General features: G+C 37.0%; 1 protein-coding gene and 1 long non-coding RNA gene across 2 annotated transcripts; both read right to left on the reverse strand.

Moving 5' to 3' along the window:
• Window positions 1–881: 881 nt before the first annotated feature.
• ptgis (prostaglandin I2 (prostacyclin) synthase) lies at window positions 882–38215 on the reverse strand. The gene is made up of 10 exons (XM_066702683.1): window positions 38066–38215; window positions 23180–23303; window positions 22734–22909; window positions 18323–18466; window positions 17451–17584; window positions 16465–16646; window positions 10990–11143; window positions 8143–8324; window positions 6238–6389; window positions 882–2436 (listed from the first exon to the last, which is right to left on the reverse strand). The coding sequence occupies exons 1-10, from the start codon at window positions 38134–38136 to the stop codon at window positions 2286–2288; spliced, it is 1470 nt and encodes a 489-aa protein (XP_066558780.1). The 5' UTR covers window positions 38137–38215; the 3' UTR covers window positions 882–2285.
• Window positions 38216–53395: 15180 nt separating this feature from the next.
• LOC136748908 (uncharacterized) lies at window positions 53396–55328 on the reverse strand. The gene is made up of 3 exons (XR_010816658.1): window positions 55207–55328; window positions 54769–54837; window positions 53396–54126 (listed from the first exon to the last, which is right to left on the reverse strand). It is a non-coding gene; the product is annotated as an uncharacterized LOC136748908 (long non-coding RNA).
• Window positions 55329–72089: the final 16761 nt, after the last annotated feature.

The following is a 72089-nucleotide window of genomic DNA, read 5'->3' on the forward strand; positions in this document are numbered from 1 at the left end:
AAGAACTTTTATCTAATTGTCATTATTTTCCCATTACACTTATCTTGTGCTGTTACAAGGAAGAATAGAATTGTCCTGTAGTATGATGTCATGTTACCTATAAAATGCTGTGTAAACTGTAACACAGTGAGACTGCCTTCCCTGCATGCTTGAATATAGAAATCTCTTGAATCATTTTAAGAGACTCTTCAGTCATATCCATTTCACCATTAGTGCTTTTCCACCGACATGGTGCCTGTGGTGGTTCGGAGCTGGTTCCTAATCTGGAACCATATGTGCCATATCCATTTCAATATACTGGGTCATTGAAAAAGAACTCTGGGGTTTCCAACTTTAATAACTTTGAAATCCTGGAGTTATTTTTTGATGACCCTGTATATTATCCTTTTCAATATGTCGTACTGAAAAAGGTGTAATTCTAACAGCCTCTCATACACAACAAAATTAAAATAACTTTTAAAGATCTGTGTTTAGTGGGAGGCAAAAAGAGTCCATAATGTGACCAGAGACCGAGGCAGGGAGATCTGACCAAGAAGTTGAGAAGCAAGAACAATGGGTTTATTGCAAGAAACAATAAGCATACTAGCTGCAGATAAACCAGATTTTTTATATTTAATTGTATGCTAGTTGATTCCAGTTGCTGATTAATAATTCTACCAGTTGCAACTAATACTAGGTGCTGACTGCTAGCAAAGATGTTACTGAAGGACACTTACTGAATATGGAAACTGATGACATATTTGTAATTATATTTTTTATTAAAAAATAGAAAACAAAATAGTTTAATATATAAAACTTAACAACTTAAATAATTTCAACGATATCCATGAAATTGTATTATAGTTATGTTGAGAAAGGACAATGGCTGGAATTGAGGATAATTAAACTTAAATCAACCATTTAATGTTATATTGCAAAGCCAACGCTTGATTGCAGAGAAAACAAACACAGTCAACACTACTACATATGTAAGAGCTGTAAGAGATATCATGAAAACATCCAGGGGTCACTGATGCTTTATAATAGGTGTGATTGCCTTGTGCTCTGAAGTCTATGAGGCATCAACAGACATCACACAAGTGCATAGCATTATTTGTATTACTTTTTAGACTTAATACGTTTTCAACTGGGTATAAGTTGGTAGTTCAGATGTTTTGGGAAACTGTCTTGTGAGACTACTATACTATATGAACAGATTCAAATTAAATTATTGACAATTATTCAGTGATTATTGTAATATAATGTATGTTTCCAGCTCAACTTATTTCATAAAAAGATCTTCAAAACAGTGCAAAATCTGTACAATCTCTGTCACTTGTACTGTGAAAAGCCTCTTATCTCAGAGTCATGGTGAAGACCTGAAAAAAATAGTGGACATAAAAGAAAAGTATGGAGATTAAAGATTATAATTAACAAGTATACAATCATTATGTGTGTATATACTGTATGTATGTGTGTATATATATCTGAGGGCTGTCAGCGTTAACACATGCCATTCATTTACAACAACATGTTCATTTTTTTATGCAATTAGTCGCATTCATTGCATTTATCTATTTTGAGCATCCTGTGCACCCATAGTTGAACAACAGATGCAATCGTGATAGAGAAAACAGGTGGATTAATAAATGGCTGTTTCCATTTGAAAGCACTTTTGGTTCTACGGACAAAACCAAAGTAATATTAATCTCTGTGAAGGTGAATTTTGATATATCATACAAGCACATCAAGTTTGAGCTATCACCTAAAAAACAAGCATGCTAATGTTCAAAGTGCTAGTCAATGTGGTGTCCGGAGTCAGTTATAATAATATAGAAGAGAGTAGCTTTGTCTTCTGAAAATGTTAAGACTGACTCAGTGAGAAGAAATAGGTGACCTGCAGCACTATGGCTTTTAGTTCCTATATTGAGCCTGTGCCTTTAAAAGTCTAAATGATCCAGTGCATATTTTAAACTTTATTCACTTTTTCAGTGAAATTAATTAGTCAAATCAAATAAATCAATGATCTAACTGCATTTACAGGAAACCCTTTTCAGTACATTTATGATGAAAAAGCAGAAAACATTTCCTTGGGATTATTTTACACCAATTTTCCTAGAATTACACTCATATAAAATGTAAATGTACTGTCATTTTAAGATGCAATTAATCACAATTAATTCGTGGAAATGTGAGATTAATCGCAATTAAAATAATTAATCACTTGACAGCCCTTTGGCAATATGGATGTCAGTATGTTTTGAATAAATATTAAGCGCAGTATTTCAATCCTTTGCTGTTAAATATCAGATCTGGTTCTTCAGTCTGTATTGAATCTCAAGGTCTCCATCAGGCTGTAGCATTCCAAACCCATAGCGGCTCACATCCATGCCTGGTATCACAGCTTCTGGGTCACAGAGCTCAATATCCAAACAGGTCAGCACCATGAAGAGGAACCTGAGGATTGGATAAGGGTTTTAGTGTTTCAGTAAACCTCGAACAGAACATGTTTCTCTTTGCTTGAATGTTTAATAATTTTCTAACTAATTCAGAATTGTAAAGAACATTGTTTTTAGGGTGATTACCTCCCTAAATTAGCATTACATCTGCAAGCACTTTTGTGATCTAATTATTGTACACCATGGACAGTGTCTGTCACTGCACAGCTGCCAGCAATGAATTCACTGGCGATTTTCATGTTTTAGCTATCTAACTGCTATTTAACACCCATTCCACTTAAGAATGGGTGACAACCCAACAGCCGAAGGACCTGGAAGCTGCCATTGGTTTGGCCAAACTTGCCACCCAAGATGACTTCACAATCCATCAACCTGGCAGAGATAGCTCCCAGTCAATCTCCAAAACCACCCCTGGCTCGGCTCGGCCAACTATGGACCCCCAGCTCCCTATGCCTAACCTATATTGCTCCAACTCGCTTTCCCTGCCCCATCCGCCAGCCCTAAATATAAGCCTGTTTCCTTAGCACCCTCTATCTCTTTCCCCCCAGAAGTGGGTGGTCCCCTGGACACCTGGGGACAGCCTGGACATTGCCAGGCCAAATGTCCACAGATAGCAGTGGATCAGTGGATTCTGTATTGCCCAGCCTCCTAGTTCCCCTTGTTCATAGTACGGGTAAGTTGGGGCACTAAAGTCACTATTAGGTGTATTCACAGTGGTATCCCACAGCCCAGGTCCCCATGACAATTGGTGGAGCAACCTATACAATTAATGTAGGGTTCGTCCCTCGTTTGCCATTCCAGGTAGTCCTAGGGTGGGATTGGTCAGTGTTTCTAATATTCAGGATAAATCACCCAAAAACTCAAAAAAGTCCAACGTTGTTTACACATAAACATAACAATGCATTGTGTGACTGAAACAACCGAACAATAATAATAATGCTAATACTACTTAAACATAATAAATATATATATATATATATATATATATATATATATATATATATATCATGAAACCATTTGGAAATACATATTATCCAGTAAAGTTTTGTTACTGAACTTGATGTGTTGAAATTCTTTCTCAAGCTGGACCTCTTGATACTTCCGTGGAACATGCTTTACAAATGGCCATTCTGCTGTCCTAATCAACACAGCCAGTATTTGCACATAACAGAATATTTCCTCTTGAAATGTATTAAAAAGCAAAACTCTTAATTGATATATTGTCAATAATTCTAGTACGGAAAACACATTTTCTGATCAGGGTAGAGGAGAAACAATCACAAAAACACATCTCTGTTTTTGTGCGCACAAGATGTCAGGGCACATGCAGTATAAGTAAAACATGCTTCACATCACAGTCACTCACTCGTCAAGCTGAGGGAAGCAGGACTTTTTTCTGTTTTGGCATCACACCCCACCACTGCCTTCTTGTCAGGGGCTAAACCACACTATATCTAGAATCCTAGCAACACCCCTGGATCCTAGTCTTGAGCTGAGTGTACTTAAATCTTAAATTATAAAGACACAGAATTAAGAATCGATTATTTTGGGATTGACACTTCACCCTCCTTTGTTTAACTTTCTTACTTGATAATTTCCTGTCTTTTATGGCTTTGTCAGCACTTACATTCACTTAAAACATTTTTTTAAATGTAATCTATATTGTAAGTCTGTGAGAGGCTGTAGGAAGGATTCCAGGGAAATGGCTCCATCTGGTGTAACGTGGGAGAATGCAGGTGTCTCAATACAGGAGAACCAGGCCTCCTCCCACTGGAAACAAGCACACCTGTAGGCCATCTTTGGGCCTCTAAAAGGGGAACTGTCTTTGTTATTTTCTGTGGACCTTGCTACAAGGTCTGTATTTATTTATTAATTTATATATATCTTGAGTATAGAGGCTGATGAGCCACCTACCCCCAGAGGGACAAACGCAGACAGTACCACTGTATAAGAACTTTCTTATTCTGCCTGTTTGTGTTACATTGTCTGGAGGGGTGTATTGTTCTTTTAATCTGAGCAGTGCTTTGTGTCAAGCTAGTGAAGGGCGCTATAGCAAAAAGTCCTTTTGTGTTGGGTAATTGGCACGATGCTACCAATTAAAAGTGCCTGTGACACATCCTGCATCTCACTGTGTTACTCTCTCTATATATTTGTATTTATGGTTCTCTTTTTATTGATGTTTTGCACATTTTTAAATTAATATTAAGTCATTATCATTGTAACTTCCATGGGATGTCTTTTTCTTAAAACTATGGCAATGGTGTCAATTTCAGTAAATGACTGTTGCCACTATTGATTATCCATAGGCTAATACTTAGGCTAGTACTCTGTATCAACCTAGTGGAATTTGCCTTGACCTTCACGAAGCATCAATTGTATGTATATTTTCTTTAAACACTAATAACTGTTTAATTCAAATAATATAGCAAACTGTCACAAGTGACACTTAGGTGCTTTAAGCTAGTATCAATTGTTTCTTTTTAAAATATATTGTCATTACTTTATATTAGTCTCCTCAGACTAGCTGTTTGGGAGATAATATAGGTCCCTCACCTTAATTGAGGGTAGTGCAGTCATAACCTACAAGTCCTATTTAACCCTTTTACTTTGTTTATTAGATACAATTCAGAAAGGAGAAGAATAGGTGATTTGCTACAGCAGATCCAAGCACAAAAAATTGTAACCAGCTGTGTTTCAATCATATCTCAGAGTGCTTGGAAAGCTTCTTTTATAGTTTCACAGCATAAAGTTCAATGTAAGAAACACATGCTGCTGTGGATATGTGTGCCAAAATCCTGGGGTAATCTGCTGTCAGGGCACTTAAATGTATCCCATTCTTGAATGACAGAAGGATATCAGACATTTCAAGTGACATTAAAGAGTAATTTATAGATTTTTTAAAAGCAAGTTTTTAAAAGAGTTTTTTTCTATAAATGAGCATACAGATATAGCTGTACGCATAACAATAAAATAACATCAATTAAAACATAAAAGCATGATCCCTATAACCTTATTATTTCAAAGTGCTGTGCAGAGAAATGGAAAGCGCACATGTTCACCTTTCATGGCACACCAAAATGTGTCCACTGTCAAGGGGTAAAGTGCTGCATCACCTTTATAAACTCCATTCTGATGGATCGACAGATTGAAGGTCTTATTTAGCCAAATTCTAATGTATCGAAGAAAGAGTCACAAATCCTACATGAGCCACAGGATGGCAGTAGACAGTTTGGAGTCCCAGCATGGTGGTCACATCAAAACATTGTACCAGCATGAGGGTAAGAAATAGAAGAGGAAGAGGAAACATACAATGCCATGATACATTAATTTGAAGCACACAGCACACAGCAGAAAATGTGGAAGCGATAACCATTTCATTAAGTATTGTTTTTCCACACAGACTCATATACATGCAGACATAAATAAAAAAGACTCAAGCAAAGAGCATGATACGTTCTTCATAGAGGCAGTAAGGGGTAAATGAAACACATTATTCCAATCAAAATAGACACAGGGCATTTTTGAACATTTGGCCAATTAAATATGTCTTAGTTAAACCATTTAATATCCTGAAGAATCAAGTAAATTTGCATACATACAAGGAGGAGCCTACTCCTACAAAAGGTATACGCAGGGTAAGATAATTGAAAGAGACAGTCTACTGATGCAGTTTTTTTTTTACAAGAAAAGCAGCAAGAAAAGTACCCATAGTTATGAAAGAAAAGCTGTGGATTGAATTTAACAAATTTATAGAAAAGAAAGTATTTAGGTAAATAGATGAGGCAACTGAACTACTTACTGTTTGATACCACTGATTGCAAAGAATCTTCCCACACATATGTTGTTTCCAGCTCCCCATGGCATGGTATAATATTTGAGCTTCTTCCCAGCCTTAAAAAAATCCTTCTTTTCAGTTCCATCCGAGTTAAGGAATCTGTCATATTTGAATTTCTAAAAATAAAAATAAATCCTTTACTTACTGATGTTTATTCTAACTACCATGCAATATATATATATATATATATATACACTCACCTAAAGGATTATTAGGAACACCATACTAATACTGTGTTTGACCCCCTTTTGCCTTCAGAACTGCCTTAATTCTACATGGCATTGATTCAACAAGGTGCTGAAAGCATTCTTTAGAAATGTTGGCCCATATTGATAGGATAGCATCTTGCAGTTGATGGAGATTTGTGGGATGCACATCCAGGGCGCGAAGCTCCCGTTCCACCACATCCCAAAGATGCCAGTTTAGTACAGTGAACTCATTGTCATGTTCAAGAAACCAATTTGAAATGATTCGACCTTTGTGACATGGTGCATTATCCTGCTGGAAGTAGCCATCAGAGGATGGGTACATGGTGGTCATAAAGGGATGGACATGGTCAGAAACAATGCTCAGGTAGGCCGTGGCATTTAAACGATGCCCAATTGGCACTAAGGGGCCTAAAGTGTGCCAAGAAAACATCCCCCACACCATTACACCACCACCACCAGCCTGCACAGTGGTAACAAGGCATGATGGATCCATGTTCTCATTCTGTTTACGCCAAATTCTGACTCTACCATCTGAATGTCTCAACAGAAATCGAGACTCATCAGACCAGGCAACATTTTTCCAGTCTTCAACTGTCCAAGTTTGGTGAGCTTGTGCAAATTGTAGCCTCTTTTTCCTATTTGTAGTGGAGATGAGTGGTACCCGGTGGGGTCTTCTGCTGTTGTAGCCCATCCGCCTCAAGGTTGTACGTGTTGTGGCTTCACAAATGCTTTGCTGCATACCTCGGTTGTAACGAGTGGTTATTTCAGTCAAAGTTGCTCTTCTATCAGCTTGAATCAGTTGGCCCATTCTCCTCTGACCTCTAGCATCAACAAGGCATTTTCGCCCACAGGACTGCCGCATACTGGATGTTTTTCCCTTTTCACACCATTCTTTGTAAACCCTAGGAATGGTTGAAAATCCCAGTAACTGAGCAGATTGTGAAATACTCAGGCCAGCCCATCTGGCACCAACAACCATGCCACGCTCAAAATTGCTTAAATCACCTTTCTTTCCCATTCAGACATTCAGTTTGGAGTTCAGGAGATTGTCTTGACCAGGACCACACCCCTAAATGCATTGAAGCAACTGCCATGTGATTGGTTGGTTAGATAATTGCATTAATGAGAAATTGAACAGGTGTTCCTAATAATCCTTTAGGTGAGTGTATATATATATATATATCAGATACAAAAATAACATCAGATCAAAAATAATTTCTGCACATTCAAGTTCAATTATCACAGTTTGTATTCATATGAAATAAGGGCCATATAATCAAAGTAGCTATGATTTTCTTATTATTATCAATTTAAAAAACCTTCACCACAAACAAGGCTTTTGTTTATACCCCATAGGAGAACTGTCACCACTAATTTGACCACTAAATGTTTTACATTTGTCATTCAGAGATGTATGTTATGCTCCTTCAGTAACACAGAATACTTTATGTCATGAACACGTCATGTAAAAAAAGTTGTGCAACAAATGGACCTAACATTTAGGCCATAATCTGAGGCCAATAAAGATAAAAAAAGTATAACTTTTTTAATGGAATTCAGCAAATATGTCTATCAATACATTACAGAGATTGAAAGATAAATGGCTTCAGATCAAGGCTTATTTTGCAAGTGTTGTGGTACTCAAACTTTATATTTGTACCTCAGGCTCCTCGTGAACCTCTGGGTCCATCTGGGGACTAAGATATGGGAAAAGGCAAACCCTGTCCCCTCTTCTGAGTCTGTACTGTGTACCATCTGCCAATTTGAGGCTCATAGTCTGAAGCACCTCTCTGGTTATGAAAGGTGCTGCTGTCAGCCGGAGGGTCTCATTGAAAACACTGTCTTGAAAAAGAGAAAAATTGCAACAGGAACAATTTTATGTTAATTCTGCAAGAAGTGATAGACATTTGAATCAATGTGACATAGTATGGAGTCTGAAATGCTGTTTTTAATTACCAGTATAAAACCACATGGGTAAGAATAGTGTGCTTGTTTGGCGTGGCTTTTTTAGTTTTTAACAACTTTAATTTACTATTCTATGGAAACGCTGAACTGCAAGTAAAAACATTATCTCGTATGAGATATAATCAATTGTATAATAAAATAATATTGTACTGTATGAATGAGATAATTACATATTATAACACATTTTCAAGAAAATATGAATAACAATAATCAAAAATAATTTGTGCTCCTCACATTTTGAAGAGAAGCAACAGTGAAATGTTTGTAAACAATGGAAGTCACAATTACATTAGGCATTATGGTGCCAATATATTTTAATTGGCAGCAGGGTACTCTTTAAAAGATGCTATTAATCTTAAATAAATTAACATGTATATTGGACATTATGCCTTTGCCGACATGAATAACCATGAGCAGCAAACCAGCTGTTCACTATTCTTGCCAAGGAGTAAACAACTGATCTACTTTGATCAGCAGAGGACTTGCACATTAGCATATGGCATTTGTTACTATGAAAACATAGCTATCCAAATATGTTATCATTCTTTATGTGCCTTTATCTTTATTGCAGTACAAAGGTGCTCAATGTATCAATAGTGTTATACTTAATTTAAACATGGATGTCTTATCATTTAAAGGAGACTTTAAAATCCCATCCCAAAGTGTCCAGATGCCATGGAGCTGTATGGTGAATGCAACTGAATTACATTAGGATCCTGAGCCTGCCATTTTAATATTAGTGGTGGTGGAATGTTCCTTGAATATTTGTAATGTGCTTGTATAACCTGACCACCCTTTGCCTTCAAAACAGCATCAATTCTTCTAGGTACACTTGCACAAAGTCAGGGATTTTGTAGGCATATAGTCAGGTATATGATTAAACAATTATACAAACAGGTGCTAATGATCATCAATTCAATATGTAGGCTGAAACACAATCATTAACTGAAACAGAAACAGCTGTGTAGGAGGAATAAAACTGGGTGAGGAACAGCCAAACTCAGCTAACAAGGTGAGGTTGCTGAAGACAGTTTACTGTCAAAAGTCATACACCATGGCAAGACTGAGCACAGCAACAAGACACAAGGTAGTTATACTGCATCAGCAGGCAGAAATTTCAAGGCAGACGAGTTTCCAGATGTGGTTTCCAGATGCAGTGGTCTGCCAAGGAAACTTACTGCAGCAGATGAAGGAAACATCATGCTTACTTCCCTTCACAATCGGAAGATGTCCAGCAATGCCATCAGCTCAGAATTGGCAGAAAACAGTGGGACACTTGTACACCCATCTACTGTCCGGAGAAGTCTGGTCAGAAGTGGCCTTCATTGAATACTTGCGGCCAAAAAGCCATACCTCCGACGTGGCAACAAGGCCAAGCGACTCAACTATGCACAAAAACACGGGAACTGGGGTGCAGAAAAATGGCAGCAGGTGCTCTGGACTGATGAGTCAAAATTTAAAATATTTGTCTGTAGCAGAAGGCAGTTTGTTCGCCAAAGGGCTGTAGAGCAGAACATGAATGAGTGTCTGCAGGCAACAGTGAAGCATGGTGGAGGTTCCTTGCAAGTTTGGGGCTGCATTTCTGCAAATGGAGTTGGGGACTTGGTCAGAATTAATGATCTTCTCAATGCTGAGAAGTACAGGCAGATACTTATCCATCGTGCAATACCATCAGGGAGGCATCTGATTGGCCCCAAATGTATTCTGCAGCATGACAATGACCGCAAACATACAGCGAACATCCTTAAGAATTATCTTCAGCATAAAGAAGAACAAGGAGTCCTGGAAGTGATGGTATGGCCCCCACAGAGCCCTGATATCAACATCATCGAGTCTGTCTGGGATTACATGAAGAGAGAGAGCAACTGAGGCTGCCTAAATCCACAGAAGAACTGTGTGTGGTTAGTTCTCCAAGCTCTTTGGGCCAACCTACCTGCCGAGTTCCTTCAAAAACTGTGCAAGTGTACCTAGAAGAATTGATGCTGTTTTGAAGGCAAAGGGTAGTCACACCAAATACTGATTTGATGTAGATTTGTCTTCTGTTCACTCACTTTGCATTTAGTTAATTGATAAATATAATCTATTAATCTATGTTTGAAAGCATTCTTACTTTACAGCATTTTTTCACACTTGCCTAAAGCTTTTGCACAGTACTGTATGTGTAATATATTACAAGTATTCTTTTTTTTACAGTAGCCAATTTGAAGATAATAGCATGAGACTATAGGGAACTTGATATGTTATATTGATGCATACATTTTAGACAAGATACCTAAAGAACATAAAAAAACCTTAAAGAATGATTTATTTAATTTAAAGAAATAGCTATTGCAGATTGAAATTAAATTATATATATATATATATATATATATATATATATATATATATATATATAATTTAATTTCAATCTGTAATAAAATAAACATGTTTTCTCCTCTCCTATGTCATACCTTTAAGATCATCAAGATAAGTTGCTTTATTAATTCCAATGATTACTATATTGGATCTTCACTAATTCTGAAAGCTTTATAATTCAGTTTACCGAACACTGGTGTGTTGTTGAGCATTTCCTGGTTGATGCCCATTGTGTTGCCTTCAACCGTTAGCCTTCGAAATTCATTCTTCACAGCCATCATGGCATCGTGGTTTGTCAACAGGAATCCCAGCATCCAAAAGGCAGCAGGACCTATATTTCCCTGAAAAACAACAGTATAGTATCAGACAAAGATGAAAAAAAACATGCATCAGCATGTATTCTGTTCCAGCTAATATTGTAACACCAATCAAATTCACAACAAATAATGTTATTGAAGTCTCTTAGAGAGACTTAAAGTATAATTTACGACAGTATCTGGTTATTTTCATTCACAGGTTCAAATTGCTGAAGTTGAGTGACAAGAGATACAGAAACACTTTATAGACAATCATCTTTGATATTTTGTAATCACAAAACTTAGTAATGTATTTTAAGCAAATATGAGTTTTACTTAAAGGACTTATTGCTTTTCTGTTTCTCTAAAATAAGTATTTTTCATTAGCTTTATATTTGTCCATTTCATAATTTGAGTTTATCTCAAATCCTTGACAAAACAGAAATATGAATATTACAAATTACAGTGAAACACTGATATCTATGGCATCATTTACCGTTTATTTTTAAACATGTGTACCACAATATAAAATCAGTGCAGAAACAAATAATCGGTGGCATTAGTCTGGATGCAACGTTTCACCAGATGAACAAAACTGATTTGTTTATTTTTGTTGACTGTTAATCAATCTGTAACAGCAAGAAAAGTCTGTGACAGCAATCTGTCAATCTGTGGCTACCTTGTGAAGGGCTCTATACAAAAAATAATATTATTGAATTGTATTAGAAGAAAATGTGTGAATGACAGATTCACATTTTGAGATAAAATCAAGTTCTGTACTGACCACTTTGAATGTAGCATATATTACTATATCAATGCAATCAGGCAAAACCACATCTACATAAGTTATCATTGTGTCCCAGGGACATTAGTCTGAACTCCAACAAAACATAGATTTGGGGCCAAAAATATAATTGTCCATTGTCAATTTAGCTATACCATCAACACCAAAGCAGCAAGTCGTATTTAGGTATGCTTTTTTAGTCTGATCTTTCCTTCTTCTTGCTTGCCCTGGGTAAACCACACATTTGTACATCATGGGTGTATGGGTGCCTGTTACTGATTTTTAATGGTTTAAAATCACATATTTTATCTGTGGCTATCACACTCCTTGTGGAATACTCATTAATGACAATAAAGCCAAAACAAACATATATATGATCCAGAAAAGTATATTTCCTGAAATAATAATGGTCCACAGAAACAAAGTGTAACATATCAGAAATCAAATGTGCAAGAAACAGCAAATACTACAGTTACTAGTTTACAAGCAGATATGTTTTATACATATTGGATAACATAAATGTACTATCATCCCTGCTGCTTTGATGATGGTGTTAAACACAACATGATGACACAGAGTCTGACTCTGATTCTAATAACTGAAAACAAAACACAATTGTGACAGAAATGGGACAATGATGTTTGTATAATGGAAAGTAAACCATAAACAGAAGCAAACCCTTAAGCTATACCATCAAGTCTGATCATGCACAAATGCCACATACTGTATGGATGGGAAGTATATAGTTTCCAAATATTACTGGGTGTTTTCTCAACATGTCCACAATGTAAACTATCAAAGTAGAAATATTATTATTATTATTATTATTATTATTATTATTATTATTATTATTATTGTTGTTGTTGTTGTTGTTGTTGTTGTTGTTGTTTAATGAATTAATTAACCATGACAATTGCTCAGAGTGGGTACAGTTCTATAAACACTAAACAATGGAAAATACATATTTTGAAATATTTGAGATTTCCACAGCTGTGCATGGACAGAAGACATAGTAAAATTCAGTGGCATGCAGAAGAAGGCAGGCATTCAGGGCATTGTTACCTGTCATTTGTTTAAATTGTTTTAACCCTACAGATATGAAAGAAATTCTATTTGTAATGAATTCACAGAACCTCAGTGAATCAATAAGATGTTTATTAGATAATGGTAATAAAATAATGTAATAATCAATATATGCTAATTAATATGCGAATATGAGTCTCAGTCTGCTACAGACTTCTCAAGACACAGAAAGAAAGGCAGTTACACACAGGCTCTTTATAAGACAAAGTAAATTCATTTGGATATGTTTAATATAGTTTGTATTGCACTTATATTTTGTAAGTCGCCCTAGATAAGGGCGTCTGCCAAGATATACATAATAATAATTATAATAATATAGTTGCTTATCAATAGTAGAAATTCTCACAGATAAGACAATAATGTGTTCATTCATAAACAAGATGCATCAACAATACTTTTACTTTAATTCAGGGATTGATTTCCGTAATAGACTAATTATTGATATTGGAAAGGACTGTAAATTCCTCCTAACTTGTTCATCCTGTATAACTTGCATGATATGATCTCTAGAGAAAGAAATGTGAGGCTCAATGGGCAGGAATAGTGAGAGTAATACAAACAAAATTAACACAATTTTCCCTGTGTTGCATTCCTTCATATGAATACATTTTAAAATAAATAAATTGTAAAATCTCAGATTTCCACTGAAGATATAAATTAAATTATAAATTAAGAAGTTCAAAAATGGAAATGGAATATTGTTTTCCAAGAGACTGTTAAGTCTTCAAAGCATTAATCCAGGTTTAGATGGTGCCACTGATGGTTAAGTGCATGTTTTGCCTAGTTTTCCTCATCGGGAAACTGAAACTGCAATGTATGCTTGAGTTACAGACAGTGTTATGTCTTAATACTACTAATATTGCATTTCAACTTGGTACCTGTGTTCAGTCTGTATAGTAAAGGCAAGGGTCAACAAAGATCTATGTTTCTTTGTGAACCCATACACAGTCAATTGTGGTTAAATTGTAGGAGACAGGTTGTCATTTCTAATTCAAACCAGCTGGCATAGCCATGCTCCCCTGAGAGAAGTAGCACCTTGGTCAAGGACAAAGCATTCTTAGTAGACATGTTGGGGCTCCCTCCAGAGGTAAAGCTGTAATATTTCCCTGAAATGAATCCTAGACAATGAAACTGTGTCTCTGTGAACTTCATAGATACAGAATAAGATTATACAAACATGTTTGAGTGGTTGATTGATATAATGAATAAATGTATAACTGTATGATGTACACTACACATATACATATATGCAGTCACCTCTACATTTCTTCATTAGTTATGAAGCATATCTAAATCTTGATGTAGAAAAATATATGTGTACCCTCAGTAATTTTAGATACAAACACATTTAGTAAAGAGTTCATCCTCTTAGCCTTTTTAATTGCTTGCTCCCCTTTATTGGCTAACCTGCTTGTTGTCTTGCTCACTTTCTTTGTTTTGTCTGTATGTTTAAATTGCTGCTATTGTGCTGCTTGTGTATTTCTCCTTGTGGTCTGCATGTTTGAGTTGCTACTGTTGTATTGACAGTTGTATCTTTTTACTGTGTCTGTTTTGACTCTTGCTTGACTTGTAGCGCTCTGGGTATGAGAAGATCACGTTATAAATAAAATTCATTATTACTATTATTATTATTATTAAGATTATTATTATTGTTGCAGTTGAGGAGGTAAAGAAACAGTGTCGTAGCTTGCGAGACGCACACCAGTGCAAGAAACGGGAAAGGCTGTGTACTTATCACTCGGTAATGCAATGTCCTTGACGGTCAACTTTTCGGATGATGGACTACAAATGACATGTTGAATCCAGTGTGCAACGGCCTTAAGTTACAGGAGTATACACAATCACCTTATCTAAATTAACACAAAATGTGGGGAAAGCACTACTTCGATATATATCATATGGTGATAAACAAGGCAAATCATAATCAAACAATCATGAACCTGTGTGAATTAATTCAAGTCACATTTAATTTAAACTGATCTAGATATGTCTTATATGTTGAGGGACAGGAGGTTGTGCATCAGAGCTCCCGGAAGCAACCTGCTTTTTATTCTTCGAGAACTTAACCGTAATTTTGACTTGAAAGCAAACCTGTGATGCTAATGTCAACATTCATTGCGGGAAGGAGCAACAGTACTATCGTTTTCATGCATCTTTTTGTTATTAACTGAAATGTTATTCAGACTAGAATTTTGTTATTATTTTTAGAATATCATTACGGTTAATAAATTGGCAAAGCAATCTCATTTGGCACATTTGAAATATGTTTGTGATATCGTGCTAAGAGCATCTTATTTGGAAAACAAACCCTTCTTGGCACACATTCATGAGGTTGCATTGTGTCAAAGCAATATAGTGAACAGTATAGTACTGTGTAGTATAGTTCAAAATATGCTTAATTTCAAAATATACATTCAGAGTGCAAGGAAAATTATATAAATTCTAATTAAAGAAACCAACACAATATGTTACACCGACACCCATCACCGAAGTTTAAATGTCCCATATCTCACAAAGCGAGTGTTATCAAACCTGGTCAAATAAGAAATAAGAGCCAGCATTTATTTCAAAGTTTCTTGTGAGGAATTTAACAACTTTAAAAACAAACAACTCCTGAACTCCTGCAAAATCAAATATCAAGGACAACTGGAAGTAGTTGGTAGGTTAACTTCAGACTTAATAATTTTAGTAAATAACATGATGCCTAATATGTGTGTTTTTTGTCAGTGACGTGTAGAGGACATCACGAGCACAGGGGCTCAACTGCATTGGGCTATGCGGACAAGGGGAAGTGGCTAGCGCTTCCCCCTCAAGTGCAAACCATGCTCCAAGGGAGGAGGCCTTGCAGAAGGTCCGGCATGATTAGAGCCCAGGCTCGCTACACATCCAGAGTATGAATAAATGTGGGGGCCACTGCATTGTAGTGACCCAGCAAATATGCTGTGTTGAGAGAAGAGTTTTTATACATAGTCATGTGTAATGTGTTTTGTAATGCTTTGTGCATGTGCAAGGAAGGAGGGGTTTGAAACCCTTAATTCCTGTCTGTCCTCTTGGGGGCTGCTAGATGTGGGTGTGAATGCAGTGTTGTATTACAGTAGCACTAGGCAGGTTTAAAGGAGTGAGAATAAATACTGCAGGGTTGGCAAGAAGGACAGTTAAGTCTTGGGGACTGTGTACTGAAGTGCTGCCACAGAGAAAGATACAATAATTGAATAAAATGGGTTGTTATTCTTACCTTTGGCACACCGTAGACTGCATAAACTGTACAACAGTAAACCGTGAATTACAGAGTTGTCAAGTCTCTGCAAATCTGCCTCCTGTAGATTGCTACATTTAGTGGTCAAAAGTGAAATATGGAATCCGTACAGTGCCATGGGAAGGAAGTGAAGGAATGGAGCAGAGATGAAGATTCTGTGTTGGCTGGGTAATGTGCAGAGATGGAGATCTAGGCAGCATTGTAAGTTCATATTCATTGGTATGAAGAATTAAAAAAAGCTACCTGTGTTGCCCAAAGTTGCAGCAACATTGCTCTTCTCTGCATTTCCTCATCTGTGCCCTGATCCTGTAGGTGATGTCTGTAGCTCTCCAGCCAGGAGCTGGGGTTGGCTTTGGAGTTCAGTTTAGCTGGAGTCAAAAGATCCCATAGGCGCTCCTTCACAGTAGTAGCTGTTTTCTTTTCCTCTGTCATGGAAAGACATATAATGGTAAGAACAGTATTACTTTCTTCTATATATCTTCTTGCACAATATTTTTTTGGTTTTCTCTTCCTGTTATATTTCCTTAAACAAAGTCTCATTGTTGCTTTGGTTTGCATTGTTTTGTTCTGAAAATCCTTTATTTTCCATAGTTTGTAACTTGTGACTTCATGGGAGTGACAAAGGTCATGATTTGATCCAGCCCTATGTGAGGATAAAATAAACAACCATGGTATTATTTTGTTTATTGTAATATTTAAAGAGATATTTTATTCCAGGTTGTAACTCAATAGATGATTTTACTCTTCTTAATCAGGTAATGTTTTATTGTATTAAGACATATTATGCAATGTAATGTCTAAAATATCAATATATTGATATACCAGATCAGAAGGAGAAATAAGTATTGTTAGCATATCACTTTATTTTTTATTTACATTTCTAAAAGCCTAGAAAATGTTGCTTATCAAGTGAATTAGTTATGTTTACCTTCTTTCACTGTTAAAAATAAGAAAAAAGTAGACTGTTTGACCTAGATAAGGGTCTGCATTAAATCAAAACTTTGACCCACCTGCTAATAGCAAACTACAAACCTGTACATCATAGCGGTTACATTTCTGATTAGAAGAAAGTGGCATCTTACCAAAATTGAAGCCGCAACTGAGTACAGTTCTGTAGTTTTCTATTAGCGGGTGGGTCAAAGTTTTGATTTAATCCGGCCCATGGTATACTTGTGCTGTTGAGTAAGAGTAATATTATTTTAGTTTTTAATGCATGCATATCGAATTACTTGGTTTCAGTGTAGTCCGAGCCATTTTTGTCAGAAGGGAATCAAATTTCCTGAATTCCTTATAAATTACATTTAATTCATTGTTGTTTTCATGTTCTTCTGGCCTGTTGCCAAATAGGGTGAGATAGCCAGCTCTGTTGAAAGAAAAAAGAAAGAAAAACAGGACTTCAAACTTGACTTAAAAACAATACATATCTCTGTTAAGATTTACCTCCTTGTAAATTATTAACACCATCCGGTTAATTACTTTTGTTGTTCATCATATTTATGCTGTACGTATAAACAAATAATATCAATGGAAAATAAACTAATTTTCATGCTAGGATTTCACATTTAATGTCATTTAATGAAAACACAAATGCGTACATTTTTGTTAGATATATAATTGGTTCAAATATGATGATGTTATGCTTATCTTAACACTGCTTTTCAATTCCAAGTACTTTAGCAATAAATGGAGACTCACGTCATTACAAAATGAATCACCAGCAAAGTTTTAATGCATTCACGCACATTCAGAACTTCCACTAGAAGTCTTGTCAGTATTTATCATATTAAATTAGTATCTAAGGATGAATAACCAAAGCTGTTCACATAAAAAATATATGTAATGACAAAAGACCCTTGAAAACTCTAGCAATCTATTTTTAAATTACTGTCTATAACCCAGTCTGTTAATGCTGATCACAAGCTTACCAAAATAAATTATGTATTTTCCATCTTTAATAGTTTTACCCACTAACTTTTTATATCTCTTTTCTTAATTTATTTACAAACTAACGCCTTCTGAAAAATGCATCTCTAAACTGTTTATTAACGGATGTTTAGATTGAAGCCCATCTCCCCCTGCTTACACACGTATGACTCCTTACTTAAACAGCAAGCTGTAGCAGAAACTAAAGAGACCGTCTTTTTTCCAGTTTCTCCTGTTTTCGTGTGTGTCTGACATCATCAGAGCCTGAAGGTTTTTCTGCATTACCCTGTTTAGACAAGCAAGGCTTTTATCCTGCAAATGCCTGTTGGGAAAAATACAAAACAAAGGAATTCTTTATTTCCATCACACTATGATTCATTTAATAGAACTACAGACTACAACAGATTTTGATCTAAAACAGATTTAGGGCCGGATTAAATCAAAACTTTGACCCACCCACTAATAGCAAACTACAAACCTGTACATCATAGTGGTTACATTTCTAATTAAAGAAAGTGGCATCTAACTAAAAATAAAGCCACAACTGAGTACAGTTCTGTAGTTTTCTATAAGCAGGTGGGTCAAAGTTTTGATTTAATCTGGCCCTTAGTCACATAATGTACGTATTAATGTTGCTGTAATATCATGACTTTTGTTTGGTAAACATGTTTAACAAAATCCAGTTCTGCAAGACAGTGCAGCTATTCCGGGTCAGTGCCAATGAATACTTAAGCATTTGGCATTTTTTTCCCACATTGTACAATCGTCTGCTACAATTTCACAAAAATGCAGGTTAAGAACTGTTGTTCATTTTCTAAAGAAGAGACCATGTAAATGAATGAATTAATGATTAAATAAAAGCACTTAACCATGTAACCTGAGTGTACATCTCTAAAATAAGGGATGACTAAAATTACCCCTCAGAGTATTGCACACAATTAGCTTCTTGAAGCAATTTATATAAATAAACTGTGTTACTGTATTCCTTTTAAGGTATGTTTCTGTAAATTCTAGGAAGCCCATTGTCTGGTAAGGAAGCAAGCATTTAGCAGCAATATTTTATTATTATTATTATTATTATTATTATTATTATTATTAATAATATTATTATTATCGGAAAGGCATTTGTTTTCAATGTATATAAGGGGAGTAAGTAGTGCCAAAATATAGTACTGACTAAATTACTGGGTTTGCAAAGTAATTTGAGTAATGTTATCATGATTAGAGTATGTTTGTATAAATCAAGTATAAAAACTTTGGAGACAGCGCTATCAAGAAAGATTGGTGGATAGAATTGTTCAGATTTGTGTGCTGGTTTAAGTATTTCAATTTTGTTTTGCAATGAAACTTTCAAGAGAGGTTTAAATATACATGACATCACTGATGGTGTATTTGTTTTAATAACTAGGCATGTACCATCCAGAAAAATGATGGAATAATGCATGCAAGCAACTTTTTCCAAATCTATACTGTCAATTAACTATTGTAAAACAGCAATTGAATTAAAATACCACCCTTGTATTTAATTCCTATTAGAAATATACTTGAACTATATGCTTCTACATTTTTTAACAAAAGGTACAGATTGAAAGATTTATTCACATTGAATCTACAGGATGTTATGTTAATTTATTTGTATCCAATTCAAATTTACAATGTACAGCTTGATGAGATGTCATTAGGCTGACCAGTGATTAAATGTCAATCTGACAACAGCAAATCTTGGTATTTCGACACAAAGTCTGATATGTAGTATAGCTGGTTTATTCAAGAGAAAAAAGTCAAACAGAGCCAGTGATGAAGTATTTGCCCTTTCCTTCCCTTAGTTTAATTAGTTTGCTTACCTTAAATGTCAACTGAACAGTATTTCTTCAAAATAATTATAAACAAAATACTCTGTTTCCTTTATTTGTATTATGACTATAGGGTTTGTTTGTTGTGTTGCAGTCTGGAGCTCTACGTTAACTGATTAACAAATAGGAAGTTTCAATGTGTCATTGAAGAAATTCCATTCTTGCTGCTTGAACTCTGCTTATATTACATGATAAGCAGATAGCATTTCATCACATTTTAATCTGTCTCCTGAAACAACTCAATCATTCTCTCTTACAGAACACAGTATAGGTGCATTTAACGGTTTGATTTACTTCAAAATAAAATAATTTTAAAATAAAATAGAAGACAGTGGAATCTTACTAAAAATGAAGCCGCAACTGAGTACAGTTCTGTAGTTTTCTATTAATGCCAGCCCTTGTTGTTTTGAAGAATCATTTGTCTGCCTATATTTTTATTTTATACATTTTATTTTTAGTAATCTTTTATACATTTTATTTTTAGTAATCTTTTATACATTTTATTTTTAGTAATCATCCCCACTCCCGGGGGTCTTTACAAGATATACACTCACCTAAAGGATTATTAGGAACACCATACTAATACTGTGTTTGACCCCCTTTCGCCTTCAGAACTGCCTTAATTCTACGTGGCATTGATTCAACAAGGTGCTGAAAGCATTCTTTAGAAATGTTGGCCCATATTGATAGGATAGCATCTTGCAGTTGATGGAGATTTGTGGGATGCACATCCAGGGCACGAAGCTCCCATTCCACCACATCCCAAAGATGCTCTGTTGGGTTGAGATCTGGTGACTGTGGGGGCCAGTATAGTACAGTGAACTCATTGTCATGTTCAAGAAACCAATTTGAAATCATTCGACCTTTGTGACATGGTGCATTATCCTGCTGGAAGTAGCCATCAGAGGATGGGTACATGGTGGTCATAAAGGGATGGACATGGTCAGAAACAATGCTCAGGTAGGCCGTGGCATTTAAACGATGCCCAATTGGCACTAAGGGGCCTAAAGTGTGCCAAGAAAACATCCCCCACACCATTACACCACCACCACCAGCCTGCACAGTGGTAACAAGGCATGATGGATCCATGTTCTCATTCTGTTTACACCAAATTCTGACTCTACCACCTGAATGTCTCAACAGAAATCGAGACTCATCAGACCAGGCAACATTTTTCCAGTCTTCAACTGTCCAATTTTGGTGAGCTTGTGCAAATTGTAGCCTCTTTTTCCTATTTGTAGTGGAGATGAGTGGTACCCGGTGGGGTCTTCTGCTGTTGTAGCCCATCCGCCTCAAGGTTGTACGTGTTGTGGCTTCACAAATGCTTTGCTGCATACCTCGGTTGTAACGAGTGGTTATTTCAGTCAAAGTTGCTCTTCTATCAGCTTGAATCAGTCGGCCCATTCTCCTCTGACCTCTAGCATCAGCAAGGCATTTTCGCCCACAGGACTGCCGCATACTGGATGTTTTTCCCTTTTCACACCATTCTTTGTAAACCCTAGAAATGGTTGTGCGTGAAAATCCCAGTAACTGAGCAGATTGTGAAATACTCAGACCGGCCCGTCTGGCACCAACAACCATGCCACGCTCAAAATTGCTTAAATCACCTTTCTTTCCCATTCAGACATTCAGTTTGGAGTTCAGGAGATTGTCTTGACCAGGACCACACCCCTAAATGCATTGAAGCAACTGCCATGTGATTGGTTGATTAGATAATTGCATTAATGAGAAATTGAACAGGTGTTCCTAATAATCCTTTAGGTGAGTGTATTTGCATTACATTTATATGCACCCAAATGTTAAATGTAATGTTATATGTCATCCAAAATTTACGAATTGACTTGTCTCCGCCTTTAACACAAAGAGTTCTGGGAAAAGCACAAAAGCTTGATTAGGCTCCCTTCACTTGTTCCGAAGGTATTGGGATATCCATTAAGATGGCGATCACAGTACATCTGCCCCGCAAGGGAAGGTAATGCGAAAAAAGTGCGAAGACCATGAAACAGAAGTACAAAATAAAATCTTAATTTAAATAAGAAATGATAATTTGACAAGAGCGGCAAGTGTTGAGAATGGCTTGTTTTTTAACAATAAAGATCAACTTGCTCCCAACTTGCATGTTTCCTTGCTCAGTTCTGAATGCCATTTGTATGCTCCTGAAAATCTAAAATTGGAAGCTGTCAAAGATAGGAAGAGTGGTTCGTAATTTCATCAGCAAAATGTTTTGGATAAATACACATGGATAAATGAAAAAAAAGTTTTATTATATATAGGTTGATACATCCAATAGTTTGTAAAAACCTTCTATCAACTGGATTTATTTATAAAAAGGCTATTTTGGAGTAGTTAATGTTCTAGATCCTGTTAACAGATTAAATCATATGGATGTGAAATTTGCAGTTAGTTTTTACTCTACTGTTTACTTGAGCCTGTTGGTTCTTCATAAGTAACCATTCTATCTGCTGCCATTACCAGAATTTAAAAGCTTTCAAATAACATTTACTTCACTAAAATCTCTTTGTAATGTTCTCCAGTATTAACTTTGTGAAATATATATAAACATTTGAACTATGTTCTTTGCAAATGAAATAAACAATATAACTATATTTGTCACAGGACTGAATAGGAGTGATTTAATATTTTTTAAAGAATTCTTTCTATCTGCTTAACCCATGGTGCTAAAGACATGCATACTCTGTGCTTTTATCAAACATTTATATAGAAGTTATTACTTACTTCTTCATCATTTCCCTTTCTGTTTTGGGATTATGCTGGGGAAGTTGAAGGTTGAATATTCTCTGCATTAATAATTGTGCATAGAGAGTGAAGTCAAGTGATGTTGAATCCATAATGACAGCATCATATGAATTTGGATCCAACAGGACAGTCACATATTGTCCAGCCACACGCACCTATAGATTAGAACAACATTTCATGTTACATAAAAATTAATTTACCCATTTATGCTCCAGAATGTTCATGAGAAACTGTATCTACAAGCATTTATTGATACATATATCTAATGTGAAGGTGTTTGGAAGAATCATTGTATACAAATAGGAAACTTTTCATAATCAAATAAGTTAGCTGTACAGCCCCACACATTTAGAATTTACGTGAGATGTTTTTTTTGTGTTTTATTTTATTGCATTTGAAAAAACAAAAAAAAACATAGGTCTTACAGTGAATATGTTTCCATGTTTGTTCTTCATTCGTGTTAAAAATCTTGCAGCATCTTTTCCAAAGTCAATGGCATGGCCCAGCCATGGAATGAAGCCTTTATCCAGAGGCGGTTCGTCTTTTGATCTGGATTGTAAAAAGATATGTACTTCTGACAATGCCTCATATTACATTTTCAGGTTCAATTACAATCAAAGGTGACCTGGTCAGATCTGGACCTTGATATAGAAAAAAATTATATTCAATGTAATTGTATGCCACACAGTTAATGCAAGCTTAGGCAGATCAAATGTTATTAAATCATATTAAAAGCATTTTCAGTCTTACGTCTTACAGTCATTCTACTCAATAAACTGGGAATAACATCTAATGAATATGAAATTATATACTTGGTGCTGTAAGTGATATGGAGTTAAAAGTTCTGTGAAAAACTGTCATGACTGTCAAAGACGGATTTGCAGAATTTCGCAGAATAAGTAGCAGTAATAGATTATTAGTAATTGTGCACAGTTACGATTTCTTGGTATTAAACCAAAAATAATTTGCTGTGCAAAACAATATTTTCATGTGTTATGTTTCACAGTGCTGTGGGAGTGTCTCTCTGTTCTTAAAATAAAAAGCATCTGCGAAAACAACCTGCTAATGCTTTACACAAATTTGAATGCACCTAAAAACTTCTTGCATCTTTGGTGGTTTCATCAAAGGATAAACAAGGAGTATAGAAACAAAATAAATTATGAAAATAAAATTATACATAATTGCTTTTTGTATACTTACACACATATTTGTGTGGAAGTAGTGTGTACCATGTAAAGATAGATTTTGTTTTATAGTAAATTAAAATAAAGTGTACAATATACAAAAGAACACCTGCAGTTTTGTGATTCCCTGTAATCATAGAAAATAAAACCTATACATTGACCATGAGCCAGGGAGAATATTTAAATGACTGTTTACTCTTGCTATTAATTTTGATATTAAAAGCATACAAAGAAATACATTCAGACAATATTCAGGATAATTGTATGGAGTTCTTTGTTTGAATTTATAAAAATAAATATGAGGAATTTATTTCTTTGCTATGCTTTGAGTGTCAAATCTTAGTTTCAGTTTCACCTGGATAAAACAACTGAATCATAAACATACTACATACAAAAATTTGAAAAACAAATGTAGTCTCATGTACTCTTTTTGTTGATCATTGTGAAGGAGCCCTCCCAGATGCTCGATGAGGGAGAAACAAAGTTGTGGGAACACAAAGGAGTAGTGCAAAAAAAAAAAAAAAAGTTTATTCCAAAATAGGGTGGTGTTCAAGCAGGAAACCAAAAATCACAGTCAGCAAAAATAAGTCGAAACAAACTATACAAAACTAAAATAATAAAATAAACTCAGGACTCTTTGTCACTAAAAGCTAAATGTAACTGAAAATAGCATCAACTAAACAAATACATACTTCAGTCTTAACAGAAACCAAGGCCTGGATTAAATAAAAACTTTGACCCATCCGCTAATAGAAAACTACAGTTGCGGCTTCATTTTTAGTAAGATGCCACTTTCTTCTAATCAGAAATGTAACCGCTATGATGTACAGGTTTGTAGTTTGCTATTAGTGGGTGGGTCAAAGTTTTGATTTAATCTGGCCTAATGGCAGTATGTGTACGGGGCGAAGTCTCTCTACTGAAGCATCCAGCACCCTTATATTGGTGCTGGCAGGCTGACTCCTCCCACAGTTTAAACCAACAAAGAAAACTTTTATGTAAAATTAACAATAAAATAAAGTAAACTTAAACCCACAACTTAACTTTGTGTTTTCCATAAAATTCCCCCCAAAATAAAAAGTATTTCAATAATCTCATTAACCCAGATTCCACTGTTCAATCTACTCCCCCCATAGATAAACTTGCCCTTGCCCGCCCCTTTAAATACCATGCCATTTTATGACCCACACCCCTTTAATTCAACCAAAATGGCGGTGCACAGACATGTATATCACTCCCACAATCCAAACAAATCAAGGTTTTTACAGGATTTAATAAAGATCTTAACACAACTAAACTTAATAAAATTACCGATTGCCCTTATCAAAAGGAGACATCTAAGCTGGCTCTGTGAGGAGCAAGTTTGCCTCCTCACAATCATGAAGTAATATCTAAAGTGATTCTGCAGTTTGTACTCCACTTGAACTGTTTGAAGTGTGCAAAGCAGTAAGGCAAATTTAATATAATTCCATTCATCATTGAAAATAATAGGAAGTTCACCCCCCTCCTGGAAAATAGAAGATATTTGCATAAGTGTATAAATAGGCAACTGTCATCGTCCTTCACAGGTATAAGCATGCACGGTAAACAGAAAATAAAATCTTACAGCTAAAAAGGTATCATATGTCTACTTCTTCAAAGTAGTCTAATTTGACAGGAAAACCATTCACATGGCCAAAATGGATTTCCACTTCAAATATAACTGCTGTGATTGATTTAAATTTGCTTTCTTCCTGCCAATTTTATAAAGCAGATACATTCAAAGCTGTAATTTTCATAGACTGACTTGTAAATATTCAAGTTTATTCGATTTTCATTTTCACTTTTGTTACTTATATCTTTTAGTTTTTTCTGTTAGGAATTTTTATATTGCAATTAAGGTGAATTATGCAAAGGATACAAACATCTGCCCAAACGTCTTTAATCTACTTCAAAATTAACTGTTATCATGCAAAGAACAGCATTTTTGTGCAACATTCAATACCAGCAGCAACAACTATCTCTGTCTTTAAAAGACACATTATGACATTTCTGCAGTGGGAGAGTACACTTGCTGCCTCCCACATACACCACATTTACAAACAAGCCAAAACATAACTCAACACAGTTCTACTTCATAACAATACAGATCTAATCACAAATGTGCATGAAGAAATCCTCTACAACAATGTCTGTAAAGTTTTGGGGACAAAGTGCCAAAAAAACCTGCATCCTCCACTTTTTAAGATGCTGGTGGTCCAGGTATACGATTTAAATTAAATGACAAATATAAGCATAACCAATACTAACTGTAAGGTCTCAGGTGTTGCATAGACTTCAAATGAAAAATAATAGACCAGCTACACATAAAACGGGAAACTGACCTGACTACATATTCACCAATGAGGATTATAAGTACTCACAGCATTGGTGTTAATCAATTGTAATAATAAACATTACAATACCTATTTAAACTGATACAGAACATTAAGGGCAATTTCTTTAAAACACCAAATGAAAATAAGAACATTTCATATCACTTTAATTATCTGGTAAATATAATAGAAACAACAACAATAATAATAATAATAAAGGTACCATACATTTAAAATATATAACATTACTTGTCTCATCTTCGTGACATCCCTGGCCCTGCTTCTGATTGCTGTCATCGGGTGCAAACAGGCATATGAATAGTGGATGGTAAGACGGATTCTTACTGGATTTAGAATGGTTTTCTTTGTGAAAACAATTGTTCACAACACTAAATAGAACCAAATGCTGAAAGAATAGCAAAAGCTACTTTTTGCATGCAGGTATACTCTGATGGAATGGAAGACCAACAACGCGTGAACAATCTTGAATTGTCACAGTCTTTCATTTTCAAGCTCACTGTGCAATTATTTGAACTGTGACACCCAGATGTTTGAGCTCTGGAAGTCAATCAGTTCCATTTCAAATCCGTTGATGTTCATCCACTGAAAATACAGTTGTGTCATGTTGGTTGTGAAATTGCGCTGAGTGACCTCACACACTCAAACACAACACACAAATACAAGGTTGACAATCGTATCTGAAAACTGCTGATGTGCCAAGAAATATCTTGATGTGTGCTACTTCCCTGCTCTACAATATATCTACGGCCGAACAGAAGGTATCGGACACAATGGAGATACAGCCAGTGTATTGCATGTCTGTACAATTCAATCTAATAAGAAATCACCTATTTAGAACTAGCTATGAGTCAAAAGTATAAATGCAATTCCTCAGAACCCTATTTCTGGAGGATTGCAGTGCCTTCTGGATTTTGTTCCACCATAATACTATATGCATTTGCTAAACCAAAGCAATTAAATATTGTTTCTAAGTTGTGAGAAGATGGGGATGTAAATAGACTTATAAAACCTGCAGCCCTCCAGGACCCACTGCTGCTACAGTGGATTTACAATTCTGTAATTTTCATAAAAGACATTAATGCTGGGAAAATGCAGAAATGTAACCCCCAGAAAGCTTCCCAAACAGTTTGCCACACAAACATTTACACTGGTTCTCCCAGATAATTTTATTTACGAACAGAAAAAATAAATAAATATATATATATATATATATAGTGGGGGAAAAAAGTATTTGATCCCTTAATGATTTTGTACGTTTGCCCACTGACAAAGAAATGATCAGTCTATAATTTTAATGGTAGGTGTATTTTAACAGTGAAAGACAGAATAACAACAAAAAAATCCAGAAAAACACATTTCAAAAAAGTTATAAATTGATTTGCAAGTTAATGAGGGAAATAAGTATTTGATCCCCTATCAATCAGCAAGATGTCTGGCTCCCAGGTGTCTTTTATACAGGTAACGAGCTGAGATTAGGAGCACTCTCTTAAAGGGAGTGCTCCTGATCTCAGCTCGCTACCTGTATAAAAGACAACTGTCCACAGAAGCAATCAATCAATCAGATTCCAAACTCTCCACCATGGCCAAGACCAAAGAGCTGTCCAAGGATGTCAGGGACAAGATTGTAGACCTACACAAGGCTGGAATGGGCTACAAGACCATCGCCAAGCAGCTTGGTGAAAAGGTGACAACAGTTGGTGCGATTATTCGCAAATGGAAGAAACACAAAATAACTGTCAGTCTCCCTCGGTCCATGCAAGATCTCACCTCGTGGAGTTTCAATGATCATGAGAACGGTGAGGAATCAGCCCAGAACTACACGGGAGGATCTTGTTTATGATCTCAAGGCAGCTGGGACCATAGTCACCAAGAAAACTATTGGTAACACACTACGCCGTGAAGGACTGAAATCCTGCAGCGCCCGCAAGGCCCCCTGCTCAAGAAAGCACATGTACAGGCCCGTCTGAAGTTTGCCAATGAACATCTGAATGATTCAGAGGAGAACTGGGTGAAAGTGTTGTGGTCAGATGAGATCAAATTCAAGCTCTTTGGCATCAACTCAACTCGCCGTGCTTGGAGGAGGAGGAATGACCCCAAGAACACCATCCCCACCGTCAAACATGGAGGTGGAAACATTATGCTTTGGGGGTGTTTTTCTGCTAAGGGGACAGGACAACTGCACCGCATCAAAGGGACGATGGACGGGGCAATGTAGCGTCAAATCTTGGGTGAGAACCTCCTTCCCTCAGCCAGGGCATTGAAAATGGGTCGTGGATGGGTATTCCAGCATGACAATGACCCAAAACCCACAGCCAAGGCAACAAAGGAGAGGCTCAAGAAGAAGCACATTAAGGTCATGGAGTGGCCTAGCCAGTCTCCAGACCTTAATCCCATAGTAAATCTGTGGAGGGAGCTGAAGGTATGAGTTGCCAAACGTCAGCCTCGAAACCTTAATGACTTGGAGAGGATCTGCAAAGAGGAGTGGGACAAAATCCCTCCTGAGATGTGTGCAAATCTGATGGCAAACTACAAGAAACGTCTGACCTCTGTGATTGCCAACAAGGGTTTTGCCACCAAGTACTAAGTCAAAGGGGTCAAATACTTATTTCCCTCATTAACATGCAAATCAATTTATAACTTTTTTGAAATGCGTTTTTGTGGATTTTTTTGTTGTTATTCTGTCTCTCACTGTTAAAATACACCTACAACAAAAATTATAGACTGATCATTTCTTTGTCAGTGGGCAAACATACAAAATCAGCAGGGGATCAAATACCTTTTTCCCCCACTGTATATATATATATTTACACATTGACATTGCAGAGTATCAATAATATCACACCTTCATTATCATTGTGGTGAAAATATAAACACAGAAACAATGAAGAAAAGCGTGGAGGCAAGAATTAATTATAACAAAAGGTTTCACAAAATTAACTTTAAACTATATATTTATCTATAATCAATCTCACATGTGCTGTTTGCCAAGGAATGGAAAAATGGCACACCCTGAGGTGTAATATGTTTACAAAAGGAATAGTAAAAAGCCTTTTGTGTAGTCACCTTAAAAAAAATGGGTGGGTAAAGGTCATGTTGAGGCAGAATGATTTGAATGTTGAAAGCACCAAAAAATGCTGGTTAATAATTTTCTGTATAATAATCTGTTCTTTTAAGAAAATGGTCTGGCTCATTGACATTTGTACATTAAGTTGATTATGTTATAAACAATGCTCAATCATCCCTGGTAAATTAAGACATCAGATTTACCATTTTAAAAAGTTTTCATAAATTATATTTTTTTGTTATAATTTTTGTGCAATGGTAGAATGGCAATACTGCATTACAACCGTGGGCTGTCCAATTTATAATCCATCTGAAGACTTCAGACAATTTATATGATAATCTTTTCAAAGTGAGGCCAATACTAAAAGCTCAGGAGAGCTTCAACACAATACCATTGGATGAGCACCTGTGTGTGGATGAGAAAATCCCATGAAAGCAAGGCGGTGGTGGGTCAAAATATTTGTACTGTGCGACAAGAATGGAATTGCTTACAACTTCTATACAGGTTCGATTGCTCGACTGGTTGGTTCTACAGACCTATGTGCTAGCGGAAACATCGTTCTGCAGCTGGCCTCCCCATGTCCCACAAGCTTTACTATGACAAGTGGTTCTTAAGCACCTAATGTCATACCAACCTCAACAGTGGAGAGGTGGGATAAAAAGGAGGTCGTTTATAGTAACACATACCAACATTGTGTCTGTCTACAACCAAACAATGGGGGGAGTGGATCTAATGGATTCTCTCATTTACCTCTACCACACCAAGGAAATGGTACCACTGCATCGTCTTCCATGTGTGGTGTAGGAAGGGTGGCTCCCCTTTGCAGAGTCTACAGAGAACTAGGGGTCCCTGGAGAGGCTCATCTCACTATAGAGAATGCATACTGTCTGTGCCAAGAAAACAAAGGAGTGCTCAAGCACAAGGGCAAGCCCTCATAGAGTGTAAAGTGTGGTCTGGCAGAGAAGAGTATCTGTCTACCCACTGCTAGCACGGCCAGACCAGACAAACCATTGGCCTGCTATGCACAGAAGAGGAGGTGTAAATAGGCTGGCTGTGAGGGTATTGTGAGAGTAAAGGGCATCAAGTCTGAAGTCTACTTGTGCTTCAGCTGTGAAAGGAACTGCTTCATGGACCTCCACAAACAATATGTTTTTTTTTTTTTTTTTGTAGACTTCCAAAACTAGAAGTGTGATTTCATGGACATCAACAAGGTTATTTTTTAAGTGTTTGATTAATTTAATTAAAATTAGATAAAATATTGCATAGTTTAGAAGAATAAAGCACAAATTCTGATTCATAATTTGTTGTTTGTCTTTCATTCTTAGTTCACAAAGTGTATAAAGTAGTTTGTATGGCAAATGTTACAGTGTAAATGAGCAAAATCCATATAGATGGGTGACAAATTAAAGGAAAAACCAACATATTTGTGTCTCAGTAAGGTGCTGGGCACCACAAACTGCCAGAACAGCTTCAATGCGCCTTGGCACAGATTCTACAAGTCTCTGAAACTCTGCTGGAGGGATGGAACACCATTTTCTAAAATATATTCCCTCATTTAGTGTTTTGATGATGATATAGTGATTGTGATCCCAGTGATCTGGGTTGAGATCTAGTGACTGTGAAGGCCATAGCATATGATTCACATTATTTTCATACTCACCAAACCATTCAGTGAGCCCTCATGCCCTGTGGATGGGGGCATTGTCATCCTGGAAGAGACTACTCCCATCGGGATAGAAATGTTTCACCATAGGATAAAGGTGATCACTCAGAATAACGTTGTAATGATTTGCTGGGGACAAGTGGACCCAAACCATTCCAGGAAAATGCTCCCCACAGCAGAAACTCCAGACCCCCCTCACTGTAGGGGTCAAGCAGTCAGGCCTGTACCGTTCTCTTGGTGTCTCCACACATGCACTCACCCACTTGTTGAGAACACTATCCAGCTGAGCAGTTTGTGTCACTGAAGCTCCTGCCAGTCATGCCCTAATAATTACCCCTCTTTCAAAGTCACTTAGATCCTTTCCTTGATCTTGATCCAAAATCGAGGTTCAACTGGGCCTGCTCAGCATTTTTATACTTTTTATTTTACTCAACATTACTTCTAATTTAGATAATAAGTATATATCTGTTTCCATAATTCTATCATAATGTGTGCAGTAGAGGATTAGTGACATATTAATTCTTAAAACTTGCATATCACTTGAAACTCTTCATTGAGACAAACAAAAACAACATTACATCAGCTGATTTATGAAAAAAGTAATTAGTTGCCTCATTAAGGAGTGATTAGCCACGATATATGCTGATATTACAAACTCAAGATGAAGATCTGATGACCATGATGAACCTTTTCACCCTGGAACAGAAAAGACTTTGGGTGGGATTTGATTCAAGGTTTCAAAATCATGAAGTATACCAACCACATCAAACTGAAGGAGCTTTTCCAGATCTGCAGGGACACATGGACCCGGGGACAAAAATCGAAATTGGGCTTCAACACATTCAAGACAGAAAACATGAGACACTTCTTCAAACAGAGAGTTTCAATCTGGAACAAACTCCCTAGTGATGTGGTTGAAGCTGAAAACTTGGGAACATTCAAAAATAGACTGGATAGGATCCTTGGATCACTTAGTTATTAATGGACACTAAACGAGCATGATAGGGTGAATGGCCTTTTGTAAACTTTCTTATGTTCTTATGATGACGTAACATACCAATATGTTCACAAATGTTTTGTGATTGTGCAATACATATCATGCTTACTGCCAAAATATTTCAGCCATTGCCAGTGGGTGGAGCACAAAGTTTACATTAATTGAGGCTGAACTCAGGGTAAGGCTACAGGTCTGGTTTACCTGTTCAAAGTTACCTAATTAGCTAAAACAAGCACAACATCTCCGTGGAGAAGGCAATAAGAAGCCATTGGGAAAACAGAGGAAGTGGAAGATTTTAATATTAAGTCCAAGGAACTACTCAATTTTAAATGTCAGATTGTTCTTGCTAACTTTTAACACTAGCTAATTAGTTGAGGGTGATCTCTCAAGCTAAATTCTTAACTCTCATACAAGATCTGAGACAGTGAGACGTCCAGGGACAAACTGCTAGTCTTAATTATTACAGCCATGCTCAGGCCTTGCTAGTCTTTTAAAAACCTCATGAACAGTACTTAAAATAATACATTTTATCAAAGACTACTTAAGGTTCTTATTAGTTAAAAAAGTATATGCAAATTGTTTCCAAAATGATACACAGGATATGAATCATAGTTTTATTCATTTGCTTTTAGCAGTCTAATAGAGGAGTCCTTGTTATCTCATATTTAGCAGGTGTTTGACAACTAAAATTAAAAGTTTTAGAACACTTAATTTTTCCAGTTTTTATTGAAATTTAAGCAGTTCAAGTCCAGTGAATAACCTGAAATTGTACAAAGATAAGCGGCAAACTGCCAGAGGTTAAACAAAATGTTTAGGTTACCACAAACTGAAAAATAACGTACATTTCAGAGTTATAAAAAAGGCCTTTTCAAAGAACAAGTAATGGGTTAACAACATACAGCTGTTCTGCAGCATTGGAAGCAATTGTAAAGCCTTGAAAGTTGATGCTAACAATTCCTACAGGTGTCTCAACTTTTGTTGATTACTTATAAACCCTCTGTCTGTATAAAATCAGTGTTATAAAACAGACTGTGTTACTACACCCTCTTAAGCATTACTTAGACAGTATTGTACTGCAGGAAGTAGTATATTGCTCAAATAATGGTGAGAAAAAGGCAATTACCAAAGGAAAACACACAGACTAACCCTTAAACCCTTAACAGTATAAGTCTTTCCTTTAGAGAAATTGCAAAGAAAGCCAAGGTTTCAGTGAGTAGTTTCCTACACCATCAAAAGGCACTTGGAAACTGGAGGAAACTCTGAAAGGAAAAGGTCCGGCAGACCAAAAGCCACAACACAATGACTGTCTGAAGTCTGGAACTTTAGAGAGAGAAATTGAGTGTGGCACCTGTATTTGGAATCTGTTGCTGTTAACCTTCAATATGAAGTCCAAAGAGCTGCCACTGCGAGTGAAGCAAGCCATCATTAGGCTGACAAACAAACCAACCAATCAGAGAGATAGCAAAAACATTAGGTGTGCCCAAATCAACTATTTGGTACATTCGTAAAAAGAATGAATGCACTGGTAAGCTCAGGAAGACCACAGAAAACAACTGTGGTAGATATGTGGTAGTATAATTCTTTTCCTGGTGAAGAAAAACCCCTTCACAACAGTTGGCCAGATCAAGAACATCGTCCAGGAGGTAGGCGTATCTGTGTCAAAGTCAACAATCAAGAGAAGACTTCACCAGAGTAAATACAGAGGGTTTACCACAAGATGTAAACAGGAAACAGGAAAACCAGATTCGAGTTTGCCAAAAAAACATCTAAAGAACCCTGTACAGTTCTGGAACAACATCCTATGGACAGATGAGACAAAGATCAACTTGTACCAAAATGATGGGAAGAGAAGAGTATGGAGAAGGGAAGGAACTGCTCATGATCTGAAGCATACCACCTAATCTGTGAAGCATGTTATGGCATGGGCGTGTATGGCTGCCAAGGGAACTGGTTCCCTTGTATTTATTGATGACAAAAGCAGCAGGATGAATTCTGAAGTGTTTAGGGCAATATTATCTGCTCAGATTCAGCCAAATGCCTCAAAACTCATTGGACACTGAATCCAATTGAGCATGCATTTCACTTGCTGAAGGCAAAACTGAATGCAAAACGCCCCAAGAACAAGCAGGAACTAAAGACAGCTGCAGTGCAGGCCTGGCAGAGCATCACCAGGGAAGAACCCCACCATCCGGTGATGTCTATGGGTTCCAGACTTCAGGCAGTCATTGACTGCAAAGGATTTGCAACCAACTACTGAAACTCACAATTTAATTCATGATTATGTTCCTACACCATTCACCCAATTTGGATGTAGCTACCCAGAATGATGACAATCGTATCACTGTCCAAATATTTATGGACCTAAATGTATGCATTTGTACTTATAAGTCGTAGAGGCCAGTCAATAAGAATTACAAGATCTTGTAATTTTAATGTGACTTGTGGAATTAGTTTGACTGTAACATAATTTCCTTGAATGACTTGATTCAATAATGTCGCTATTCTTGTATTTTGGGATATTTCCATTGTGTGTTGAACTGACACTGATGGGACAAATTGCATTTTGTATGTAGCCTATTAATTAACTTTACATGAAATTTGGATTTGTATAGGCATGTTCATTTTAACATTTTAAACATCAATGGCGCATTTTAAATATATGGAAAGTAAACTATAGTGTAGTCATACTATAAAATGTATTGTAAGTTGTACTGTTGATTTTGATCAATATGTAGACTGGTGTCCCCTCAGCTTCACCCTGTTATACATGGGATTTACATCGGAACTCTGAGACGCATGGCATATTCATGTGTTAATCATATATTCATATATTATTTCATGGGGAATCACACCACCGTTTTATAAAGTGTGACCAATATTTATCTTTGAAATTGGGCTTGCATTGCGAGTAACAATAATTTGCTTTAATGCTTTGATAATGTTTCTTGTGAAAACTGTAATTCTCCCTGGGTAAGAGCATCTGCTAAGAAATAAATATGATTATTATTTTTAATAAGTCTTTGTGAGAATTTAAGAATGTTATAATGTTCTTTCAATCCTCCCCTGTCCTATTCAAAATGTAATAAGATAAAATCAGCATTACAAGCCACAATTTGTTAGAGGGTATCAACACAAAAGCAATTTCTACATTGTTGCTGTGATTGTATTTAATTATTATGTAATAGTATACTAAAAAACATCTTCATAATGCCAATGTGCCAAGTTAGTTTTGCCAGTGCAGTTTTCTAAGAGTAATCAAACTTGTAGAGGATAAACTTACATCAGGTGCTGATATTTACGGACTCAAAGCAGTGTTGTGTGGAGAAAGAAAGAAACAAAAACAAAAGGATTTAATTATTTTAATTTTTATAAAAGATGACATCAGGCTCAAATTAATTTAAGTAATATTATATAATGATTAAATGCAGTCTGATCCACAAAGTAGCACACATTTTATTTACTTTTCTATGTAGTCATCTTGTAGCTGCAGATCAATCAGTAATACAGACAATATTAGTGGGAGTGTGTCAGCACCAGTCCATACTGTACGTCAGTACTTTATACATAGGGAGTTTATTTTTCCCACAGAAATTCTGACATTTTTCTCAGAATATAACCCCCCTGTGTGCCCTCTCTCTGAGAGAAAAAAATACAAAAAACACTGCTTACGTGGCCCTAATATGCTTCTGCACTAAAGAGATACATACTAAAAACATAAGTGATGTAAAGTGATGTAAAATATAAAAACATAATATGTATACATTAAGCATTATTATTATTATTATTATTATTATTATTATTATTATTATTATTATTATTATTATTCAGAGAGATATTTTGCTATTCAGATATTCAGAATATGGACACATCCTCAATGAATCATTACAATACATAAAGAAGCAAGCAAACCAAACAATCCTAACAACATTAAGCATCAGTGAGCAGTCAGAAATAGTGGTTAGTAGTCCTTTAAGTGTCAGTTTATTCTGAGTTTAGTTTAGAGCATTAGAGTTTTTAGAGCAGGGTTTTTGTTTTGTTTTATTTTTAGTTTGTTTGTTTTTATTCATTTTTTACAATTGTGCCTCTTTGTTTGTATTATTAACAACTTTGCTCTTTAAAGGACTGGCCCTTAACTTGGAAATCAACCTAGACCATTTGGAACCCTCAAAAGGTACGTCTATTTACACATCCTTCAAATATTAGTGTATTTAAGTAACAGTCAAATACTATAACTAGACATTTTGTAAAATTACTAAAATCATTAACAAAATATGAAAAATTTCTAATCGTTTCATGTAATTACTGAATGTTTTGCTTTCCTGTAATATTATTTGGCTGAATGTCTCCCTGTAAGTGTATATAACATAAATAATCCTTATTTATTTAAACATAGAAAGTGCCTGTTGATGGAAAATGAAGGTGGCTGTTTATGTAATTAATATAATGAAATTAACAATAATTTAATACAAACTGTTTTAATGTACAAAATGTATATATTAAACTTGACTGAAGTTTCATTCCTGCTGTCTACATTCACATCAAAAGGGAGGTCATAAAAATGCAGACAAAATGCTGATTACCTAAAGAGAAATAATTTTGTTAAGGCAATTTTTCAATTAAATTAAAATAAATATCTATAACATCATATTCCTATGAGCCATAATGCCAGCTACAGGGCCCTAAGAAACTCACATGGAAAATCAGATAGTCAAAAACACCTTGGAGTGTCAACTGTCAACTATTGGCCTGTTATAATATTTCCTAATAAAGTGTTGCAGTTATAGGTATTCCACATTATGCAATATGAACACAATCCTTTCATTACCTTTAAAATAAATAAATAATAAACAAACTGAGGTTGAAATCATACTACATAGACAGTAAATACATGCAAACTAAAGCACATTGCTTTTTAGTGGATTAATTAATTTAAATGTATATAAATTGAAAGATATAATTCAGTTGGAGGATTATTACATTTGTGTGCATAAGAGTTGCATAGCAATGATGCTGAAATATTGTATTTATTAGGATGTTATTTATTTATTTCCAGGGACATATTACCAAATTATTTTTTCTTTCAGTTTAAAACATTTCCAAGTATTTTATTTTCTTGACCCTTAATTTATGTATGAATGTATGTATGTATATATATATATATATAAAACAACCCAATTGCTACTGTGTAATATGTACTATTTTAGTCTAGGAGCATGAGGTAAATAATGATTATGGGTATTTAATATTAGGCAATGGTTGAAGTATTGCGGATTGCTTATTACATATACATTATTTATTTATACTATGGTGTAGCTTGGTTGATATCTTCAGTTTATCAAATAAAAAAATAAATGCAGTTCATAAATCAGATTTCCTTGTAGTTTTCACAGGACCCAATTTATTGTACACAATATGCAACTGTTTGATAATCAATTTGATTTTCTCTCAAAGTTAAAAGTTGAGAGAGTTGAGTTTTCAGACTTTCTATAGTTTTAATTTCCATTCTTGCTATAACTAATCATTTTGGTTTTGTGGAATTTTCAAGCTGTAAATCTTCTGTTAATACTGTCTCATGAGATTTGATGTTGAATTGGAATAGGTAGTTGGGGCAAAGAAACAATTACTTTGGATGGAGAAACATAATTCACATTTTTTCAGTTTTTGTTGATTGTCTCTAAATAATTGAATTTCACACATCTTACAATTCCTTGTACAAAACTATTTCTGTCACTCCTCCTAAGAGTGATCATAACAATATTGTCCTGTCTCCCTTACTGGCCAGCAGTTTACGCACAGATATTTTCACACACATACATTCTAACAAACCCATTTTTTTTTACTGAGCCAGTGTAATTGGATAGAAATAAAAACCTTACATATAAAAAACTATCAAATATTTAACTTCTACATTCATTCATTTACAGACTGAATGTTTCACAAAGCACTGTGTGCCATAGCTTAGAAAATAAATACAACAGCCAGCCTAATACAAATATATAAAAAAAATTAAATAAAAGCATTTGTTACTCACCTAGAACGGTTTGTAAATATCAAAAACAGAATCAAGAGAACTTGTATTACAATAAATGCTGTCCAAATCATAATTGTTTCTCTGATGTGGATCTGCTGAATGTTTCTCCTGGATTTGTGTTCAGTTGTTAACGTGTTCAGCCAGTGACTAGTGAACCTGTCTTCCTGCTACAGGGCTGTATAAACACTAAGGTATGTGTCATAGCTGATTGCACAATAGCAATGACATTTAAAAGGGTGTTGGTGTTTTCATTGGTTGTACAATAGTAATTTTCTTTCACATTATAAAGGCTTGGCGATTGTGTGCTGCCTGCACACTGAAGTGGACATTTTATTGTATTTTATCCTTGCTGCAAATGTGAGCAGATATCTCTTGTTCCTGTTTCAGATTGGATTCTACTTTCATCTCATGTTCATGTTGTTGGGGTTACGCTATCAGTCATCTTGTATTATTTTATTTGGCATAGTTTTATCACAAAAGCCTTTCATTACATAATGCAAGTGTCCCTTCACCAGTCATATGTCAATATATGTGTGGATAGGGCTGCCTACTTTCAATGTTTATGTTACAGAGTTCATAAAGTATGCTGACTGTTCACTAGAGTTTTTATTATCTATTGTTCTTTTAAGTAATATTTGAGCATGTTCAACTGTTTAACACTTAACACCTGTAAAGCTAATGAGAACACTTTACAAAGAGAGAAAGATCTCCCAGTTAATATCATGTGTGGTTTAGTTCACAGCACAGTGTGAAATATGTTAGTAGTAATATAGGGCACTCTATAAGGGGGGTTCCCGGGATTTGACCTTTGACCTTGAACTTGAATGAATAATTAGCATATGTGTGGGTGGGGTTGGCTGGACAGTGGAATTAACATATTTATGGGTGGAGTTGGTATGGCACTGAAATTAGAATATTAGAGGGTGGAGTTGACAGGGCACCAAAGGAATGTACAGGGTGGTGGGGGTCTTCAACTGTTTTTCAAACCCTCCAAAAGAGTTCTATTTAAGCCCTCCTGATTCTTTAGTAAAATAGCTCTTTTTCTCTATACGAGTGAAGACCCAAAATAAATCTATGCATGCCCTCCCGTTTATTTAGGAAAATAGATATTTTTCCCTATGCGAGTGAAGCTCCAAAAGAGTTCTATTGAAACATAGATGAAATTAAAAGAAATGAAAAGAGAAATAAACAATATAATCAATATAATCTACTACTACACAATACAAGTTACAGACAATATCAAAAGCCTTATTTAAAGAAAAAGTTAATGTAAAGCTTGAATAAATACAATGATCAAGTATATGTGTGTGTATATGTGTGTGTGTGTGAGTGGTTTTTTCTGCTTGCAGGCTGGAGATCACGGCCCTCTGAACACTGAGTTTCAGCCCTTCCTACACTTTGCTCGATGCGACGGGGTGTGTGTGCATGTGTGTATATATACTGAGTGCAGGCTGGAGATCACTGCCCCAGGTTTCTTTGTATCTTTTCCAGATCCTACTAAGTTTCAGCCCTTCCTCCACCTTGCCCACATTTGTACTAGTTTGCAACTTTTACTTACAGAACTAAAGAATGATACGTCAGTCTAAATGGTCTTAACTTTAGAAAATCCTGAATACGCACAAAATTTAAAGAAATGTAATACAGAGAATGTAATTGAAACTTTCAGTAATCAACATATTATCATTAAATACTACTTCTACCCAAGACCAATATTTTCCTGCATTGCAGAATACATCAAACGTATTATTTATAGAAAAGGTAATTGTAAAAATTGAATAAATTCAATTAAGTTTTAAATGTGTGTGTGTGTGTGTGTGTGTGTGTGTGTTCACACCACCATGTTATGTAAATGAAATGTAGCACACAAACAGAGTTCAGACAGAGGCAAGAAGGAGCAGCAACGATTGAGAAAACAGACAAAAATAAGCGCACAGGGAGACACAGTCACACCAGAGTTACACCGGACCATGTGTAAATCAAGCAGGTCTTTAGTTAGATAGGGTTAACCCAAAACAATCGGGCACAGAAAAAGAGAGATGGGCTAGAAATAGAGAAAACCAATACATAAATAAACAAACAAACAAACAAACAAACAAATAAATAAATAACCATCATAACAGGGTGAGTTATAAAGACCAAACCGACACAGTTCAATATTTGAACGTTTTATTAAGAATTTACGTCACCAAAACAGTTTACACAGTCATTCCAAAAGACCAGAGTCATGAGGCCTTGACACGATCACACTGCAGTGGAAGGCCTTTAGAAGCAGCACGTCCTGCTCTCAGCACCGCGGTGGGGGTTTGCAGGGAGCTGTACAGTTCTATCAAGCAACACAAAACTAGACCCCCTAATGACTGAAATTTTATCATCAGAAATCCTGTACAAATCCAGTGGTCAGGCACTTCTACTCTGTCTGAGTAACATAATTCAGTAACATCTCTAAATGATATTCTGTATACATTCTATGAAGTTCTTATCTGGGTGTCTGACTTTAAGTCTTCCTTTTTATGGTTTTACACCATTTTTGCAGATAAGTGTGAGAATCACTTCTGATTTTCCAATTCTTCAAAATACCCTTTTCGAACCTTCAAATAAAGAGTTAAACATATCTTTGTTAATCATGCACAGTAAACAGAAACAGGGGTGATATTGTACAGATGTGCGAGACACCAGCTGTATTTCACTTCAAATGTTTAGTTTTGCAATCTGCTTTATAAGACGCATTGTCTATATCTAAGTAATGTACAATTGTGTTGAAACATACACAGTGCACTGAAATACATGTTATTATTTTGATGTGATAGATTTGACTATTTCATTACAAGTGTTGAAATTTGGGAAATGCTTTATTATTATTATTTTTATTTTCTTGGCAAACACCCTTATCCAGGGCGATTTACAACATAAGTGCAATATATCATACATCCCCTCCGGACCACTGCGCTCCTCCAGTGCCAGAAGACTAAATCTACCTCCTCTACAGTCTCCTTCCTCCAGAGCCCGCACCTTCACATCCCTGGCCCCTAAATGGTGGAACGACCTGCCCACCGAAGTCAAAACAGCAGTCCTTGACCTCTTTCCGCCGCTTACTCAAGACACATCTTTTCCAACAGTACTTGTAATATTAGTCCTTTTATCCCTGCTAGATAACACTTCACAGTTTTATTATGCTTATTGTGTTTTTGATTGTTTTCCTCCTTGCTCCCTTTCCCGTAGCCCTTGACTGACCCTACATCTTAAGCACTTAGCTTCTACCGTCCAGGATGTAGGACCTCACTTACTGTACTTGCCTGTGTAAATTGTAAATTGGAATTTGTAAAATGTATTATATTATATATTGCTATGTTTTGGTTAAATTGTAATGAATGATGCCTTTTACTTAACTGTATTTTTGCACTTTGTTTAGCACTTATGTTGTAAGTCGCCCTGGATAAGGGCGTCTGCCAAGTAATAAAAATAATAATAATAATAATAATAATAATAATATAAAATGTATTTTCTATGGCCAAGTCAATTCCAGTTGTAACAAAACATACATAGCAAACAGAAATAGTGTATACATTATATTCAAAATACTTTGTGGGCTTATTGCATATATCAGAGTCATGTTATTATTCATAGGTCTCCTCAAGAGGAGTTTAAGTGGCTCTGTATGGGTTGGGGTTCTGAGCTCAGGCATATCCAGAAGCCTCTTAATGCCCTTCTCTGCTTTAGCCATTTGGTCTACCTTTTTAACTGTATGCAGCCTGTTGATAACATAAAGATGTTTGTTTGTTTTTTTAACAAATAGTGAAGGTGCTGACAGACACAGCATCACCCTGAACAAATCTGTCAAATCAACAGTTAGGACATAACAGCATATAGCAGGTCTTAATCATCTAGGATTTAAAACTACATCACAGATTCACCCTGTCGAGAGTGTACTGATTATCTTTGAAACGTGAGCAGAAACAGGATTAGTGCAGTTCAGATTAATTTTCTATACAGTGGGCTGATGTAGCATACTGTTCCTTCATTTCCACCTTGTGTATGTTATAATACAAGAAGCAGTTCATAAAATATATACATCTCTGATTCTTATTTTGTACAAAAAAACATGTTCTTACCTGCTTGCGTCTCTCTCTGCTAAATCTGACTCTCTCTTTACTGTACAACTCGTACCCCAAATAACATTCAAAATAGTTAAAAAGACAAAAGTTATGGACATCAAACTGTTTTCAGTCCGATATGTCCCTTTATACAAATTAAATAAGTACTGTTGTAATTACCTCCGAGACTTCTTAACATTCTGCGTCCTTTAAGTTTTGATAAAAAGGTCTGATCTGACCGCACTGGGGAGAATTTGGGGTGGAGTCCAGCTGAAAAAAAAAAAGAAAAAAAAAGTCTGGCCTCTGTCAAGACCAGCCTGTCGAGACCAAAAGGTTAAAAGCTGCGAGGAATCCAGCCCCCTGTACATTCATAGACGCTCTCTTATCTTAACTCTTCAGAGTAGACTGGAAAGTACAATGTAACATTAAAACTGTAAAAATGCAGGGTGTCTGTCTAGTTAGGTAGATAGATAATTCCCATCATTAACACTGTTAAGGCTGTACAGAAACACATGAGAACTGCAAGGTCTTGATGATTTTATTTTTGTTTTCTAAAGTATTATCATTTCTATAAAGGATCAGTAAACTAAAGGAAAATAAAACTAAATGTTTGTGCGTTAAAATATTAATTTCACTTTACATTTATATTGATTTGTGTTACAAATTAATTAAAGAATACCTAAACTGACCACCCACCACCACCTTTTCTGTGAGCGCACTAAAGACAAATTAAACTTTCCAGATAGCGACATTAAAAATAAACCAAGTTGAAAGTGTAAAGATTGCATCAAAGAGGGGGTTAAATTAAATGACTATGAGATTTAACAGATTAGTAATTGTAAGAATAAGTAGCATCTTAATGGTTACCTTGAAAATGGTTACCTTGAATTCATGGCGACACAGTTAATGAACGGGCATGGCTATTAAGTCTGGTTGAAGATTATTCAAAATACAAGACCAGTCATCATCTGGAGCGTTACACAAATTGGGGGACAGGATTTCTCAGGCTTTAAGGAGATTGAACCATCGACACACATTCCACAGCATAGGACACTTACTCTCATACATCGTCTATCTGCATTACCCCTGAAATTAAAAGTACAGCCTCAACAACATAAGATTTTCTGGTCTCTCAAGAAGTATGGTGCCATATGTATTGCTTTTTAACAACATGTTTAATTAAAATTTAATGATTTGTTTTATACTGGTGTGCATATAGGGCTTTTGGGCCCGATGTAAAAGCATTTTTTTAAGCAGGATTTGACTTTCCAGTAAAATACATGCTAAAGACAAAGGTTCATTTTAACAAAGGTCATTTTTTTATTTTGTATTATTCAACCTTAATCAAATGCATTATTATAAATCACAATGCTGAATACAAACAGGGATCCTATAACAAATGCTCAGGGGAATCTGCTTTAGATTAGTATGTCATTACAAATAACTAGACTGAATACCTAAAACACATCAGACAGGTACACATCAGAAATAACTGTTTACAAAGATTTTCTGTCTTTATGACATTAGTCAACTAAAAAAGGTTTCCAAAGTAAGATAAAAGAAACAAATGTGTAACTTTAAATATAATAACACATTTTACTCATTTGTGTCAATAAAGAAAACTTGAGTCCCTAAAACAGAAACCTAATAAATGATTAGAAACAACAAAACATAAGCTTGAATTACTATTTATTTATTTGTTTTCTTTACAGTTTTCTTTCTGGTTGATCATCCTGAAAAGGACTGTACATACATATCAGATCAGTGGTAGGAACCTACTTGAAACTCCATCTGTAAAATACATTCTCTAATTAAGGGCTCCGATCTTTTTTATGTAGCACAGCTTTTTTCTCTCAACGAGTCAAACAATCCTGATTCTTCACCATGTTCAATGGTATCTACGAGAAAACGCGTGAATATAATGTATAGGATCTCCACCCTATTTCTGTTTGCTGTGTATGTTTTGTTACAACCGGAATTGACTTGGCTATAGAAAATACATTTTATATGGCACTTATGTTGTAAGTTGCCCTGGATAAGGGCGATTGCCAAGAAATAATAATAATAATAATAATAATAATAATAATAAAGCCTTCCCAAATTTCAACATTGGTAGCGAAATAGTCAAATCTATCACATCAAAATAATGTCATGTATTTCAGTGCACTGTGCATGTTTCAACACTATTGTACATTGTACATTACAGCAGCTGGTGTCTCGCACATCTGTACAATATCACCCCTGTTTCTGTTTACTGTGCATGATTAACAAAGACATGTTTAACTCTTTATTTGAAGGTTCGAAAAGGGTATTTTGAAGAATTGGAAAATCAGAAGTGATTCTCACACTTATCTGCAAAAATGGTGTAAAACCATAAAAAGGAAGACTTAAAGTCAGACACCCAGATAAGAACTTCATATAATGTATACAGAATATCATTTAGAGATGTTACTGAATTATGTTACTCAGACAGAGTAGAAGTGCCTGACCACTGGATTTGTACAGGATTTCTGATGGTAAAATTTCAGTCATTAGGGGGTCTAGTTTTGTGTTGCTTGATAGAACTGTACAGCTCCCTGCAAACCCCCACCGTGGTGCTGAGAGCAGGACGTGCTGCTTCTAAAGGCCTTCCACTGCAGTGTGATCGTGTCAAGGCCTCATGACTCTGGTCTTTTGGAATGACTGTGTAAACTGTTTTGGTGACGTAAATTCTTAATAAAACGTTCAAATATTGAACCGTGTCGGTTTGGTCTTTATAACTCACCCTGTTATGATGGTTATTTATTTATTTGTTTGTTTGTTTGTTTATTTATGTATTGGTTTTCTCTATTTCTAGCCCATCTCTCTTTTTCTGTGCCCGATTGTTTTGGGTTAACCCTATCTAACTAAAGACCTGCTTGATTTACACATGGTCCGGTGTAACTCTGGTGTGACTGTGTCTCCCTGTGCGCTTATCTTTGTCTGTTTTCTCAATCGTTGCTGCTCCTTCTTGCCTCTGTCTGAACTCTGTTTGTGTGCTACATTTCATTTACATCACATGGTGGTGTGAACACACACACACACATTTAAAACTTAATTGAATTTATTCAATTTTTACAATTACCTTTTCTTTAAATAATACGTTTGATGTATTCTGCAATGCAGGAAAATATTGGTCTTGGGTAGAAGTAGTATTTAATGATGCACATTCCAAAGGCCAGAGATCTCACCTCAAAGCAACACTTCTTGGAAGCATGTGATTGACCCTGCCCACAGAACCACATGTCATGCATTATATAAAGGCTGTTCATTTTTGTTGTTCAGAGAGACTATGCTCAGGTGGAGAGCTTCCATGTCAGGGCCTTCCAGGCCGGGCATGTTAAATAAATACATTATCCTCTGTGCTTTAAAACTTCAATTCTTTACTGGGTTCTTCAGCTATATTTTTCAACATGAATTTTGTATAGTGAACACTGATCAAGGGAAATGGGAAAGACTTGAATCTGATAAGAGATGAAATGCTTGAAAGTTTCTATTCATGTTTTTATATAATTATATATGCCTACAATAATCTTTAAAAACTTAAAACAATTAAAAGTTGTCTGAAAGTTTTTTTAATACTAATATTTACAATCAACATTTTAATTTTGTACTTTGTCAAATGAATGTACTAAATATATAAGCAACAGAGTATGTTACTAATCCACAGCATTTTGTGCATGTTGAAAAGGGGAATTTGGAAGTGTGATCCCCCCCCCCCCCACTGAAGTCTGAACCTTGACTATACCTTGACCAAGAAATTTGGACCCAGACAAAAAAATCCTGACTACCCTAAGAAAACAGCAATATATATATATATATATATCCCAGGATGTCGACATATTAATAAATTAAAATACAAAACAACATGATTACATAATAAACAACAAATGTATTATAATTACAATGTGGAATATCTCCTTACATAGTGCCAGTAAGACCAATGCTACTATTGAACACTTGCTTGAATGCTCTAACAAAATGAACTTGCCAAAACCTTTGACCTTTGATCAGATACAACATTACCCTACATCTGTGTATGTATAGGATTAGCTTTGAATGTTTTCTTCAACAACTTCCATTCCACTTCACATGGTCAGTAAACACTTACTTTTTTCCTCTGGTTCTCTATCCTCCAACTCCTTCTCCAGCTGGCTGAACCCATCTAGATTCACCCAATTTTCCCCCTCATATTTAAAAGTGACATATTATCATTGGCCTGTTAGTGTCAACAATTTTATTTTTCTCTCTGGTCCTCTGTCCTCCTGCCCTGTCTCCAGCCAGCTGAAACACGTTTAGTTACAGCCTCGAACTCCCTATCTTTGTATTTGGATGTCAGGGTGTTCTTCCTCATTGCACCTGTGGGAATGGTAAAATAAAGTAAATCAGTAAACAGAAGATTTTGTTTTAAACTTTCTGTTGTAAACTAAATTTCTTTTACATAAGCAACTGAATAGCTTTCATCACTGACACTAGGCATGTTAACACTGCCTTTTCGGTTCTGGATCAAATGCATCGGTACATTTTATTATGATCCGTGGTGTTGCAGCTCCACTACCATTTAAATGTTCAGGATCAACTGTCAGTTGCCCCAGGTGCGCACTGTCAAGCTTACATGGCTTATTGTTGGCATTATTATTGGCTAATGTGTTCTTTTATTTAATTGTCCCAGGCAGCGTTTGTGTTTTTGGTTTCTTTTAGAGCACGTTTTCTTTAGTGTAGAGTAGCAGAGGAGTATAGTAAGATTCCCCTGAAGAGTCACCCTTTTGTTTATTCAGGAGTTACAGAAATACATCTAAAGATAGGGAAGTCTTAGGGTACCTGGCTGTGCTGCCGCACATTCGCTCTCTATCTGTTTATGTATGTTTATTTATTATTTACTGTGTTCATGTAACTATTGTTGTTAGAAAAGGAAATAATCTTTAGCAGCACTATATGTGAATAAACCTTGGATGGTTCTAGTGGCAATGTTGTTGTTTTGGTGACGTTTATTTGTATATACTTGTATATATATATATATATTGTGTTACGATTTTGTGGGTGACTTTATTATTGGACCCAGATGTTATTATAACCCTGGGGCTTTGATGTTCGTAACACTGATGAAGGAACATAGGTTTTATCAGAGTCGCATGTGGAAGGAGCGGGATCCGATGCGAGTAGTCCTCTCATAATCCTTTCCCAGATGTTGCATTGGATTGGAGCCACGACACAGGTAGGAGTTTGAAGAGAGTCAAACTGGCGAGAGAGTGAATCAGCCTTGACTTTTTTTGATCCCGGGCGATAGGTCAAAGTGAATCGAAAGTGAGTAAAGAACAATGCCCAGCGAGCTTGACAAGGGTTGAGATGCTTTGCAGCTTGTATGTACTCCAGGTTCCTATGATCAGTTAGGACCAGAAAGGTTTACGATGTCGTAGTTATGTTCTGCTGGGAAAAGTTTGTGAGAGAAGAAGGTGCAGCTTGGCTGGCTGTCTGTGTCTCTGTGAGAGCACGGCCCCATCTCCAGTTTCAGATTCACCTACCTCCACAATGAAGGGCAGATTAGGATCCGGATGCTTCAAAGGTGGAGCAGTCGTGAAAAGCGTCTTCAGATATGCAAATGTGTCACCTACAGCCTCAGTCCAGAGTAGTGTGGGAGTGGAGCTTTTCAAGACAGCTGTTAAAGGAGAGGCAACCGAGCTAAAGCCATGAATGAACCGGTGATAAACATTTGCAAATCCCAGAAGTCTTTAACTGTGCATGGTTGAGGCCATTCCGTCACTGCTCTCACCTTTTCTTGATCCATGTGGACTCCTCCAGAATCAATGATGTATCCCAGGAAACTCACATGTTGTCTGTGGAACTTGCATTTCTCAGCTCTTACGTAGAGACCATTTCACAGGAGACATTGCAGGAACTGTTGAAAATGGGAGACATGTTCAGAGGGAGACTTGGACTATAAAATAATCTTATCAGTGTATGCAATCACAAACTGATTCAAAAAGGATTGTATTACTTCATTCATGAATGCTTGAAAGACTGAGGGGGCGCTGACCAGACCAAAGGGCATAACCAGGTACTCATAATGTCCACTTGTAGTGAGAAACGCAGTTTTCCATTCATCCCACTCTCTCACCCAGTTTAAATTGTAGGCACTGCGCAGGTCAAGTTTCGTGAAATATCTGGCTACTCGGAGTTGTTCCGGGACAGCTGGTACGAGGGGCAAAGGATAGCAATATTTAACAGTTAATGCAATGAGCCCCCTGTAATGAATACAGGGACACAGACCACCGTCTTTCTTGGCTGTCTGCTGCAGGTTGTTGTGTATGATGTTTGTCCAAGCACACCTACCATAGTGGGGTTAGGTCGGGGCCCTATGGGATTGGAGACTTTCTTGTTCCGGTTGACGGCAGTTCTAAATAAAGCAGTGGACTCAAAATCTCTGTGTCCTGTTCTTCACTTTTAGTTATATGAGGCAAGGTTAAATGACCCTTGAGCAATAACAAATTGGCGACGAGGAAGTCTGAACCCGCTTTCCTTTCCGTGTTCGGAAGATATGTTTTGTTTTGTTCGAAGTATATATATATTTTTTCCTAAACAGTCGGCTAATGTTAGCACGGTGTGTCACTGGCTTGAACACGAATGTGAATGAGGCGGGTTATCATCTGGATTGAGAGGAAAGGACTGAAGACGTATGTCAGATCGGCGAAACAACCGAATTAAACGAGGAGGGACATACAACGAGCGAGTTAAGTAAAAAAAATAAAAAATAAAAATGGCTGGAATTGTCAGGAACATTGGACAGTTCGATGAGAGTGTGGAGCAGTGGAGCTCGAGAGATTTGACTATTTTGTTCTTGAAAATGACATTTCTAATGAAAACCTGGTACCTACATTTTTGAGTGTCATGGGCGCGAAGACTTTCAATTTGTTACGCAGCCTGACCAGGTGATAAGACCTATAAAGAAATATGTGGATACATTGGCAGGACATTTTTCACCAAAACCCCTAGTCATAGCGGAGAGGTTTAGGTTCCACAGACGAAATCAGGAGGAAGGAGAAACTGTGACAGTGTTTGTTTCTGTGCTGAGGAAATTAGCAGAGTATTGTGAATTTAATGATGTACTAGAGGACACCATTCGAGACAGATTAGTGTGTGGTCTACGTAGTGAAGCTACACAAAAGAGACTTTTGACTGAAACCAAACTAACTTTGAAAAAGGCTATTGAAGTTAGTGTATCGATGGAGTTAGCAGCCAGAGAGGCTCAAAACTTGAGCTAATCAGGGAAAGTCTCCACTGAAACTCAGAGACAGGCCAATGGACAAGGCACATGCTTCCGCTGTGGTAAAGCAGGACATCAGGCCTCTGCATGCTGGTGTAAGGATGGATTGCCGCAGTTGTGGTAAAAAGGGGCATATTGAGCGTGCATGCAGAAACAAAAAGAGCACAGAGAAAGTGTCGAAGGCAGAGAACAGAAAAGAGACATTCAAACATAAAAACAAAAGGCATGTTCACTCCATGGAGCAAGAAAGAACGAAAGTGAGTGACTCATCAGATGAGGAAGTTGCACTACATATCCTGACTGTGGCTGGAGGCCCGCACAGCTATTGGGTTTCTCCCTTGCTAGAGGGGCAGCCTGTGCGCATGGAGATCGACACTGGGGCAGCAGTATCTATTGTGTCAGACACAGTTTACAAGAAAATATTGAAACACCTTCCACTTCAGCCAGCCAACATGGTGTTAAAGACGTATACTGGAAAATCAGTCAATGTGAGTGAATGGGCAACTCCCATCGTACCTGTCCTCAAGAAGGATGGGTCAGTCAGAATATGCGGAGATTTTAAAGTGACTCTTAACCCTGTGTTGTCAGTTGAGCAGTATCCGCTTCTGCATATTGAGGATCTGTTTGCAGGCCTAGCTGGGGGTCAAAAGTTCAGTAAAATCGACCTCTGGCAAGCCTACCTGCAAATGCACGTGGATGAAAAATCAAGGGAACTGCTGACTGTTCCTGGAAAAGGAAATAGTGAGACGTCAACAGGAGATCCAAGTCAAGAGAAGAGAGCAAAAAGCAAAGGATCGATCCTTTAGTCCGCAAGAGCATGTACTAGCCCGGAACTACATCCACGGACCAAAATGGGTTCCTGCCACAGTCATTGCACAGACTGGCCCTGTATCGTATACAGTAAAAACTGCAGACAATCTTATCTGGAGAAGACATACAGACCAGCTGCTGTTGGGAAAGGGAGCTCCTGCGCAGCCGGGAGCCGTGGGTCCAGAACCGTGTCTGGATGACACCATGAGCCAACAGCCCTTGCCAAGGGGCTCACCTTTTGAGGAATCTAGTGTTTCAGCCTTACCCACACCAGCGGATGAAGTGACCCAGACAACCAACCTCCATAGACAGTGCTGACCGCCGGTATCCTACCTGAGAGCGGCGGGCTCCGAGTCGGTTGGATCTATAAGATTTACCCTGTTATCTGGGGCAGAATAATCCCCATGGGTAAAGCCAGGGTTTGAGGCAGTCTACCCTCATTCCTCAGTTTTGTTCTTGTTACAAAAGGATGAGGTGACTTAAAAAAATATTTCATGGGAATTGTAAAAAAAAAAAAAAAGAAAGGGACAGTTCATGTAAGAGGGGAGGAGATGTTGTGTATGATGTTTGTCCAAGCACACCTACCGTAGTGGGGTTAGGCCGGGGCCCTATGGGATTGGAGACTTCTTGTTCCGGTTGACGGCAGTTCTAAATAAAGCAGTGGACTGAATATCTCCATGTCCTGTTCTTCACTTAGTTATATAAGGCAAGGTTAAATGACCCTTGAGATATAACACAGGTGATGTGGATGGGTGGATGATGCCAAGCTCCAAAGCCTCCTTGATGTAATCCTCCATGGCCAGTGACTCTGGAAGGGACAGAGGATAGACACAACCCTGAGGAGGAGATGTACCAGGAAGCAGGTTGATGGCGCAGACCCAGGGATGGTGGAGGAAGATGTGAGGCTTGTGATTTGCTAAACTCAGCAGCCAGGTCCCTGTATTCAGAAGGAGACTTGGGAGGGGTAGACAGTAGTGGACTTTCAACATGTGTCACCCTGCAGGGGAAGAAGAGACAAGAGGAGAAGCATGCAGACCCCCAGGAGACAATGTCCTTATTAATCCAGGAGAAGACCAGGTTGTGTTGCATGAGCCAGGGCTCGAATATAATATCAGCTCCAGGGGAATCTATTACCAACAAGGATATTTGTTTAGTGTGCAGCAGGCCGATGGACATGGTTCTCTGGGACACTGGATAAGAACCAATGGGTTGATTGTTTACTGCCCAGAGGCACAGAGGAGGTGAACATGGTGAGAGAGAAATGTTGAGTTGGATCTGTGCTTGGACAAGACATTGATCTGGCATTACAAGAGGACAAAGAGAAGAACTCAATGAGGTCAGTAGTCATAATGGCAGCTTATGTCAAAGTGACAGCCGGAAGTCCCGCCCTCCCTAAGTACCATAGACCGGAAGGCCCACCTCACCTTCCGGTTACCCCCACCTTTGAACCGGAACTTCTCTCTCCTTCCCAGAACCCTCTGAGTTACCCTTTGACCCTCCCTGTCAGCCATATTGGATGGCGGCCATCTTGTAAGGTCATAGGTCATCTTGGATTGCCGCAGCCATCTTGGATGGCGGCCATCTTGAAAGGTCATAAATCATCTTGGATGGCGGCCAGCTTGTAAGGTCATAGGTCATCTTGGATGGCAGCGGCCATTTGTAAGGTCATAGGTCATCTGGTAAGATGGCAGCCATCTTGCTAGGGTGACATCCATCGTGGTGAGGGTCCGAGGGTACCTCACCCTGCAGGTGTGGAGGTATAATGTTTAATAACATAATCGCTGTTTTTAAGGTTATATTGTCTTATGATACGGTTTTAGTAAATTAAAAAATACAAGTTTTAAACACATATACATTTTTAAAGTTATATTGTTTAATGATACTGTTTTAGTAAATTAAAAAATAAAAGTTTTAAATACATATACATTTTTAAGGTTATATTGTTTTATGCTACTGTTTAGGTAAATAAAAAGAGAATATATATAATAGGTTATAATGTTGTATGATACTGTTTTAGTAAATTACAAAATAAAAGTTTTAAATACATAATATTATTTTATGATACTGTTTTAGTAAATTAAAAAATTAAGAAGTTTTAAACACATACATTTTTAAAGTTATATTGTTGTGTGATACTGTTTTAGTAAATTAAAAAATACAAGTTATATATATATAAATATATATTAGGTTATATTGTTTAATGATACTGTTTTAGTAAATAAAAAAAGAATAAGAAAAGTTTTAAATATATATACATTTTTAAGGTTATATTGTTTTATGATACTGTTTAAGTAAATAAAGAGAATATATATATTAGGTTATAATGTTGTATGATACTGTTTTAGTAAATTAAAAAAAAAGTTTTAAATACATATATATTAGGTTATATTGTTGTATGATACTGTTTAAGTAAATAAAAAATAATAAGAAAAGTTTTAAATACATATATTTATTATATTTAGTTTATATTGTTTTATGATACTGTTTTAGTAAATAAAAAGAGAATAAGAAAATATTTTTTATATTTTATTTTAGGTTATAATGTTTAATTCGTTTTAGTAAATAAAAAAAATAAAAGTTTTATATATATTAGGTTATATTGTATACATTTGAGAAAATAAGAAAAATATACATGTTATATATATTTAAGGTTATATTGTTTTATGATACTGTTTTAGTAAATTAAAAAAGAAAAATGAATATTTACCCAGAGTGGGATTTGAACCCACATGGACATATGTCCATATGTTTTTAGTTTATATGTTTTATGATTAAGGCATAGGATGATATTGTGCTGGCAAAATAAAAAGGTAAGAAAAAATAAATTAAGAAATGTATAGACTTATATACATATATTACATATATTGCATGTCATTTACATACATATTTAAGCAAACACAGATAAACACACATGCCTATATCTCTTTAGTTTATATTTATCGAAAGACACTACAGTCAAATACACCACTTTTCTTAGAGAACAACAGTGAAATGTATAGAATTATATCTGTACATTTTGACCAGCCCTGTACTTTGTTACATTATGTTATATTTGTTACATTAGTGAATGCTCAAACATAGCCTTAACATGTATCATATTTAAGAATATACTGCATTTAATTTCATTACACATATATATATATATATATATATATGCAAACACACACACACATATATAATACAAATATTTTGTTTTATTTATCAATAGACACTAAAGATTAGTGAAGCACAGAGAGAGACACAGTGAAGCACTATTTGTGAGTACTCATATGTATAAAATTATATATATATATATATAATATCATTTGTTTGTGCTCAAAAGTATAGAATTCATGAAATACACACACACACAATGGTGACTTTTATTGTGACAAACAAGCATTTTACAACATGGAACATAGTCAGAAGTAGAAAAAGATACTCCAAAAAATGTTGTACAGATACTTGTAATTAATTTCTGGTTCACAACACCAACATTGGACAGAAAGAAACACTGACCTGTACGGAGTAATGTCATTCCAAAACATTTCCAGCCTATTCCATATATATTCTATTAAGTCTTTCACTGTTGGCTCCTTTTTCAAAGTTATATCTGATTCTGGCAACAAAGTATATCAGGTATCAATTGTAAATAAAGTGAGAAACACTTAAATTTCTATTCCTTTGGAAATACCTTATTTTTCAAACCTACAAATACATGGTGACAACTGCAACCATGAACCACATACAAAACACAGAAATAGGGACCACAAAGCAAGGATATAATAAGCACAAATGGTATTTACTGCAAATTTTAAGTTTTGTAAAATCATTTATATAACTTCTAGGAGTAATCTTCATAGTGAATATGCAATCAGTCTTCAGGAAACACACACAGCAGACTGAAATAAGCACAATGTCATATTTAGATGACCCAAAACTGCATTCTACTAAACCCTGAAACTCTGAAAAATCACTACAAACTCTATGTTTTTTAAAATGGCTTATTTCACAGACACAGAACCAAATAGGCTCACCCTCAACATAGTACAAAGTATGATGTAAACGTACAGGTTTACCGTAGCACAGGGGTATTATTAATCTATTCATGCAACTTTTAGACACTTGTCTAATACAGAGCCAACAACTGCATTGAGAGCGGGTAGCAGGGCTTAGACAATGCTATGCGCTGGGATTTAAAATGACTCTGTAGGCCAGGGCTTCAAAACCTTACCCCATTTTAACATTGTCCAATTAGCCTCCAACCCCTAAAATGCTAAGACATGTTTTTTGTATCATATGTATTACTATTGTATTACTATGTACATTAATGTAGTTTATACTTTTTATTTAATTTGACATAATTATCATATTTTTAAGTACAAATTAATAAATACAAATAACAAATACTATATAATAATAGTAACAATAATGCAAAAAGGTATTAAGCAATCATATTTTTACATACAAAATAATATATATAAAATAACAGTATACTAATTGAATAACAATAATAATTTTAAAACATATTAAACAAAACTCACCCTGACAACCGCAGGATGGGGAACCTCTGCTGTAGACCCTCATCCACTCTGTCAACAGTTTGTAGGTGACTTGTAACAGTGCAGAAGCATGAAAACTCAGTCTTGGTGGGGTGTTTCTGTCCAGTGGTCTGATTTGATACAACTTTCTACTACATTTCATATTCTATTAAAATAGAACACATGAGTAGTTCATAAAAAAAGTGTTAAATCTGCTCCTCTTATGAGTGCTCCTCTTATTACAGCCCCTCATTGCTCCCTTGCATTACAGAGCATGACATGTGCTCTTCACATTGAAATTCACATTCATGTTGATGTAGGACTCGTCAACACAAAACTGTACAAAAATACATGAAATACATAAACAATACAAACATTAAGAAAAGAATCCACTTTCAATCTGACATTTCACAGTATATACATTAAATCAATTTGAATTACCTCATGGCTTTCCTCAGGCTCGGAGCCATCAGCGTCAGAAGCTGAGCGCTCTGTGTAAGATTCAGAGTATCGTTCAGCTGTGAGCGGTGGAGAGGGGAAAGGGAGATGCAGAGCAGGCAGGGTGTCTGTGAGACTGGTCTCTGTCCTGCTTGTCCTGCAGAGCCTCTCTTATCTGAAATGGCACTGTACACACCCAAAGCAGCAACGCCCCCAGACAGCAGCTCCTTAAGAGAGGACACTGTCAAATTTAACATTCAATAAAAGTCCACTGTTTTGACCATTTTCAGTTGAATTAATCCTCAGCATCAAATGCATTGAGACCGTACACAGCTTCCACTTGTACTTTAAGATATGTTATATATTTAGGCTACCCTGTTATTGCTTGAATAAAATGTTATTTCATGAGAGCAGTAAGAAAAAGGGGGAACAAGGATATATAATTTAATGAATCATTTTAAGCACTCTTGCTATTAGAAATAACTAAGATGAAGGCCTAAACTGGCTATCTACTGTTTAAAAAGATAAATGGTTTTCTGTGAGTGTGCTAAAGAATTGAACTTCTCATTTCTGTCATTACAGTGAAATAACTGGAATACGTAGTATATACCTAACAGTTGCTTAGATTTAAATGCTTTTCCTTACGAAATGTAAGATGAGTGCTCAGAACAATTAGACATCTATATTTCTACCCGGGCTTGATTATGTTGACAGTTTATGACTGTGCTTTGCCATTAATCCAGATTTAACCTTGTTCTCTATGGGTTGGTTTCAGAGCATGATTAGCACTAGTTTAAGTACATTACTCAGAATATGGCATTCACCATGGTGGTATTTTGGTATACAAAATGATTTAGGCTAAAGGACAATAAACCATTGGTATATAGTACTATACTAGGTTAGCAAAAGTAATTTACCCATGCACATACACAACTTACAGTCTGAATTAAACCTTCTTGGCTCTGTCTCACATGTACCAACTTTTCAAATCTCAATTTGACTTACTAGTAAAAGTTACAAAGTGAGAGGGATTTAACCAAAGACAAAGAGCTGTCTATTTTTTTAATTAAACCTTAATCATTTTTGCCATTATCAATATGTTGAATACCTAAAATGTGCACATAACAGAAATATTTACACAGGCATGTGTTTCCTTATGAGACTAGTGAAGGCTTAAAAGTGATAATAATAAAAAGAAAGAAATGTGTCAATATTGGTCTCTTAAAGGGAACTGTAGAGAAACAACTCATTTGTGCTATTAAAATAAGTAAACTGAATATGGCACAGTTCCTTCTTTTATTGTTATTCTTAGTTATTCTCTGGATTAGTGTCCTGGAGAAGGACAGCACATACTTATCAGATTGGGTGGGAAACGGCAGAGCCCTGAAGGTGGTTATCAGTAGCAAGCGATGGCTAGGTTCTAGATAAGGCCCTACAACCAGGCCTGGCCATAACACCCCAACGACAGAGCCAGAGAGCTTGTGTTTATGTAGCCGGCCTACGAACCCAGTACTCGGAGTGTTTTTTTTAATTATTTAAAACCGTCCTATACTTTCTCACTCTATATTGATACATGTACATTAAGTAAAAAAATAAACACACTTTGATGTTGTGGTATTGCATGAGCATTTCACTTCTTTTCTACGGATTCCATCTGCTTAGACATGTTCAGTCCTGATCATTTAGACAATCTCATTCTTAAACATGAACTATTTATCTAAATTGTGTATATATGGATTACCTTTAAATATATGTATATCTTACTGTCTGTCTGTCTAAATGGAATGAGTATTTTGTACATTATTATTTTACCATGCTGCACTTACTGTGCTCTCTTGTAATCTTTGTCTGTATTGCAGTTTGGGGTGTACAGTATTTCACCCTATTCAAACAAAACAGTTATTCAGTTATGAAATCTTCAGATGACCATGTTTTGTTCTAAAACAATGTAAACAAGTTGAAATCTTTTTTAAAAACATGTCAAGGTAAACATGTTTGTACTGGTTTATCCACAGAGAGATATATGACTGGCACAGGTATTCTTCTAGCACATGTACACCTAACAAAGAACCATAACAGGGCATGATGATAAAACATGATATACATAGAACGTTAAGTGATATAACACCATGGTTTTGTGTAAAAACAATTAATGGTCATGTCAGCACCTAAGACTTTTGAAGTAGCAGGGGAGGCCTTTGTGTGATAATTGTAGTGAAGAAACTGAAACTTTGAAGACAACTATTTCTGTCTCTGTGAAGAGTAAAATGTCCGGGCAGCCTCGTTCCTCTGTATGTCTGGCTTCCTGTAGGAGATTTCAGACCAAAGCTGCTACACTGTCCTCTCACTCTTGAGCTGCAAACTGCTGCTCTGGCTGCTTCTCAAAGCTTTTGCAAATGCACTAAATCATTGTGGGTCTAAACTTCATCCTGTGTCTACAAGCTAGAGATGCTCTTGATCCCTTCATGTGAATGGAAACTATTCACTCCATTATAGAACAAATAACATATCAAAGGTAATATTTGGTCATAAAGTCATGGCCTTATATGGGGTAAACCATGAAATATTGTACTAACTAAAGTATTGTGGGTTTCTAAAATTCATGAAATTATACTATATATTAAACACCGTGACAATTGGGAACTATTACAATATGTCAATAGCTTTAATGTAATTATACATATTGTCATACATGAGCTGATGTCCTTAATAATAATAATAATAAAGTCAAGAAACAACATAATGAATGAAAGAACCCAACACACACAATGAAAAAATATATATCCCTATATACATATACCTATTTTCACTTGACTGAGATAGTTTAGTGCCTCTATGTATTTCACACTAGGAATGCTTCAAGGCTAGTAATGATTAGAACAAATGTACTAACAAGTAGAGAACAACATTACAGCTATACCAAATCCTGATTTTAAAACATTCATGAGAAAAGCTGACTAGTCACCTTCTGTGGATGTAAAAAGGTTAAATAGGTTATTGTGTGTGTTGGGTTCTTTCATTCATTATGTTGTTTCTTGACTTTATTATTATTATTAAGGACATCAGCTCATGTATGACAATATGTATAATTACATTAAAGCTATTGACATATTGTAATAGTTCCCAATTGTCACGGTGTTTAATACATGTGAGACAGAGCCAAGAAGGTTTAATTCAGACTGTAAGTTGTGTATGTGCATGGGTAAATTACTTTTGCTAACCTAGTATAGTACTATATACCAATGGTTTATTATCCTTTAGCCTAAATCATTTTGTATACCAAAATACCACCATGGTGAATGCCATATTCTGAGTAATGTACTTAAACTAGTGCTAATCATGCTCTGAAACCAACCCATAGAGAACAAGGTGAAATCTGGATTAATGGCAAAGCACAGTCATAAACTGTCAACATAATCAAGCCCGGGTAGAAATATAGATGTCTAATTGTTCTGAGCACTCATCATACATTTCGTAAAGAAAAGCATTTAAATCTAAGCAACTGTTAGGTATACACTCACCTAAAGGATTATTAGGAACACCTGTTCAATTTCTCATTAATGCAATTATCTAACCAACTCCAATCTCCTGAACTCCAAACTGAATGTCTGAATGGGAAAGAAAGGTGATTTAAGCCATTTTGAGCGTGGCATGGTTGTTGGTGCCAGACGGGCCGGTCTGAGTATTTCACAATCTGCTCAGTTACTGGGATTTTCACGCACAACCATTTCTAGGGTTTACAAAGAATGGTGTGAAAAGGGAAAAACATCCAGTATGCGGCAGTCCTGTGGGCGAAAATGCCTTGCTGATGCTAGAGGTCAGAGGAGAATGGGCCGACTGATTCAAGCTGATAGAAGAGCAACTTTGACTGAAATAACCACTCGTTACAACCGAGGTATGCAGCAAAGCATTTGTGAAGCCACAACACGTACAACCTTGAGGCGGATGGGCTACAACAGCAGAAGACCCCACCGGGTACCACTCATCTCCACTACAAATAGGAAAAAGAGGCTACAATTTGCACAAGCTCACCAAAATTGGACAGTTGAAGACTGGAAAAATGTTGCCTGGTCTGATGAGTCTCGATTTCTGTTGAGACATTCAGATGGTAGAGTCAGAATTTGGCGTAAACAGAATGAGAACATGGATCCATCATGCCTTGTTACCACTGTGCAGGCTGGTGGTGGTGGTGTAATGGTGTGGGGGATGTTTTCTTGGCACACTTTAGGCCCCTTAGTGCCAATTGGGCATCGTTTAAATGCCACGGCCTACCTGAGCATTGTTTCTGACCATGTCCATCCCTTTATGACCACCATGTACCCATCCTCTGATGGCTACTTCCAGCAGGATAATGCACCATGTCACAAAGGTCGAATCATTTCAAATTGGTTTCTTGAACATGACAATGAGTTCACTGTACTAAACTGGCCCCCACAGTCACCAGATCTCAACCCAATAGAGCATCTTTGGGATGTGGTGGAACGGGAGCTTCGTGCCCTGGATGTGCATCCCACAAATCTCCATCAACTGCAAGATGCTATCCTATCAATATGGGCCAACATTTCTAAAGAATGCTTTCAGCACCTTGTTGAATCAATGCCACGTAGAATTAAGGCAGTTCTGAAGGCGAAAGGGGGTCAAACACAGTATTAGTATGGTGTTCCTAATAATCCTTTAGGTGAGTGTATGTATATATATATATATATATATGTATGTGTATATAATGACATTAAATGCAGTATATTCTTAAATATGATACATGTTAAGGCTATGTTTGAGCATTCACTAATGTAACAAATATAACATAATGTAACAAAGTACAGGGCTGGTCAAAATGTACAGATATAATTCTATACATTTCACTGTTGTTCTCTAAGAAAAGTGGTGTATTTGACTGTAGTGTCTTTTGATAAATATAAACTAAAGAGATATAGACATGTGTGTTTATCTGTGTTTGCTTAAATATGTATGTAAATGACATGCGATATATGTAATATATGTATATAAGTCTATACATTTCTTAATTTATTTTTTCTTACCTTTTTATTTTGCCAGCACAGTATCATCCTAAGCCTTAATCATAAAATACGTATGTCCATGTGGGTTCAAATTCCACTCTGGGTAAATATTCATTTTTCTTTTTTAATTTACTAAAACAGTATCATAAAACAATATAACCGTAAATATGTATAAAATGTATATTTTTCTTATTTTTTTTAATTTACTAAAACAGTATAAACAAACATTATAATCTAAAATAAAATATATATTTGTATTTACAACTTTTATTTTTCTCAAATGTATACAATATAACCTAATATATATAAAACTTTTATTTTTTTATTTACTAAAACGAATTAAACATTATAACCTAAAATAAAATATAAAAATATGTTCTTATTCTCTTTTTATTTACTAAAACAGTATCATAAAACAATATAAACTAAATATAATAAATATATGTATTTAAAACTTTTCTTATTATTTTTTATTTACTTAAACAGTATCATACAATAATATAACCAAATATATATGTATTTAAAACTTTTTTTTTAATTTACTAAAACAGTATCATACAACATTATAACCTAATATATATATATTCTCTTTATTTACTTAAACAGTATCATAAAACAATATAACATTAAAAATGTATATGTATTTAAAACTTCTTAATTTTTTAATTTACTAAAACAGTATCATAAAATAATATTATGTATTTAAAACTTTTATTTTGTAATTTACTAAAACAGTATCATACAACATTATAACCTATTATATATATTCTCTTTATTTACTTAAACAGTAGCATAAAACAATATAACCTTAAAAATGTATATATATTTAAAACTTTTCTTATTCTTTTTTTATTTACTAAAACAGTATCATTAAACAATATAACCTAATATATATTTATATATATATATAACTTGTATTTTTTAATTTACTAAAACAGTATCATATAACAATATAACTTTAAAAATGTATGTGTTTAAAACTTCTTAATTTTTTAATTTACTAAAACAGTATCATAAAATAATATTAAGTATTTAAAACTTTTATTTTGTAATTTACTAAAACAGTATCATACAACATTATAAACTATTATATATATATTCTCTTTTTATTTACCTAAACAGTAGCATAAAACAATATAACTTTAAAAATGTATATGTGTTTAAAACTTGTATTTTTTAATTTACTAAAACCGTATCATAAGACAATATAACCTTAAAAACACTGTTTATGTTATTAAACATTACACCTCCACACCAGCAGGGTGAGGTACCCTCGGACCCTCACCACGATGGATGTCACCCTTGCAAGATGGCTGCCATCTTACCAGATGACCTATGACCTTACAAATGGCCGCCATCCAAGATGGCTGCCATCTTACCAGATGACCTATGACCTTACAAGATGGCCGCCATCCAAGATGATTTATGACCTTACAAGATGGCCGCCATCCAAGATGGCTGACAGGGAGGGTCAAAGGGTAACTCAGAGGGTGCTGGGAAGGAGAGAGAAGTTCCAGTTCAAAGGTGGGGGTAACCGGAAGGTGAGTTGGGCCTTCCGGTCTATGGTATGTAGGGAGGGCGGGACTTCCGGCTGTCACTTTGACATAAGCTGCCATTATGACTACTGAGGTCTCAGAGACAACGGGAAGAACCTGGACGATAGGGAAATGACCTGGTTGTCTGCAACAGAGACACAGCCACTGTTGAAATCTTCTCTGTCTCTCCTCCAGGGAAAGACGGGTGTGTCCCAGTTGCATGGGTTCCAGTTCATGTATGCAGCTTGGCGATTGTTGTAGTTTGTAGGGAGATCAAGGCTGTGGACATGTGGCTTCTTCCTCTGGTTGTGAGAAGGTCATCCAGGCCGACCGTGACCTGAATAAGTGCTTCCAAGTTGAGTGATTCATCTTTACAGGCCAGCTCAGTTTGCAGGTCACTGTGTAGACCACGATGAAAGACAGAAATCAGTGCCTGCTCATCCCATCCACTGCTCTCAGCCAGGGTTCGAAACTTGGGCGTAGTCAGTGACGGTAGAGGTTCCCTTATGTAGCAAAAGCAGGTGTTCTCTAGCATCTCGTCCTGCTGCTGGATGATTGAATACATCCTTGAAATGTTTAAGGAAGGTAGGTAGGGATTTGGTGAATTCTCCCTGACAAGTCCAGACAGCTGAAGCCCATTGAAGCACCTTACCGGTAAGTAAAGTAATAATAAAATCAATTTTTGATTTGTCTGATGAAAAGGATGAGGGAAGATGTGCGAAGTACAGAGAGCATTGTAGAACAAAGCCCTCACAGTGATCCGGAGAGCCGTCATATTTTTCTGGGACAGCTAGCTGCACGGGTCAGACTGGAGCAGCCTGTAGCTTCATTGCAGGGGCAGCTGCCTGGGCAAGAGCACTCGAGGGTTGTGTATCTGGCACTGGGAGTCTCTTGAGCAGCATGTCCAGCGTGGTCTCAATTTGCTGTAACATCTGCTCATATTCTCCCAGCATGATTCCCTGTCGGGTCAAACAGTGAATGGTTTGAATGGTGACGAATGGTTCAAAAACACTGCAGTTGTGGCTCCAAACGGGAACTATTAGGAAGAGAAGTGCAGATCAGGAGGAGAATATTTCGAGCAGTCCTGTGGAAACTGAAGTGGACAACAGTGAACAGAGCACAAGTGCTAGTGGCTTCTTCAGCAGCACCAGTGAAGTCTCCACAGCACCTGCTAGCAACAAATGGCGCAAAACAGTAAAATATGACTCAAGTTACGTCAAATTTGGATTCAGCTGGAGCGGGATGGAGGAAGAGCCCAGGCCGCAGTGTGTGGTATGTGGTGATGTTCTTAGCAATGAATCCATTAAACCATTGCATGCTTTGTATTGTGCTTATATTTTGTAAGTCGCCCCAGATAAGGCTGTCTGCTAAGAAATACATAATAATAATAATAATAATAATAATAATAATAATAATAAAAATACTAATAATCTCAAACAGCATCTTACAACCAAATACACAGTGCTGGAAGACAAACCAGTTGATTTTTTTCTAAGAAAACGTGATGAACTGAAGCAGTCCAAGTCCACGATTCAATCCTGTGTTACACCCCCGTAGCCAAAGCACAGGAAGCTTCGTATCGTGCCAGCCTCCCCATTGTAAAAGCCGGTAAGCCACACACAATTGGCGAACAACTGTATCTACCATTAACCAAAGAGATGACACACAACATGTGTGGGGAGAAGTCTGCCAAACAGTTAAACTTGGTGCCACTTTCAAACAACACTGTCACGGAGAATAGGAGCCATGGCAGATGATGTTAAAAACACGCTGATTGAGCGCATTAAAAGTAGTAGCTATTTCCATCCAGCTGGCCGAGACCACTGATGTGGCAGACTTGGCCAATTTGCTTGTTTACCTCAGATATGAATATGATGGTGTAGCTCAAGAGGACTTTCTGTTCTATGAATCACTGCAGACCAGAACTACAGCTGAGCTCCTGAATGTGTTTGTCCAAGAGAATGGGCTCGATTGGAAAAAGTGTTGGAGTCTGCACGGATGGCACCAGGGCTATGACAGGTCGCCACAACAGAGTAGCAACTCGAATTCATGAGGTGGCAACCGAGATGCGATGGACTCACTGCAGCATCCGTCACGAGGCCCTGGCGGTGAAGAAGATGCCCGAAGAATTAAAGTCTGTTCTGGACTCGGCTGTGAAAACTGTGAACTTCATTAAAGGTAGGGTATGCAATCTTTTCCAGAAACATTTTTTGTTATACTGGTTGAAAGTCTCTTCACATCCTGATAGCAATCAATAATTTAAGTGGTCTAAATGTAAAAATATATATATATATATATATATATATATATATATATATATATATATATATATATATATATATATATATATATATATATATACACTCACCTAAAGGATTATTAGGAACACCTGTTCAATTTCTCATTAATGCAATTATCTAACCAACCAATCACATGGCAGTTGCTTCAATGCATTTAGGGGTGTGGTCCTGGTCAAGACAATCTCCTGAACTCCAAACTGAATGTCTGAATGGGAAAGAAAGGTGATTTAAGCCATTTTGAGCGTGGCATGGTTGTTGGTGCCAGACGGGCCGGTCTGAGTATTTCACAATCTGCTCAGTTACTGGGATTTTCACGCACAACCATTTCTAGGGTTTACAAAGAATGGTGTGAAAAGGGAAAAACATCCAGTATGCGGCAGTCCTGTGGGCGAAAATGCCTTGCTGATGCTAGAGGTCAGAGGAGAATGGGCCGACTGATTCAAGCTGATAGAAGAGCAACTTTGACTGAAATAACCACTCATTACAACCGAGGTATGCAGCAAAGCATTTGTGAAGCCACAACACGTACAACCTTGAGGCGGATGGGCTACAACAGCAGAAGACCCCACCGGGTACCACTCATCTCCACTACAAATAGGAAAAAGAGGCTACAATTTGCACAAGCTCACCAAAATTGGACAGTTGAAGACTGGAAAAATGTTGCCTGGTCTGATGAGTCTCGATTTCTGTTGAGACATTCAGATGGTAGAGTCAGAATTTGGCGTAAACAGAATGAGAACATGGATCCATCATGCCTTGTTACCACTGTGCAGGCTGGTGGTGGTGGTGTAATGGTGTGGGGGATGTTTTCTTGGCACACTTTAGGCCCCTTAGTGCCAATTGGGCATCGTTTAAATGCCACGGCCTACCTGAGCATTGTTTCTGACCATGTCCATCCCTTTATGACCACCATGTACCCATCCTCTGATGGCTACTTCCAGCAGGATAATGCACCATGTCACAAAGGTCGAATCATTTCAAATTGGTTTCTTGAACATGACAATGAGTTCACTGTACTAAACTGGCCCCCACAGTCACCAGATCTCAACCCAATAGAGCATCTTTGGGATGTGGTGGAACGGGAGCTTCGTGCCCTGGATGTGCATCCCACAAATCTCCATCAACTGCAAGATGCTATCCTATCAATATGGGCCAACATTTCTAAAGAATGCTTTCAGCACCTTGTTGAATCAATGCCACGTAGAATTATTCTGAAGGCGAAAGTGGGTCAAACACAGTATTAGTATGGTGTTCCTTATAATCCTTTAGGTGAGTGTATATATATATATATATATATATATATATATATATATATTAAGAACATAAGAAAGTTTACAAATGAGAGGAGGCCATTCGACCCATCTCGCTCGTTTGATGTCCATTAATATCTAAGTGATCCAAGGATCCTATCCAGTCTATTTTTAAATGTTCCCAAACTTTCAGCTTCTAACACATCGCTGGTTAGTTTATTCCAGATTGTGACTACTCTCTTTGTAAAGAAGTGTCTCCTGTTTTCCGTTTTGAATGCCTTGAAGCCCAATTTCCATTTGTGTCCCCGGGTGCGTGTGTCCCTGCTGATCTGGAAAAGCTCCTCTGGTTTGATGTGGTCGAGCCTTTCATGATTCTGAAGACTTGGATCAAGTCCCCACGTAGTCTCCTCTGTTCCAGGGTGAAAATGTTCAGTTCCCTTAGTCTCTCCAAGTAGGACTTTCCCTTCAGACCTGGAATAAGTCTGGTTGCTCTCCTCTGAACTGCCTCTAGAGCAGCAATATCCTTTTTGAATTGTGGTGCCCAGAACTGCACACAGTATTCCACATGAGGTCTAACTAGCGCATTGTACAGTCTTGTAGCGTAAGGTACACTTATACATTTCAATTAAAGAAGTGAATTTATAGCATCACCTTATCACGAATCCTGGAATCTTGTAGAACTCAATTTCTATAATAATTGGACGCAGACACCAATTCCAAAGATATAAATTGTCAAATTTATTCAAAACAAAGACTAAATGTAGCACTACACTAATTATACAATAGGGAAAAACTAATTAAAATTCAACTCTAGATCAACAAATCAAAGACAAATCACTTCCGTGACCAAATCAAAGACCATGGGATTGCATATGATAACACATAAATCGTTAAACAAAAAAGGTTATAAACACATTGACTACAATACTAGTTAATAAGACGAAGGTGAGTCTCTCATTAGTATTGTTAGTCGGACATCAAATAACTACGCAGGTTAGTATTTATTTCAGGTAACTTCTTGTTATATATATATCAGTCTCATTTACATTTAGGTACCGAGAAAGATCCTATCATTACTTGTTACCACAATTTCCCTTAACTGATTATTATTCAATGATTAAGGATAGGCAGGGCCACCAATAATCTAAAGTCTATTAACATGTGTCAATTTCAGACTAAACAGTTAAACAGGAATGAGAAGATATTTCTCGGCGTTGACAGGTTTTATTTCTAAAATTGTCAACAAAACAGTTTAATGCAACACACATTTATATTTAAGCAGAACTAAATGATATTACACATTCTAGAGTTATGAATCACAGATTAACATTTCTAATTGATTTCTCAAATGTCATGAATCACAAACTCCAAACTGTTAAACTTATCTGAACTTCGTTGCAGAGAGGCCTCTCTGGCTTCGGGCTCAGATAACAGCACACGGCACGAGGTCCGTGTGGTTTGGAACAAAGGCAGTCCGGTTCAGGCTTCGTCCAAGAACTTCCACTCAGTCGATGCAACTGGAAGTTGGGGTTTCGCGAAACAGAGTCTTTTCCAAACAGATTTTCCACTGGTTTGAAGGCTCCAAGGTTGTGCACAAAATCTTCTTTGCAAGCAGGGTTTCCACCATAGGACAGGGCCCTGTTTGGTTCCAAGGGTCGAGTTTCTTAAGACTCAATAGCTATTTAAATGACTGACACTTTCGTATTCAGTCGACTTAGTCAATTGTCCAGCTGTAAAACTCCACTGATCAGATGGGTACAGGTGGGCAGGCACAGTTTGTAAAGTTCCTTCTCCCAGTTTAACTCTTCTGTTGCCGGCAAAGACTTAGTTGATTTCTGGTTCCGGTTCTGGCAACAGAGCTACAGGTTGAGCTGTGGCAGCGAGTTACTGGTTCAGGTGAGAAAGAGAGAGAGAGAGAGATGCTGTGTGCTACCCTTTATACGCCTGTCAGATCAATAGATGATTGGTTCTTGACATTTTGAGATTGGATTTCGGTTTCAGCCCCCAGTGTCCTATTGGAGGGGGGCTTGATTTATGACTGATGTCAATCCATGCCATCTTTTGGAAATGCCGGTTAGCCCGGGTTCGTAACTCTGTGTCAGGATTTCGGCTCTCGTCCATTTCAAAGAGTTTTTATTACCTACAGGCCCCCTTCCCCAGACATCTCACAGCAGGGATTCCAAACTATTTGGCCTATTCTCTGTGCCATCCTCCCAAGACTGTCACTTTGATGTAAACCAGTTCACAGCTGATGAGTTAAGGAAATCTGATAACTTTGGGGAGGAGAGGTCCTCTTTAGATCAGTGCTTCAGCTCAGAGCTAAAATGCTCTTATCAAAATACACCCAACATAATGCTACAGTCTTAACATTACTTCCCTTGTTTTAAATTCTACACTTTTGACAATATACCCTAGCATTCTGTTTGCCTTTTTTATTGCTTCCCCACATTGCTTGGATGGAGAAAGTGAGGAGTCCACATATACTCCTAGGTCTTTCTCATGCATTATTTAATCTAGATCTGTACCTCCCATAGTGTAATTATAGTGGACATTTTTGTTACCTGCATGTATTACCTTGCACTTGTCCACATTGAATTTCATTTGCCAGGTGTCGGTCCACAACTGAATATTATCTAAGTCCCTCTGAATAGCCTGTGCTGCCAAGATTGTATCTGCTGAGCCACCTATTTTAGTATCATCTGCAAATTTGACAAGTTTGCCAACTATCCCAGAGTCCAGATCATTAATATAGGTTAGAAAAAGCAAAGGCCCTAGTACTGATCTTTGTGGAACTCCACTAACAACCTCACTCCAGTTAGAAGCGACTCCTCTAATTGACACCCTCTGCTTCCTATACATCAACCAGTTCATAATCCATCTACTTACATTACCCTGAATGCCTACAGCTTCCAATTTGAGGATCAGTCTTTGGTGTGGAACCTTATCAAAAGCTTTTTGGAAATCTAAGTATATCATATCATATGCTTTCACGTGATCTGCAGTTGCATGTTAAAAAAATTCTAATAAATTATTAAGACATGATCTGCCTCGATCTAAACCCATGTTGACTATCTCCAAGAATATGGTTTTCATTAAGATGCTCCTCTATTTTCTGTTTAATCATTTTTTCCAACATTTTACAAGTGATGCAGGTGAGATTGATTGGTCTGTAATTTCCTGGCTCAGTTTTGTCCCCTTTCTTGTGGATTGGTATGACATTTGCTGTCTTCCAGTCAGTGGGCACATCCCCTGTTCTAAGTGTAATTTGGAATAATTGAGTTAGCGGCCTATAAATAATTTACCTCATTTCTTTAAGTACTGTTGGAAATATCCCATCTGGCCCAGGTGATTTGTTTGTTTTTAATTCTGCTAGTCCATTTAGTACCTCCTCCTCATTTATCCTGATCTCTCTTAGGGTTTGACTGGACTGATTGTCAACCTGTGGCATGTTATCTGTTTTTTCTTTTTAAAAACCTCTGTGAAATACTCATTTAGAACATTTGCCACATCTTGTTCGTTTTCCAAGATACCTCCATTTTTGCCCTTTATCTGTTTCACTTCCTCCTTTATTGATTGCTTGCTGTTGTAATATTGAAAAAAGCTCTTTGCATTGGTTTTAGCTCCAAGAGCTATGTTTCTTTCTATTTCCCTCTTTGCTTTCCTGATCCCTTTCTTAAGATCTTTTTGCAGCTCAACATATTCTATGTATTTTGTTTCGTCACCATCCCTTTTGTATCCGCTATATAACATATTCTTTCTCTTGATATTTTTTTGCATACCTCTATTAAACCATTTTGGCCAGTGTTTTTTGGTCCTCAATTTGCTAAGTTTTGGTACAAATTGCTCCTGAGCCTCAAGTAGTATATTCTTAAAATCCATGTAGCCATGTTTCTGTCACATCTTGTTCCTTATACTCCTGGCATTGAGGTACTTTCCTACTAGCAGTTTCCCTTGGTTTTCTTTCCTTAGAGGAACATCTCCCATTGTCAGAGCTCCCTGCCCCCCTGGTTCCTAGTTTAAATGATTCTCAATTTCACTGCACATACGCTCTCCCAATGCATTAGCCCCCCTTCTGTTTAGATGTAGACCGTCCGGTTTGTACAGGTCCCATCTATCCCAGAAGAAAGCCCAATGCTCCATAAACCTAAACCCCTCTTCCCTACACCAAGCTTTCAACCATGTGTTAAACTTTCTAATCTCTGCCTGTCTCCCTGGCCTGGCACGTGGTACCGGAAGTATTTCAGAGAAAACTACCATGGAGGTTCTGCTCTTAATTTTGTTCCTAACTCTTTAAATTTGACTTGCAGAACCTCTGTCCTACCTTTTCCTAAGTCATTGGTTCCAATGTGGACCATGACCAGTGGATTCCCCCCGGCTTTGGCCAGTAGCCGTCTACTAGTTTAGGGAGATCTGCAACCTGAGCACCAGGCAGGCAAGATACCATGCGTGTCTCCTTGTCACTAGAACACACTGTGTGATCTACACCTCTAAGAATTGAGTCTTCTACTATAACTACGTCCTTCTTCTGGGGGGGAGTGTACCATGGTGCTCTGGTGCTCAACTGCCCCCCCCATCACTCTCTGAACTGTCACTGTCCAACTTGGTGTGCAGCAGTTAGAACCTGTTGGGCAATTCTAGCTCTTGGGGTGTCTCTAGGGGTTGTGCACGCCCTTTTCTGCGGTTACGACCTACTGTAACCCAGCAGTTCTCTACACTGTCCTGCTCTAAAGTCTCAACTCTCCTAGGTTTTGGCATGCACACCATCTCTCTCATGTATATCCCTAATACAGCACAGATCGACAAGCTGAGCCTCAAGATCACGAACCTTGATCTCTAGGATTTCAACCTGCCGACAACTTTCACAAATGAAGCCTTCATGGATGAGTTCATCCAGGAAGGCAATCATTCTGCAAGCCTGACACTGTAGTGGCCACATTCTTCTAAATGTTACTTGTGTTCTAAACTTCTAAATGTGTTCTAAACTCTTGGTTCCTGCTGCTAGTCAACTGCCTAACTTTTGTCAGCGCAGCTCTTCCTCAACAGCTGCTTTAAGTAGCTTTTGTTTACCTACCCCCAATTCACACCTAACTGGCCCCACCTGGCTCCTCCTGCAACAGAATTCCTGCTCATCCTAGACAAAATCTCCCTTCTACAACCTGTTTACTTTCACCAACTCAGCAGCTGAACTGAATTGACAACCTCTCCTCACAGGTGTTCCCCAAGGCTCCGTCCTGGGCCTGCTCCTGTTCTCTCTCTACACTCGCTCCCTGGGCACCCTCATCGCTTCCCATGGCTTCTCCTACCACTTGTACACTGATGATGCCCAGATCTTCCTGTCTTTTCCCTCTTCTGACCCTCTCATCCCCTCACGCATCTCTTCCTGCTTGTCTGCCATTTCCGCCTGGATGCACTCGCACCACCTCAAGCTCAACCTCTCCAAATCAGATCTCCTCTTTTTCCCCCACTCTTCCTCACCTTCTGCTGACCTCCCCATCTCGATCCCCTTGGAATCCTTCTTCTTCCGCTAAAAATCTAGGAGTCAACCCTCGATCCTGCGCTCTCCTTCTCCCAGCACATCACCACGCTGACGCGCACCTGCAGATTCTTCCTGAGCAACATACGCCGGATCCGTCCCTTCCTCACCGACTACTCAACTCAGCTACTCGTCCAGTCACTGGTCCTCTCCCGCCTGGACTACTGCTACTCCCTCCTGGCCGGCCTGCCTGCAACTACTACCCGCCCACTCCAGCTCATCCAGAACTCTGCGGCTCGTCTGGTATTCTCTCTGCCACGATTCGCACACGCTACTCCACTGCTCCGCTCCCTCCACTGGCTCCCGATAGTGGCACGCATTCAGTTAAAGAATTTGACCCTCACCTATCACTGTCATGACCACACTGCACCAAGCTACCTTCAGTCACTAGTCTCTCCATGCATCCCCACCAGACCACTGCGCTCCTCCAGTGCCAGAAGGCTAACTCTGCCTCCTCTCCACTCTCCTTCCTCCAGAGCCTTCTCCTTCTCATCCCTGGCCCCTAAGTGGTGGAACGACCTGCCCACCGAAGTCAAAACAGCAGAGTCCTTGACCTCATTCTGGCGCTTACTCAAGACGCATCTCTTCCGACAGCACTTGTAATATTAGTCCTCTATCCCTGCTAGATAGCACTTCAGCTTATTATGCTCCTTGCGTTCTTGATTGTTTTCCTCCTTGCTCCTTTACCCGTAGCCCTAGTCTGAAACCCTACATCTTGACAGCACTTAGCTTTCACCGTCCAGGATGTAGGAAGTCTCTTACTGTACTTGTGTAAATTGTAATTGGAATTTGTAAAATGTATTATTTTGAATTGCTATGTTTTAGCTAAGTTGAATTTGTAATGATTGATGCCTTGTACTTCTCTGTATTTTTGCACTTATGTTGTAAGTCATCCTGGATAAGGACTTCTGCCAAGAAATAAAAATAATAATAATAATAATAACTTCAATTTAGACAAACTACAGACAATGCTAATGTCAATTAAGGCAAACTTAAAACAAAATGAGCAATGCTAAGACTGGTCTGAAACTAGTCAAACAACAAGATGGCTGCCTCTCACTTGTACTCTCCTGTCTCTCTCTGTGGCAACTTGTAAATACTTCTGTTTACCTCTGGTCTCAAGAGCTGCTTTAAGTAGCTTTTGTCTACATACCCCCAATTTACACCTAACTGGCCCCACCTGGCTCCTCCTGCAACAGAATTCCTGCTAGTCCTAGACAAAATCTCCCTTCTCCAACCTGTTTACTTTC

Source organism: Amia ocellicauda, chromosome 4 (genome assembly GCF_036373705.1).
Source record: "Amia ocellicauda isolate fAmiCal2 chromosome 4, fAmiCal2.hap1, whole genome shotgun sequence".
Lineage (NCBI taxonomy): Eukaryota > Metazoa > Chordata > Actinopteri > Amiiformes > Amiidae > Amia > Amia ocellicauda.

Excerpts from the sequence above, each read along its gene's own strand:
- ptgis (XM_066702683.1), bottom strand. The coding sequence starts at position 38,136 with ATGATTTGGACAGCATTTATTGTAATACAAGTTCTCTTGATTCTGTTT. Across the intron at positions 11,144-16,464 it reads TGCAACTTTGGGCAACACAG|GGAAATATAGGTCCTGCTGC; the intron begins GTAGCTTTTTTT and ends GTTGTTTTTCAG. Across the intron at positions 6,390-8,142 it reads AGGTTCACGAGGAGCCTGAG|AAATTCAAATATGACAGATT; the intron begins GTACAAATATAA and ends TTTTATTTTTAG.